We start from the raw sequence: 72,089 nt of genomic DNA on the forward strand, positions 1-72,089 counted from the left end.
ATTTGACTTACATACTTTTAATATAACTATGATAATACATATTCAAATCTTAATTGTAATAAAGAAGTTGTTCATCCATAAATTCTTATCCTTACATATTCAAATGTAGTTCGAAATTAAGGGGTATGTGTGTTAAAAATTACAGGATAGGGTTTGATATATTTATTTCAAATACTAGATTATAGTAATCAATATAATGTATTGACTTGCCTTCATGGTTATTTGATTAACTGTTGAGTGATTTGTGACACTATAAGTTATTATGTTTATTTTCCCATATATTCTTTTTTGGTGCATGTTGATGAGAAGAGCTTTATTTTATTCAATTTGGATAATTATTTTTGGGATCAATATATTTACAGGCAGAGCTAAGAAAATCTATTTGTCATGCAGTAATGACTGTCATTCATCCAAAGTGGAGGAAATTATTCATTTTCTCTCAACTTTTAATTATTTCACAAAAACATTTTTTTAATTATTATCTTTTTTTTAATGGGATGAGGTGGGGTGGGGTGGGGTGGGGTGGGGTGGGGTGGGGTGGGGGTCTTTTGAGTCTTTCTTGTTAATTTCTGACATCCACACTTCCGTACAGTCATTAAGTATATGTAGGTGAGAGTAAACTTTGGGTGCAAACTACCAACGTGCAAGAAATAGTACATCTGCATTATTATATCTTTTCACATTTAATATACAAACTAATTTTCATAATTACACAACAATTTATGCACAGGCTTTCTACATTGCATAAAAACCCTATTGTCTCCTTCATAAAAAAATATTTATATGTAAGTTTCTTCTCCAAACTAACAAATTTCTTAATGGAATATTATTTACTTAATTTAAGGTGTGTGACAGAGTAAACATGGTAATTATGACCAAATATAGTGCATATTAAATTTTAAATTCCAAACACGTGATTATTAAGTACTATAATTACTAAAAAAATAAATAAATACAATATACTAAAATAAGTTTCACGTTTAAAAATATATTCATAGCATAGATTTTCCAAATTTCATCCTCCAAATCTTGCCTAATTTAATGCCTATTCAAACTGTCAAAGGCACGGCTTCCATGACACTGCTCATGCCGTCAGATACCAGAATAACGTGGAAAGTGGCCTACCTATTAGTAGTTACATCTTCATAAATAATATTACATCACAGAAACATGTGACACATCCTCCGTAATCATAAAACCCTGTCCACTGAGACTATAAATACACGTCTGAACGATAGTACCACTGGTTGTCAAAATTATTTTAAAGGTAAAGAAAAGAATACATATCTTTACGAACGGTCCCATGGTTGTCAGTTGTCAGTCAGGAACCGATAAACCTGACAGTATTGACAAATAACCGATCATATTATTCTGAAATAAGTAAACTTTTACGACTGTCAACAGAGGTGACAACCAAGCGTGGTAGTTCACATGGTACCGTCTAAAGAGTTAGTTTTGGCGGCCGCGCATTTCGAAAGCAGCACTAGTTCACGCGGATAGGCATGTCACCGGAAATGCTGGCAACGGAAGTAGCGCTTCGCGAGACTTACGGGCCCTATTAGTTACCGATTATTGGGGTGAAATGGGTGACCCGGTAGACTAACGCTTAGTTACATAACCTGTATAGAAACAAACAACTGCATTTAAATTGAAAATGGGCTCCAGTGGACACGTGGACTTGCTTCATTTTTCATTACCGGTTTATGGTCTCTGATTTGGGGCTATATAGCCTACAGCGCCGTAAGGGCTTGGTGAAATGGAAAATCATGTGGGTCAGGGGCTGTGAGACAGACCAGTGAGGGGGCAGGGGGGCCAGTTGCCCCCCTGGATTTTTAAAAAAAATTTTTTTTTATAGAAAACCGTTTTATTTGAAACATGAAAATACAAGTGGTATTTGTACAAATATTTGCCTCCCCTTCCCACCTGTCCAAAAAAGTTAACTACGGCCTTGCAGACCATTGTCGAGGGTGCATCAACTCATTGCGGAGTTGCTTCCCTTACCGGGGCGAAACTGAACTCAACGGTAAAAGAAACTTTGCACCAGATTGAAGTGATTGTAATTAATAAACTAAAAATAACAAATGTTTCAGGTAAAGTATATTTAATAAGCAAACATATCCTATAGTATTGAAGAACTATTGTACAACAGACAAACAAAATCAGTGGGAGTTGAAAATTCAGTTGTCCAGATTTTCACTGCAATTCATTCTAACACGGGAAGTGGTCACAGAAACCAAATTTAGTCACTTTAATACCGAATGTGGCCACCCCGTGGGCGGAAAAACGTCAAACGTCTGATGAGGTCACGTGGCAAGCGGTTCTATTCATCTTGTAGAGCTTGCATCAACTCTTGTCTGTTGGCGGGAGGGTGAGGTCGGACTCTATAACTCGCCTGTCCAAGACGTCCCAGAGGTGTCCTATGGGTGATAAGGTAGGAGAACATGCCGGCCACGGCAAGACGTTGACGTTGTTGTTGGCAAGGAAGTCCACTACGATACGAGCTGTGAGGGGCCTGGCGTTGTCGTGTTGGTACAAAACACCTCGGGGTTGTTGCTGGAGGTAGGGCAGCACCACTGCACGGAGGATTCCATCTCTATAGCGTTGCGCGTTGAGGTTTCCATTTATGACGAGCGGCGTTGCCTGTCTCCACAAATTCCACCAAGTGCATGCTCGTCGCTATATAAGTGCAATAATCTGGGACGCGACGTTAAACCCAATTTCACCTCACCTCACCATCAACTCAAAACAAACAGAACATGCTGTCGTCCGTAAAGACCACCTGTTGCCATTCCCGACGCTGCCACCGTTGCACTGTATTAAACCATCGTATTCGTCTGTGTTGATGTTCAGCGAACGGTCGGTAGGCCCTGATACCTGCTGCCCAAGGTCTTCTGGTCTCTGTGTGTGCTCACCCGCCGACCCAAAAGCATTCACTGCTGATGACGTCACTGTGAGGAAGCGGTTGCGGAGGTGCAATGTTCGCAGATACCGGTCTTCCTGTGGCGTAGTGATCCGTGGTCTCCCTGTCCTCGGCCTGTCCGATGTCCTTCCAGTCTCTCTTAAACGCTGCAACAAGTTTCCAAGGCTTAACGTGAATAGCCAAAGGCTCTTGCAACGTGGGTGTGCGTGGCTCCCATCTGAACCATCCCAATTGCTCGCTCACGTTGGTCTGATGTTAGTCTTGGTATTTCAAATGTGTTTTTTTCATAATGTGGATGTTTGACATTGCTACTTTGTAATTGTTATACCCCTGCTGCACGTGCATTTCTACAAGCAATGACATCTCGTGATTTTACAGTTTTCGCTTTTTCTCAAAAACACGTGCGCATTGCAGGTATCCATTACAGGCACAACAACGATGCGTTTGGGCCATTTTTTAGCCTATTTGGGTTTGAACCAGTACAACTAATTTAAAATCACATTATTTTCAAATGTGCAAAGTTTCTTTTGCAGTTCAGTTTACCTTTGTAGCAGAAAAGCAATTGACTACACCGAAAAACACACAATTTTGATTACACACAAAAAAGCTCAATCTACCATCTATGCACTAAATTATTAATTGAAACTGTACACGGTCGAGCGCCTAGTTATTGTCTAACTTGAAAATCGGAATATTTACGCACTTTAGGATTTTAGTGGTAGATAATTTGTGACGAAAGCAAACCGCGCTCACACAATTAGTTTCATTATAATGATAGGCCGGGTCGCGTTAAAGTATGAAAAAAATAACCATCACATACTACGAATGAACATGTAAAACACATAAAAGTGATATTATAGATTCGTTTTTTTATGTTCAAATTTCATTTGTCATCATAGATGTTTCTTGAATAAAAGTCTAAAATATGTTGGTTGAACACGTATATATATATTACTAATAAAAAATATAATAAAATTACCAATATTTGTTGCAAATAAAATCTAACATTAACGGTCCCAAAGTGCAGGAAATAGTATTTAAGAGCATCTTATTTTTAAAACTTTCTGGGGGAGCATGCGCCCAATTAGCCATATTGCGCCCCTGTCTTAGGCGTGTGTTCAAATGACAATTATTTTGATCCTTAATTGGCTAATCAGCACCCTACCAGTAAGCGTTACTACCTTTGTACTTACACCTTTCACATTTACCTGACACGTCATGATAACTCACGAGCAAAAGAAAGTATGCATTTCGTTTTTTTCAGAATTTCTTTAATTATTGTGCTGTATGTAAATTTTGAACAGACATAAAAAAGATTTCTCGAAAAACACAACCAACGTGGTCTAGTTGTCGAGAGTCCGTGCATCTGAAAATAATTTTTCTTGATGGATTAAACTGTGAAAAAAAATGTGTGTGTTTACATGACAGCACGAGGTAGTTTATACAAGCCGAAACTCTCTGATATCGCAATTTGAAAAAGATAACTGAGACAATGCCATGATTGACAGCAGCAGTAATAGCCCAAGAGACGCTGTGCACAGGTATAGCAGTACAGTATAGCAGATATCTTGTGGCACAAGAGCACACTGCCAGAACCTTTAGGTGCACAGGGGTCGTCGCTAGACATGCAACACATCGACCAGACTGGCCAAACACCAGACTGACCAAGAAGCATCAGAACAGATAACTGCTGGGTTGTGTAGCGCAAGCGATACAACCCAGGGAAAATCTCGAAAGGATTGCTGTTTTCGCACTTGCGCGACAGGTTTCTGACAGTGATGTTATGACACTGCAAACTAGCCCCAAACAATAACATGTACACAATATTAACATCAGTGTTCAAATTGTTGACACTTTAGGCCTTGGGCCAAATTTACTACCCGGCTATCCGGTCCCTATTACCCGACTATCCGGCCCTTATTACCCGACTATCCGGCCCTTATTACCCGACCCTACCAGGGCACCAGCTGTAGGTCACAAGCGTTGGGTACAAAATGATTGGAAAGTGTGGAATTCAGAAGTTTGACTAACTGCTATCATCTCCATGTCCAAATATAAGTAGTACCAGCAAAGTTTTTATACTATGCAAATGTGGAAAGATCCTATATCCTTAGTTTATGAAGGAATCTGAAATACAATTATCAATATGTACTATATGTAATGTCTATATATGTTATTTTTTACATGTATGTAGTGCACACTCGTTTGTACTTTGCCAAGTGTATGTATACAGAGGCCTGCGGCCTACATGTACTGAAATAAAAAGATAATGATAATTGGGAATTGTGACAAGAACTATTTAGACACATGTATAAAATGATCTATCATGCATGCACTGAAGCATTATCTTTACTCAAAAATGTAAAGTCAGACGGAATGCGTGCATACTCAGACACAGACTATGTGGCGTTAGCAGCGACTGAAATGGAAAAGAGTGCTGATTTCCTTTGACAGCTGATTCAACTTGTTCCACAAAGGGCGACTGGGTAGCTTTGTGGTTAAGCTTTAGCTCATCACACCAAAAGACCGGGTTCGATTCCCACAAGAGTATAACGTGTCCAAAGTCCATTTCTTGTGTCCCCTGCTGTGTTTTTGATGGAATAATGCTAAGGACAACGTCAAACCGAACTCACTGACTGACTGTTTAATGGGAGAGTCCGGCCTAGCGCTGCAGAGGGGAAGGATTATCTTAGGAGGTTCAACCCTGTAGTGGTTTTAACATCATGGCGTGGGGAGATATTTCCAGACAAATCAAGACCGAGATGGTGATTTTCAAAGGGACTTTATAAGAGCACAAGGGTACAGGGCCCACTTGCACAAAGCGATCTTAGCGCTAAGACCGTCGTAAGCCTATGTTAAAGTATGGGAGTGACGGTCATCTTAGCGATAAGATCGCTTTGTGCAAGTGGGCCCTGGAATCAGGTTGTAAACCAGTCGTTCTTTATTGTTTGCAACAACAGACACAAATTATGTAATATTCTTATGTAAGCTAACCGGAATAGTTTGATTGAAACGATTTTTAAAAATGTTATACTTGTCTTTCATTTCAACTCTCTCTTCTATGAATGTTATATATATTCGTACCGATAATAATTTGCATAAGGATGCATCCGATTGTAAGTTTCTATTAAGAACAGGATTAACCAGAACAAACTTCATTATCAGTCTATCTTGATACGTTTATTAACCAAGCATACAGACAGACAGACAGACAAATTATTCGGTACTTCAGGCCACCGGCCCATTATACAATGGAAATATACTGTATATATATGTTTGCATACTGGGTAGATTTAATAATGATTTATCGTTCCACACTGTTTCCTTTCGATGTTCATGACCTGGGAGAGAAACTTACCTAAGCCTTTTATAATTTCTTCGTTTTCGGCTGACATAAGTCTTATAAAATTCTCAATAGAGGGAGGGGTAACGAGACGCTTGGGAAAAGAGTTTCTTCTTGCTCTAGAATATTGGTCACAAATCATAAGAACATGGAATTCGTCTTCTACAAGCATACATACTGTCTTATAAAGGCAAATAATACATATTAATATATTGTGCCATATGAGCCACATTGTGGAAACACGTGTCATTGTAATCACTTCACGTGTGCGTGAAGATCCGGGTAGAGAATAGGTCTTCAGCAAACCCATGTTTGCCATAAGAGTCGACTATCCTTGCCGTAAGAGGAGACTAACGGAATCGGGTGGTCAGGCTCGCTGACTTGGTTTATGCATGTCATCGTATCCTATAATTGCTTGGATCGATGTTCATGACTTCAACCACTGGATTGTCTGTACCGGACACGATTATTTACAGACCGCCGTCATATAGCTAGAATTTTGCTGAGTGCGGCGTTAAGCAACAAACAAACAAACAAAGGTACATTGCAAAGGAGCTAATTCATAACATTCAAAATCACATACTTCTAGGTTACGGAAACATGCGAGTGCTGACGAATGCATCCATATCTCCAGAAGACTTTGTTTCCCCCACTTCTAAACCTAAGCAGTAATTCATATATGACAAGTCCCAAATACTTTTCAGAAAACTATTGCATTGCTGCTGTGGAATGACACCATCAGAAGAAAGTATTCTACCAAACAGACCCTGTAATAAGTATACGAAACAACAAGTAAAAGCAAACACTGCTGACGCAGTAGACCGAGGTTGATGTAAAACCGCAATCATGGCCTCTTATATTAATATGGACAGCGGTATATGGTTCGTTTTGAAATAGTGACGGTCCGTGCCATAACATTATATCCTCTACACGATCCTCACTGTTTTCATACTGGTTGAGAATAACGAAATTGTCAAAGACATCGGAAATCAAGTTTGGTTGCAATGGTAAGAGGGCTACATTTCTGTTGCTGATATAACCGTCGTGGAATCTCTGTATGATAAGGCGTATTTCAAAATCATTCTGAAATCGGCTGTCAACATACTCTTGTGAGACAATGACGAGAAATTTCCAGCTCTCCTCAATCAGCCTTGAAACAGCCTCGGTAACAATGTCATGTCCGAGAACATCATTATCACGAAAACACACTCTCAAACCCCGCGAGGTGAGAGCTTGGGCGATTTCAGTCGCCATTGCCATCTGTTCATCTGCATACGAAATGTAGAGGTCGTATTTAACAACAGTGTTGTCTGCTGGCGCAAGTCCTGCTAGCGTACCTCTTCCTTGGATTGGTTGGATGTTGACTCGTCTCCTCCCAAGTATCATGTTGATGATTGGATTGGTCACCCATGTCAATATCGTTCTGGTCAAAATCCAAGCCAGTCCTATACAAAATGATAGTCCAAAGAGGAATATCTGCTTTTCTTTGTAAAAGAAGTGACTTGATAGATCCTCCAGCCACATTTCAAGAAACTCTTGTTTATCAACATCCTCCCAACAAGACGACTTTGGCAACGGAAGAAGTTTCTTTGAGCCTTTGTTATACAAGTCCAAGAGATGGGGCTTCTCGGGAACAAGTTCTACAGTGTCGGGATATTCCACATCAATAACTTGGTATGTTCCAAGGGTCGTATTGTAGAACTGGCGATAGAAGACGAATTTGTGGACTCCGTATGTGTTAGGACAAACACATTGCCAGCTTGTGCCGCCAACGCCCTCCACCATCCGAAGTTGTTGGTAGAAGGCAGGAATGTTTGAGTAATGGCCACCATCATGCCACAGGAACCAGTACAGGAACACAAATAAGGAGCATGACTGATCAAGGCCCTCGCATGTTTTAATGAAGGACCTTCCGTTGATTTCATGATCAAATTCAATGAGTCTGGGCGTGTCATCCAGATTCATATAAGACGCACTCGTAGAAACTATACCACCTATTGGAACAGACACCGTTCTTCTCGTAGGTTTGATCTTTGCTAAATTGAACTCTGCAGTCCACTCATACGGTAAAACACTGAAGTTCTTGTGAGCCCAATCCTGAGAAAGACAGGGACATCGGTTATGTCCCTCGCGTGTATTGGGACATTCTCTGACTTTATTTTTGACTTTTTCTTTTGTTGCCGTTCGGGTCTGTTTTGAGTCTTTTCCTGATTTACTGTCCTGCGATTTTATAGCAATAGCGTCTTTGGCAACATGACAGGAAAATTTTCCAAAATCATCGTTATTAATTAGAAAAATTTCGAGTTTTGATTCAACACGATATAAATGAAGGTCCATGTCAAGTCGACTCGACACTGTTCTGATAGTGTCATTTTCCGGTATTTCGTCAAACGACGTGGTGATGTGGTGTCGGGATGACGATTCAATTCTTTGTTTATTATGCTTCCAGATGACCTGTTTCTCGTGAAATGTTACTCTTCCATTGAAAATCAAGATGTCCTCACACACGAGTCTTACATCTTCACCCTCATACCTGGCTTGTCGCTCGAGTTTCATGGGTTCTAGGGTGCGGAGCTCACGAACAACAAAGTCAGGCCTAGTTTCGAATATACCCACGACGTTGCTCTCCAGTCTCTTGATGAAGTTGGATTCAAAAGTGTTCCACGTCTATACAGCTGATCTGTCCAAAACAACCGTAACAAAGATATAACTCGACACGACGATGAACATGCCACACAGGAACACCCTCCAACCGCCATATCTCAGCACAGACTTCCGGGCAGAACTTCTCAACAGAGCAACAATGGGGTTCAGGAAACAGTATCCAAAATACAGCAGCTTATACCAATTAATGAAACACAAGTCAGGGCTGTTTGGGTTGGTAAACAAGTCGATGATAGGACAAAGGTTCAGCGCTAAGCCAGCAGAAAGCACACATAAAAAGGCTGATGTTGAAATGGGTGGTTTCCTCATACCCCGAGAAGACAGCTGGCACCGTTCGTCCATGTTATACACACTGGCTGTTCAGCTGAGGATAGAATAATAAACACCTTATAATCACCACTATTCAAAGAGTAATTGCCCCCTTATCAAAACAAATCTAAAATGTATTCTACTATGACTTCGGTAAATACTCGTATTTGATTGGTCAATCAGAGGTATCAAATCACAATAACCCCCACACCCACCCCTGTTTGAAACAGCCGATTTGACGGCCGCATCAGCGTGGAAGCTAATATTTTTAGACTAGTACTTCTTTTACAGTCATTGTCGGTGGGCATTTTAAACAAATTATATGTACAATTATACGCTATAAAAATTGCAAAGTTTCGGTTACTATGATATTCAAAGGATGTGTGTCAATAATTGCATGCAGAAAACAGGATAGGAATCTGCGTCACAATGAGCGACATGACGCCATAATAGTGACGTGTGGTGTAGAACGAAATCTTTGCAGGTCGTGCTTGGTTTTCTTCAGGGGTGCCCACCTCATGTTAGCTTTCGATGTTGCCGTGCTACATGCTTTCACTGCCTGTCATAAGTTCGTGTGAAGTATTACGGTGTAAACAAACTGCTTGAGCATATAGAGCGCCAGCTATTGTTTAAAGGCTGTTGTCGGTGATGCCGTAAATTCTGATAGACAACCCACTTAAAACACCGAACTCAACCCATGCCGCTTCACTTATGTATGTTCTGACCCGTGAAGATTCCGGGGTAGAATAGGTCTTCAAAAACCCAAACTTGCCGTAAAAGGCGACTAACGGGATCGGGTGGTGCATGTCATCGATCCCAATTGCGTGGATCGATGCTCATGATATTAATCACTGGATTGTCTGGTCCAGACTCGATTATTTACAGACCGCCGTCATACAGCTGGAATATTGCTGAGTGCGGCGTTAAACAACAAACTAACCAATCAACCAATATAATTTTCTAACACCAAAGAGTTCGCCTTTTATTTAGTCATGGTAGAATGGAGATAAACATACTGTGTTTTCAATGTAGAGCCAGGTTACCTGCAGAATAAACCCCGCTAAATTTAACATTTTCGCGTTCCGTTCCAAATTCAGTTTAGCGAGGTTAATCTACAGATAGCCTAGCTCTTCATTGAAAACACATTATACTTATCTCCTTAATATACATGGCTCAATATGGTGTGAAAATGTTAACTTAAAGTTCAATTTTGAAGCCGTTAAGTGAAAATACATGTGTCTAAAAATACACTGCCTAAGGTAACCGATAAAGAGTCTTTGTCAAGCTGTGTTGAAAATGGGAGATATATTTCATTCCGAGTCTGCCGATTCTATATCACGGCTGTCAAAATAGACGCCGCCAGGAAACATTATTACTTGTACAAGCATACCTTATTCACTCGTATAGGAAAGCAGGATTCAGCAGTTTTTCAATATATATATACTCCGGGTACTTTGAAAGGCAACACGCATCTGGGCTGTTGTTGATAAACAACTTCGTATACGTAATGTATTCAGTGACAGTGGTTGTGCAATACCAGGTTGCGTTTTGGAGACGATATCAATACCTAGTTTTCCTTTGTTATGTATACTCGACAGAGAACGCTTAGTGCGATAACCATACATTGATTTTATATCTTTGTTGCCGTTATTGAGTTTGAAACAGCTTGCACTCAACAATATCCAGCTGAATGACGTAGTCTTGGAAATAATCGAGTCTGGACCAGCCATTCCAGCGACTGATATCTCGGTTCTGACGACCAGCACTGGGTAAGGCTGAAAAAAGTTGGAGAATGGCTGTGATGCATGTTGATCAATGCCGCGGAATATGTTTGTGAACACAAAGTTCCAGCACCCCTCTTCTGCAATTATCTTCTTTTCATGGGAATAGAAGAACTTCCGAGACTTCTCCTATTTATAAGCCCCAGGCCTAATTACGGAAAATAGCGCTTTCTCATTTAAAATATGTTATCCGGAATTAAGCCCAGGGCTCAATTTCGGAAGCTAACGCCCCCTTCACATACACGGATTTTTCTTACGAGTCCTTACGGATCGCACACATTCACGGATTCTTACGATTTGGCCACTTTTACGACCGATTTAAGAGTTGTTACGAGTTATTACGAGCTATTTACGGTTTATTACGGATTATTACGATGTATTTACGGCAAAATTATACGATTTGCTACGAGCAACTTACGGGCATTTTACGAGGTTGTTACGGATTGTTACGAGTATATTACGGATTGTTACTATTCATCGAAGCATATACGTGTTAGTTAGGACCTGTTTACGTGTTGTTACGAATAGTTACGAGTTAGTTACGAATATTTACAAGTCCTTACGATTTTTTGCCAAAAAATATATATATCCTGCAAATCTCAATGTATCATCATTCGACAAGTGACACCAAGAGAGACAACATGGCATATGAGAGAAACCGATTGCAGTTATATATTTCGAAGCGCAGGAGACTTCTTGTTGACTGCCTTCTTCTTTGGAGCCATGCTTGTAGATATTGTGGAGTAGATATGCAGAGATGTGACTTCTATGACTTCTGAATAACATCTGAAAATGAAGTGTTCGCTTTTGCAGCTTTTATACCTTCCCCCAAATCGTAAACATTACTTTAGAAGACGTAAAGTATACGTATCTATTCGTAAAGTACTCGTTACTGCACGGAAAGTGCTCGTAATAACTCGTAACAATCCGTAAAGCCATCGTAACACGACCCGAATGAAATCGTAAACAGCACGTAAGCACTCGTAATAAAACGTAAATTATCCGTAAACAAATCGTAAACTAACCGTAACAAATCGTAAAAACATTGTTACGATCCATTTACGGATTCTTGCGAGCAGTTTACGGATGGTTACGTGTTGTTGCGAGCGGTTTACGATACTTACAGATTGTTACGAGTTATTTACGAAAATATCAAGCCGTGGACAATCGTAAGATGACTTTTGACATGTAAAAAAAATTGCCTCTCCTTTTACGGATCCTTAAGAGTGTCTGCGAGATGTTGCGAGTTGTGACGAGTTATTTACCGATACCAGCGAGTTATTTACGGATGCTTGCGATTGACTACGAGTTGGCGATCCGTAAGGACTCGTAAGAAAAATCCGTGTATGTGAAGGGGACATAAATAGGGGGGAAACCCTTTGCTGAAAAGCAATTAGAAACTGTTAAGTTGTTTTTAACAGAGAAAGTATAACACGTGAATTTGAACTTTGAACCGGACTTACTGTTGAATGCACATAAGGATTTGCCTCGCGTGGTGCATCGCCACGTATTAACTTTCAAAAGGAGTAAGTTATAAATTTAAGGAAGATCACTCTAATATAAGTATCCGAATTAAGTCCATGGGCCTTTCTAAGTCCATGAGCGCAATTACGTAGTGTACGTGCATTCTGCAACACCGAACATATTACCTGTTAAACCCAACTCCGGTTGATGTAGCCAAAATACGTTACTGTACATAAACGAAGCCGGGTAAAGCCCAAGATGTATAAATAGATAGTTGCGTCAACCGAGAAAGCGAGGTCCTCAGGATCAGCGACGCCCCGAATCAATAGGCATCTGCACTCGTTTGTGCCTGTACGTTTGCGTGCCCAACACAAAATTTAAATATGCGTAGCTAGGTTTCGCAGGCCTGCAGGTAGAATTTGATGTGCGTGTTGCATGTTATAATGGCCTGTTGGAACCGACCATTGGCGAGCGACTTGCAATAAGTTATAGTTACAACACACCAAGACGAGTTGTTTGGGCAGTAAGAGCACGGTTTGGCTTGGCATTTGATTGACAGACAAAAGGACCGAGGAGCGGAGCCCCGAGGTGATTCTTTTGTCTGTCAATCAAATGCCAATCCAAACCGTTCTCTTACTGCCCAAACAACGAGTAGGTGGGGTGTTGTAAGTGACTTGTAGCACGGGTTGCGACGGTCATTCCATTTAACGTTTAACTTTTAATCTTATTGTTAAATCAAGTGTAAACTTTTGAATTTTCAAAGGCACATTAGAAATGTCAACTATTAATTTTCCGAATTTAGCAAAATGCGTTCTGTGTCCAGTTGTTTTTATGTTTGACAGTTACATTGTAATCTTTTAATTAAGTTATAAACATTTCTATTGTTTTTTGTTGTTTATTTACGTTATTACTCTTGAACACTGTGTACAACACTAAAGAAACATTGTAAGTTTGAAATTTCTCAAGCTAGTAGGCGGGGCTTGCTGATCTTGGCATCAGCCAAGTGTAATAATCTTTAACAAACCGTGCTCTTACTACCATGATACAGCACGGGTAAGATCAAAGGTACCGCTCGCAACCCGTGCTACAATGTATTTCACTGTGTACCACGGATACTTCCGAGGTACTAGTAGGTTTTCATTCTGTTAAAATGTATAAAAATGTGTTTATATGTTGCTAAGGAACAGGGGGCCTAGCCAATTAGCTTGAAGCAAATTATAAAGTCGACTACACCAATATCCTTTCCACTATGGGCCATCCTACTCACGGATATAGATGAAACTATGCCATAAACCGTGATATACCGTGGAACAAACATATGTCCTACTCTTATAAAGGATCGATTTAGCGACTAGGATCCTGAATACAATCGCTGGCCGCGCACCTTATCAGTGAAAGGAGTGTTAGGGGCATCGCTTGAGAAAGAGTTCCTGCTCTTTCGTGAGTGAGTATGGTTTTACGCCGCTTTTAGCAATATTCCAGCAACATCACGACCCGGGACACCAGAAATGGACTTCACACATTGTACCCATGTGGGGAATGGATCCCGGGTCTTCGGCGTGACAACTGCAAGAGGCACTTTCCTAGGGATGCATTATGACCCCTCGTGACTTTCATTGCTTTGCTGATATTGTAACGTCAGCAAACGTTTTGGGGACCAACCATTTGATATTAGGGGGTATGGGTTTTTATTGAGAAAAAACCCATTGTCCCCAAAAAGTCTTGAAAAACATAATTATGCTTCAGACTGCTTGACGTGCCTTCCATTACTTGTGTCAATATGGTGTTAGCAAAAGCGTCTATGCTTGTCTTAAGAGGCGACTAACGCGATCGGGTGGTCAAGGCTCGCCAACTTGGTTGATGCATGTCATCGTATCTCAATTGCTTTGAGTGATGCTCATGATGTCACTGGATCGTCTGGTCCAGACTCGATTATTTACAGACCGTCGTCATATAGCTGGAACACTGCTAAGTATGGCGTCAAACAAAATACCATGTGGTAGTGATAGGTATAAGTCTGGTTAGATGTTGACCCCTGAACGTGTCATTAACAGGTCATGTGACTTTTCTCAGCCAATCAGAACAGACTGGATGGCTTTCAAATCGCAAGCATTACATAGGTAATGGCATATCCAACACAAGTGATTACTAAATGTCTTTGTTTAGACCCAATACAAAGTGAAATATATCTTAAAACAATTTAGGGGAAGACCGTTTCCAAAACCATCTTGTGCATCAGGTCATTGTTTATCTGGATGAAATGCCCAGCTTACTTTCTATAAATATAAACTAGGTCATGTCTGACAAGTGCTTCTAGTGCGGACATGCAGTGAGTGATAAACATAGATATCAACAGTGAACATGACACCCCTAAAGTTCAATCGATAAAGTACAACACTAAGTGACTTTCTATGATACTGTAATCTTATTTACTTTACTGTCAAAATCATGGGGGGATATTTGCAGATAGATCGTGATATAAGGAAACTAGGTAACGCTTATGATTGACAAGGTTCGGATTACGCTTACTGCTTATAGAGCTTCAATAACAGTATTAACTAAAACACTATAGTATTGAAGCTCACGAGAACCCTTAAATGTGAGGATGGGGAAATACAAGAAACATTTTTTTAAATCTTTATTTTGCACAACACAAAGACCATGCATCATTATTTGTGATTGAGCCATTCATGACAAATGACCTGAATACTTAAGGCGTCTTTAACATGGCGAACCGGTCAAGCAATCAACATGAACATATAATAATAACAATGGCGTGTTGAGAATTTTGCTCAACCGTTCCACGGCCAACATCTACATACACACAGAGGATTTGCTGCAAAACCGAGTTTAGAATCAATATACCGTATAGACGTAATAAGCGCGTTGCTCTAAGAAGCGCCCACGGCGATATTTGCTCATTTTTTGGCTAGTGAACAATCTCAATTAGCACCCCTTCCAACTGTACACAAGACTTATTTATTCGTGTATAATACGCACTCGTATGTTATATACACCCTTAATTATGGGCAATTAAATCCTGGAAAAATATTTCTGTCGTATATAAACATTTCAGGTTGTCAGCATAAGCCACGAAATTTACGATCTTTCGACTCAAAATAATATTCTAATAAGAGCCCCCTATTTCTAATTTTGAGAGCGCCCTGGGCGCTTATTACGTCGAATACGGTAATTCTGTATACAGATGCCTTTCATTTTTTTAATGTGTCTTTTCACCCCCTCTCTACACACCGCCATGCTGAGCTACAAAATGGACACCATTAAACGTGTACAAATAACTCAGAAATACTGGTATTTCCTACTATTGTACTTATCTTTTACAACTAAATCATTCCTGGACGTTAAGCAAAATAATCTAGTCAATTACAACACATGGTGCGGGTGTGTGCACACACACCCTTTTATTATTTCGAAAAAAATCTTTATTTCTGTATAAATTACCACCAAGGACAATATATAGATCTTAATTGTGCACCCCCCTCCTTTTCAAAAAGCTGTATCCGCCCATGGTACCTATACTATTACATATATATTCTGAATGTATAAATCCAAGTCACTAGGACTGACCAACCGATCCTGTTTAAGTGGCCCTTTAGACATATTCCATCCCAGAATCCTCACAGGGTCCATACACAATGTAGAAGAAAATTATGGTCATCATAATAATTGCATCCCTCTTTTACCCAATGGGCTTTTGTTCAGAACATGCTCAGCCCATGCACATATCCTAACCTCATAATCCTAAACTAATTAGCATAAGGTGCACCTATTTCTTTAAATATTTCATTTTCATCAAAGGCTTGTTTCAAAGCTTGCCACACCAAGCCCACTTTCCTGTGCTAAAAATGATTGGACTATCGCACATATAGATAGTCCAATTAGAGAACGTTTCACAAAATCAACATCCACGACTGGTACACCTTCGTATGAAAGTGGTTTACCGCTGGGATATGTCTTTTTCATCTTCAATTGGATATCGCGTTTTCATTACAAGGGGCACAACTCGTAGTCTACGCGAGGTGGCGCCAGGGTTGAGCCAAGAAAAGTGGCCTTGTTGTGGCAAGGGTAGAAACTAGGCTTTGATATAGGCTAGTGGACACGCTTGCCTTGAGAAGATGTCCATACCACATCAATGGTCCATATATGCCTTCAATCAAACAAACCATTTTACAACTATAAAATATGAAATATAACTGCAATCAACACTATTGTATTAAAATATATCAAGAATATGATAAAGCCATCGAAGATCCCTTGGCAGTGGCGTAGTTCTGTAATTTGGGCCGAGGTGTATGATTCATTAGGAAATAAAGATTGTCTGTGCCATAACAGTATATCATCCAAAACATCAGAACTGTTTTCATAGTGGCTTAAAATAACGAAACCGCTGAAGACATCTGGAATCAAATCAGGATTGATGGCTAACATAGCAACATTTTTATTGTTAATATAACCATCACGCAGCCTCTGTATGATAAGGTGTATTTCAAAATTATTCTGAAGTCCACTGTCGACGTATTCTTGTGAGACAATGACGAGAAATTTCCAGCTCTCCCCAATCAGCCTTGAAACAGCCTGGTTAACAATTTCATTTCCGAGAACATCATTATCACGAAAACACACTCTCAAACCCCGCGAAGTGAGCGCTTGGGCGATTTCAGTCGCCATTGCCATCTGTTCATCTGCATACGAAATGTAGAGGTCGTATTTCACAACAGTGTTGTCTGCTGGCGCAAGTCCTGCTAGTGTACCTCTGCCTCGGATTGGCTGAATGTTGACTCGTCTCCTCCGAAGTATCATGTTGATGATTGGATTGGTCACCCTCGTCAAGAGCGTTTTACTTAAACAATAAGAAACAGCTACACACACAATTATTCCACCGTAGAAAATTTGTTTCTCTTTGAGGAAAAAGTCACAAGCCATCGACTGTAAAATGATTTCAAGATACTTGCAGACTGTTGTTTCTATTCCCCCCCAACAAGAGAGCTCTGGCAAAGGAAGAAGTTTCTTTGAGCCATTGTAATACAAATCCAAGACAAGGGGCTCCTGAGGAACAAGTTCTACAGTGTCGGGATATTCCACATCAATAATTTCGTGTGTTCCAAGGGCCGTATTGTAGAACTGGCGATAGAAGACGAATTTGTGGACTCCATATGTGTAAGGACAAACACATTGCCAGCTTGTGCCGCCAACGCCCTCCACCATCTGAAGTTGTTTATAGAAGGCAGGAATGTTTGAGTAATGGCCACCATCATGCCACAGGAACCAGTACAGGAACACAAATATGGAGCATGACTGATCAAGTCCCTCGCATGTCTTTAGGAAGGACCTTCCGTTTATTTCATGATCAAAATCAACTACACTTGGCACGTCATTCAAGTAACTATATGACGCGCTTGTTGACACTATACCACCAACTGGAACAGACACAATTCTTCTCGTTGGTTTGATCTTTTCTAAAATGAACTCTGCAGACCATGTGTATGGTAAGGGTTTGAAGTTCTTAGGAGGCAAATCCTCAACAGGAACTGGGCATCTGGTTTGTTCTTTGCGGACATTCGGGCATTCAGACGACTTTCTTCTTTCTGAATAATCTTCATTATTTTTACTTTTGGCGGAACCTTGTTTACCTGTGTGTGTTTCCCTCTTTTCGTGTCTCATAGGTGTGTTGTAATTTTTGGGGTTGCTCGCAAGTGACGCAATTATTGTGGCCATTTTTGCAACGTGACAGGAATATTTTCCAAAATCTTCAGCATTGATAAGATTAATTTCAAGGTTTGACTTTACACGATAAAAATAAGTATCAGTAATATTCAAAGGGACTTCTTCAAACACTGTTGTGATATGGTGCCAGGACGATGATTCAATTATCTGTCCATTATGCTTCCAGATCACCTGCTTCTTGTGAAATTTTACAATTCCCTGGTAAATCAGCACGTCTTCACAAACCATTCTTACATCTTCACCCTCGTATCGCATGAGTCTCTCAAGCTTCAGGGGTTCTGGACCGGGGATCTCACGGTCACGCACCATAAACTGGGATCTGGTTTCATCTATCATAACAATGCTATCCTCTAATCTATTGATGTAATTAGACTTAAATATTTCCCATGTCCAAAGAGCTGACCTGTCCAAAACTACGGCAACAAATAGGTAACTAGATAAGACAATGAACAAACCACAACAGAAAACTCTCCATACGCCATATCTCAACAGGGACGTTCGCACTCTGTTATTCAGAAGAGCGAAGGCGAGTTTCAGAAAGCATAGTCCAGTGTAGAACAAATTCTTCAAGTTTATTAAACACAAGTCCTGGCTATTTGGATCGGTAAAGAAAACTACCAGAGGAAACAGGTTCCAAAATAAGCCAATCAACAGCACATGCAGCAAGGCTGTTGTCGAAATGTTTGGTTTCTTCATGCCCCTTGAAGACAGCTTGCCTCGTCCCATTCTGCATCAGTGGGATATTAAAGGCTACTGCTGCTGAAACAAAATTGATGAGAGTATACAATTATGTGGATATTTCCTGAAACACTGGTACTTGAGATGAACAGAACCATTAAATGTAACATTTTAAGAACTATATTTGGAATACTATTCATACAATGCACCATTATTTGTGACAACGCGATTCATGCATTGATATTTAGTCACAATGTAACCATGGCATCATTGGTCCAATAATGCTTGAAGAAAATGATATTGCGCCAGACTGTTGAAAACATATACAATTGTCTGCAACTCATCTTGAAAAAATAATTGAACTGCTATATCACTGGCGTCAGTCGTGAGCTTAGGTGAAACGGTCAATAAATTCAATCTCCTGTTTTAACACAGATGTATTCTTTATTCATTCTTTCAGAACGTTTTATTCCCTGGTCCATAAAACAAGGGTCCCAGTGGATGCCTCTAGATTCTACCCTCAGTCACAGTAGCCAATGGTGAGCTTTTCCCCATTCTCTGTTTAATGTGGATGCTAAATGAATACTAGTCAGTGTATACAATACTTTTGAATTGTATATATATACGATCATTTTCAGTGTCATAGTATACTATAGCAGGAACATTAATACTGTGTATCAATACATCAAATATAGGTACAAGAATTAAAGTTCAAGGGTTGATTGATACGTTCTGAGCCTCACATCAAGGGAATTGTGTCACCATGAAGGCTTCTATTGTGGACTCAGAGCTCCAGATAAGCTTTTGGTGTTGTGGGTATTTTACCCATGCATTTTAAAATCATTGGGTATCAGTAATTCAATCTGCGTATTCAAATTTCTGTTACCCACTAGTTTTTACAGATGTGGGTATTTAAGTTAAATATTTAAAAACACTATTCATCTAGTCCCTGCAAACTGGTGTCGTGTGGGTTCGAGAGCTTTATAGGACTCAAAAATACCACGATACTTCCACAAGAAAGTGTGATGGCAAATGATCATGATGTAACTGTCATCATGGAGTTTGGCAAGGTTGACGGAATGCCCGTTTATAATTCAAAATAAGTTGCTGATTTGCTAATCGAATACGCAGGGTTACTTCACAATATTTTGATGATACGCACAAGTTTTATTGTTGTAGCGTATCTGTAATGTTCGTTGCGTATTTGATACGCTTGGATTATATTTTACTGCGTATTTCTGCATTTCTGATGCGTATTTCACGCAGATACGCAGCTTATCTGGAGCTCTGTGGACATCACATGATGTCACAGAGGTGTATCCACAAACACTTGAGTCAATGAAGTAAATTGTTTCTCGCGGCAAGTCAGTAAAAAGGTCTTAACACCAAAAGCCATCCGTGAAGATAGAAGTGCATAACGAGGAAAGGATGCCTTTCTATGCCACTGTAAAGAGGTTTGGCAGCAGACTTTAGCATGACAGAAAGAGCCGCCCTGGAAGTCCCAGGGCGTCAGCAGCACCAGAAATGATGCAGAGAATCTACCATATGGTGATCCTACTGAGCGTCATATCGCTAGTTCAGCAGTCATTTCCCAGGAGAGAGAACATTCCATCATCACAGAAACTTTGGCAATGAAAACAGTATCAGCTCGTGAGGTTCAAAAGCTTTTCACATCTGATAAAAAACTCACCGGGTATAAGAGGTCTGTTGATAATCTAGCTCTATTTGAAGCTGATCCAGAAGGGTTCTTGCAATGATTTGTGACTATGGGTGGAACCTGGGTTAACCACTTCGAGTAATGAAAGCATTTGACATCCCCACCACCAAAGAAGGCAAAGACTGTCCCATCAACTGGAAAGCTTATGACCTCTGTGCTCTGGAATGCCGAGGGATGGATGTCTATTGTCTTCCAAAAGGGCAGACAATAAACAGAGCATATTAAGCTACACTTCGGGGGCTATTCCGGGGTGCAATTGAGACGTGGGAGGCTGAGAAAAGGTGTGCTCTTTCATCAGGACAATGCACCAGTGCACAAATTAGTCATCACGCTACAGTCCACGAGTGTGGCTTTGGACTTTAGCTACAATCCACGAGTGTGGCTTTGAACTTTGGATTCCCTCCACGAGTGTGGCTTTCAACTTTAACTACAACCCACGAGTGTAGCTTTGAACTTTGGCTACAATCCACGAGTGTGGCTTTGAACTTTAACTACAACCCACGAGTGTGGCTTTGAACTTTGGCTACAATCCACGAGTGTGGCCTTTTACTTTAGCTACAATCCACGAGTGTGGCTTTGAACTTTGGCTACAGTCCAAGAGTGTGGCTTTGAACTCTTTCAGCACCCACTTCTCTCCTGGTCATGGTCCTTCATACTTCCATCTGTTCCCAAACATTAGATGACGTCATGGCAGCGGTGGCGAACAGCCAAGAATAGGACTTTTACGAAACTGGTATATAATCCCTCCAGCATCGTTGACAAAAGTGTATCATTGTGGAAGGGGATTATGTTGAAAAATAAATCATATTAATGAGTTTAGGTCAAGTCTTTCTGCGTGAATCTCAGTTAGTGAGTGAGTTTGGTTGAACACCGATATGAATAGTATTCCAGTTATATCACAGAGTGTCAGCCTAATGTGGGAGGAAAGTCTGAAGTGATGAAGGTCTCACACCTTTACAACTTTGGTGAAACCCACGAGCACGGGTATGGTGCTGACAAACCATGAAACATAATCAGGGAGAGCCGAGATTCGATAGGTTTCTGGCGTGCAAACATGGGACGCAACTCCTTCGACGACTGGACCACCCGTGGCCCCCGAGTGAGGCTCAGTACTTATCAATCAGCCCTCGTATATATTGTGACAGGGATATTAAGGAGAGGATCCTGAAGCGTAAAATATCATTGTCTTAGATTTTACAGTAGTGGCAACTTTCACACAAACTATAACATTTATAACACATCATGTTATTACCTTGTCAGCTACTGTCTCCTCGCAATTGTACATTAAACTACGCTTATAACGAACACTCTTAAAACGAACTTTTTGGGGGTTCCGGCCATTTGCTGTATATATGCTACATATGCTTATACCGAGCTACGGTTATAACGAACTAAAATTAGGGTCCCTTTGAGTTCGCTATAACGGTAGTTAACTGTATCTGGAAACAGTGGCCACTTCAACTCGAGTCTACTTATCTAAGGCAACTGGTAACCGCATGATGGACGTCGGGAATATCACAATCCCGGAATTGGACTCGAAAAAAAATGTGCCTCGTCCTATGCCATCATACAGACAATACAGTCGGTCCTTTACCCCTTACTCTGATACGATTCCTTCCTGGGTGACGCTCTGGGGGGACAGTAACCCCACAGCAGGTCGGGTCAGGGCAACCTTGGCGAGCCTAAATGAAGGACGCGTTGGTTCCTGTGCCAGTCAACTGTTAGCTTTTTAAAGGATTACAAACATACTCTGTATTGTACAACCTTTTGGATGTAGATGCCATGGCGCTCAGAAACGACTGTATGTATGAAATAGACACAGTATAGCGCGGCTATATACTTCACCTAACGAGGCGGCCTAAGGAGGTGTCCTAAGATCTTAAGCCAAAGTGATATCGGAGTAAACATCTGATCTGAATGAGATTGTGAAACAATGTGAATTTCTAAACCATACGTATTAGATATAGGTAAAGAGTACCAACACCTCTAAAGAAAAACCATTTTGTGTAAAGCAGTTGCTCGTGTTCAAATTTCAGCCGTTTTTGGTAAAAATACAACTTACATATACATTCAGTGTTGTTATAAGTCCCAAACATGCATGTGTTGAAATGAACACATCTAACAACTATAAAAGCAATTTCTAAACATTTTTCTTATTTCTGAATTATGCACATCTGGTGAGGCCAAAAGATACAGTGTCTGAACAAAGTCATGAAATATAAATGTTAAAACCATGTATTAGAACCAAAGAATATACACTTATACACATCATATAATTTGCACGCGTCGCACTCAATAGCGCCACAAACGTGCGTAGGGTGGCATTCCTGGTTTTGACTATTTCAATGAAGGTCGACTGATATCTGTGGACCTTTATTTCTGTCAATCCTATTATTTATGCTTATCATACAGCTGTGCTTTCTAGTGTCTAGTTCATGGCGTGCATGTAACAGGAAGAAGACAAACTTTCAGTGGCAAAGAAGTTCAATGTTTCACAGTCTGTAATTAGCAGACTATGGAACAGGTACCAACAAAGCCAAAATGTTGATGTGACGATCGACCCTGTTCATGGTGTCCCCAGTCAACGGCAATAGTACAGGGTCGAGTGGTCCCAAACCATGCAGGCTCTGCGAAATCGAGCTCAAATGGCAAATCAAATTGCCTTAAATGTCCTCAGGCTACTGGATTACGAGTTACTGTTCAGACGATTAGAAATCGTCTATATGCAGCACATCTCCACACTCAATGGCCACGTATTGGGCAAACAGTCAAACTGCCATTTTTCCATACATCAATGGCGTACACAACGTTGAAACTGGGGTAATCGTCGTGGGTCACGTGTCATGTTTTCGGATGAGTCCTGATTCACATTGCACTTTTTTATTAGGCGTGGTCGTGTCTTGCGTCGTCGAAATGAACGTCGCAGTGCACGAATAGTCAATTCTCACTTCCAGCAGCACAACATCCATAGAATGCCATTGACATCAACAAGCCAGACCTTTCCCCCCATGAACACGTCTGGGACATGAATCATGATAGGGAGACGTGTGAGTCAACGTCATAGGCGGCCGACCACGTATGCTAAACTTGGCAAGGCACCACGTATGCTAAACTTGGCAAGGCGCCCGCCAGTGGAGTGGGGGTAGGTGTCTACACCATACAACATACTATACATTGGATTATATATATATACATATATATTATATACTATACATCTACTAGATTTACAATAACGTACCTCAAGCTTTTCTTGACCATGTGAAGGCAGGATTCATATTAGAGAATTAGCTCATCGTGCAGGCCCACCAGATGTCAGCGTCAGTATAATCTTAATACAAAAACAAACTATATTTAGTGTAGGTTGTGCAATCCCGTTATCTGGACTCGAGCTACGACCCTTCTTTCACCTGTCAGAATGTACAACATTTTTCCACGAATCTACCCAGTTTACGGGTTTTCCCCAGAAGTATTTATAGATCTATTTTCCAGCAACGTGATTCAACGAGAAACTGCATATGAGGTCAAACATGTTAGGGACTAGTTGTTATTATTAACCTCATCATAAAACTATTTCATCCTGTAGTTTAATTGATTGGAAAGATATAAAGTCATATCTTTAAAAATTGTCAATGTTTGAGATCATTGGGCGCAAGAAAATAAAAAGAGTTATTGCCCTTTATGCTCGCTCTCTAATACCGATGGCGGACATATTCACACCTTCCGTTTCGTAGGGTAGGTAGTTTTCGCTCAAACTCTCTGGTGTGTTATGGCTTTTGAATGAGAATATTCAGTGAAACTCGGCTGTTGGTATTTGCCAACAGATAGTTTTATTGTTGACCTGTGCCACTGTCAAGGTCTTTCGCAATCTGTGAAATCATGTCTGTCGTGTTCTTTGCCATGGAATGTCAGTATTTTAGCCAAGTAAAAGTACTTCGCTTGCATGGATCAACATTCGACATATTTTATAAATATGGTGTACGTTTTAGCAGGGCAATTGACGATGACGAACAGTTGGTTGTGTTGAAACGCATGAATTATTGAATGAAAGTTAACAGTCCGTGAATAATGACAATCATTGATTGACATTTGATGCAGAACTTGACACGTCTAGTTTATGTTCATCTTCAGTGTAATATATGTAGGAAAAATACAAATATCTGCCTGTTCCAATCTATCACATCAAGTAAATATCTCCTTGTAAAAATGCTGAGAATCAGTCGCGACTGTAGATCAGGTATGTAAACAAACGCCCTGCATTAAATAATGTTAAATGCATTTATTGTATGATACATTATATTTCAGCCATAGAAATTTGCATTTCAGCTGATGTTAATTCTATGGGATAAAGGCTTTTTTAGGCTTCTTAGCGGGTGTCCTTATGTTATCACTATTTTGGGTAAGTAAATCTCTGCTGCATTTGGTATTGAGTGTTTAAGTTGGCAAAGTCGTCCAAGACACCAGAGTAACTGAAAAACTATTCAAAGCCTCATTAAACCCAACTTACAGAGTGTTTGTGTCATAAATTAGAGTCAAATGATGTTTGTGTTTTGTAATACTGAATATTTTATGTTTGATTGCAAATGAAGTACCTGTTTCAATATATAATACGGGTTTAACCAAAATCCCTCTTTCGTTTCAGGGGCCTGTGAGTTGAGGCCCTGTGGAGACTGATCTGTTTGTCACAAGAGGTGACTAAATGGATCGGATGGTCAAGCTTTGGTGAGTTGTTATATTGCATGTTCATACCAAGACATTATGGGACATTGATTTCAGTAGATTATTTATAAGCAGACACAATATAGCTTTCATACAGTTGACTGTGGTGTAAAACAACAAACACACAAAACAACACATGTTAGTCAAGGGTACCCACATGCCATAGATTTCAACCATTAACAGCTTTATTGAAAACCCTATTTAGTGTCATTACTGAACTATTTGACAACAATGCAGTTTACCTGACGCAGTTTATATAGCGCTAATTGGCTCAGCCAGGCCGCTGGCTGTGTCTCTCCATTCACAGATCTGGCAGGCTTCCTCGATCCTAAGGGTCGGTTGTGTTATGGTAGGTTACCCCTAACCTGATGAAAAGTCCTTTCATGATCCTTAGAGTTGGGCACCTGTTTACCATCCTTATGGTTAGTTGTGAGAAAGGGTATGGGAGTTTGCTATCTCTTTTAACAAATTATTCCCGTGTAATTTGAGGAAAATCAGGACATCTTTTACCAAATTTTGAGTTTTGTTGAGAAATGTCTACTGTGCATGTGTATGAAGGGAAACAATTGGGTGCTGATCACTCTGTAGACGAACACTAATTATTTGTGATAGCTCCCATGGTATGTTGGCTAATTACATTATCTTATTAATCAAGCTATACTTCAAGCTGGCAATGTGTGCTAGATCCTCCACTATTTGAAATATAAAAAAAGTGTGCACTGTAAAATGCACTACTCCCAACCATTTTATTTTTCAAATGTAATGAGTTTTGGTATTTAGTAATAGGACTCAACACGTGTTCATTTTTTGCAATATTTTAAATTTTGACATTTGTGTTTCTTCTATCATAATACATATTTTTCAGAAGATTAACTTACGTTATATTTTGTTGAAATCTTTAGGACTTTTAGAGTTTGGGTTGACTGACTTTAGGTAGATAAATTAAATATCAGTGCTGACAGTAACATTTCTTAAGTGGCTAAATTTGTTGACATTTCAAACTGTTGTCTACAAGTCCAGGAGACATGCAATAGGCTTTGAATTCTGATGATAACTTTGATGTTTTCTTCCAGAATGACTAACAGTCAGATACCACATGCATTTGCCTTTCTGCAGTATGGCAGCATCAGGCCTTGGGGAGGATGCCAGCGGAGACATGGAAAGTTCCAGTGCTTGTGTCAGTGACAAAATGACCAGTACCGAAGATTTACCTTGCAGTGATTCAGATGATTCTGAGGTTGATGGGAATGACAAGAGAAGTACAGATGACATATTCTTCGAAGGTTCAGACACTGAAGATGAAATTAATTCCGACATTGAAAATAGATGCAGGTCAAGGTCAAAAGCTCCAGACTTTGGGACAGTCTCAGGGAAACCGTTTGAATGTGGTGTCTGCTGCCAGGAATTTGATTGCAGATCAACGTTAACAAGACACATGAAGATCCACTACAGTCCGAGACCGTATCAGTGTGAAGTATGTTTCACAACATTCACAGACCTGTCTTTACTTCAGAAACACTATATCATTCATTCTAGATTGGACGCTTTGAAAAAGCCACCAGCTAACGGTCATGTGAGACCTGAAAATGGTGAAAAACCTTTTGTGTGTTTCGTGTGTGGGAAATGCTATTCTGGATCAAATTCTTTAAGTAAGCACATGAGGAAACACACTGAGATCAAATCGCACTCCTGCGATAAATGTGCCAAGACATTTCTGTTTAAAGGAGAATTAAATCGTCACCAGAAAACCCATTCTAACGATGCTCCTTATATGTGCAGCATCTGCTGTAAGTCGTTTAAATATTCATCGCATTTGAAGGAACATATCGGGACTCATAATGAAGACAGGCCATTTTCTTGTGACAGTTGTGGAAAGTCGTTTAAGTTGAAGTCCGGCTTGAAGGCTCACAAGAGAATGCATGATGGGACGTTTGCCTGTACAATCTGTGGAACATCGTACACTCAGAAACCCAGTTTGAGACATCACATGTGGAGGAAACATCACCTTAATGACATCTGACATCATCGGTGATGATATTTGTCATCATTCATTGTCACACGTGAAGATCCGGGTTAGAATAGGTCTTCAGCAAACCATGCTTGCTGTAAGAAGCAACTGTTCTTGTCGTAAGAAGCGACTAGTGGGATTGGGTAGTCAGACTCGCTGACTAGGTTGATGCATGTGTTCATATCCCAATTGCGAGGATCGATGCTCGTGCCATCAATCACTGGATTGTCTGGTGCAGACTTGATTGTTTGCAGACCGCCGTCATATTGCTGATTGTGGCGTTAAACAACAAACAAGCATTCATTGTCAAGTTCTGGATTTATTTATCAGATATGTTGCAAAGATATCAGTAATATGTTTGATACTTGTTAATTATTTGCTGTTTGAAAAAAAGTTGTTAGGTTTTGAAAATCTATTCAATTTTTGTTACAAAAAAATCATACATATATTTTAAAATGTGAAACAAATCTATAATCCCATTACTCCAATGACTTTCAGCTTGATTTACAGAGTTATGTCCCTTACCTCAATTAACCCTTACAACAATGTGTGAGTGAGTGAGTATGGTTTTAGCAATATTCCAGCAATATCACGGCAGGGGACACCACAAATGGGCTTCACACATTGTACCCATGTTACAACAATGATACAGAAATACTAAAAGTGGTGCTAAGCCCACAACCCTCGCTTGTCCTAAATGTTTGTTGTGAGATGCTGCTAGCACTCATCATTACAGGGTCAGGTAACGGCAGTCTGTGACTTTAGCCTCCAGTCTGAAGCCTGAGTCTCGTAAATGCTGATCGACCCAGTAAACTCACCTAGCTTTAGTCCACATTAAACTAAAATCTACTGAAAAAGATGCGAAGAGTCATGTACGTTCTTGTAGTGAGTGAGTGAGTGAGTATGGTTTTACCCAGCTTTTAGCAATATTCCAGCAATATCATGGCGGGGGGACACCAGAAATGGGCTTCACACATTGTACCCATGTCGGGACCTGTGTCTTCGGCGTGACAAGCGAACGCTTTAACCACTAGGCTACCTGACCACCCCTGTACCTCCTTGTAATGTGTAGCAGAGACTGTAGTAGGGTTCAAGAAAGCAAGCGTCAGGCTGTGTATGAAAATATTTGTATCTGTATCAGGTATCTGGATTGCAATATGTATTGCGATATACTGGGAGCTAAAGTGTTTGTCAGTGATTGACACTGATTGTACATGCTGATTCTATTTTCTGAATACTTAAGTAAATATTACGATGTCAGAATCAGCATGGTCAGTCGCTGCCATTTTGAGAGACGCTAGACTTTCAGTCAACAGCAAGCAATTGTATGGATGGCAACTTCTTTGTTTACACTGTTGTGATATCTCAGTACAGAAGCTAGAACCATGAGATGCTTGTTATTTCCTTACCCAAGTTCTATGTCAATCAAGAACTATCAGACCACACAATGCTGGATCCCTGGTTATCAGTCAAAACAATCAGTATCACGAGTTGTTCCGATTATCAATAGGAGAACGGACAAAGGTGATTAATTTTCAGTAATTCGTGCTGAGCATTATAACCATTGTTCGCATTGTTGCAATTATTTTAAAATGACATCATTGATTGTTCCTGATGTCATGGCAACGTGTGACAATGTTCCAACAACAGAGTGACTGAGTTGGTGTCTTCCTTTGTGATCAGGAAGCCAACACTGTTCTGCTGTTTCTTAGGAAAAACACTGTGGGTAATATCAAGAATATCCTCACAGAGTTACGGATTATGCCTCAGGTGAAATAATGTTGAAAGTCATTCACCGAGGCTTGAAACTTAAAACATTAATTCCCCCGGGACCGATAATCTGTAACTCCTTGTTCATAGGTTGATCTCTAAGTAATATGAATAGAGAACCACACCCGAGTGTCTTTTGATATCAAATATATCAACATGAGTTGATAAAAGTCGAGGCTTTATCATCCAACATCATTCTTCCAACTTTTTCAGTTTGTAGACAGTAATTAGCAGTGTCTTCAGTTTAAAAAGTACTGCTAACAGCTTCAGTAGCAGAGCCATTAGTGATGTCATTTGATTGTGACGTCATGGTAACCAATGACGTCACAATGGTCTGCAAAACATTGTGATGCAATTTCATTGCAGCGATATCTACAGTATAGATATTGCTTGATCTCACCCAACAATATCTCCTGTGGGAGCCAGTTTTGGATTATAAACATGCTATGTATGTTGCATTGGATATACCCCTAGTAATTAATTTTAAGAGTCCTTGCAGGCAATATGAGGGTCCTGTGAAGTATTGAAATGGTGTTGTGTACTGTACAGTGAGATACTTACTTAGAGCCTGGAATGAATCATGTGGACAGTGGTCATGATTGATGAGTGAAATAAGTTATTTCAAATAACTACTCTTGATGCTCTGTAAGTACAGGGAATGTTTCTGCGTCTGTTCTCTACATTTGTGCATCGCATATAACCCTATTATATGCTGTGAATATTTGTGCCTATAACTCCTGTTCAAGAGAGGGGGCACAGGTGACCCAGTCATCTAAGGCGCCGCAATTGGCTGTGCAGCGTTGCGTCCCTTGGGCATGCCAGAAACCTATGATTGTGGGTTTGAACCCTGGTTTGCCCAGTGATGTTTCTAGGTTTGTCAGCACCATACCCATGCTCGTGGGTTTCACCAAAGTGGTAAACGTCTGAGACCTGCATCACTTCGGACTTTCCTCCCACATTAAGCTGACACACTGTGCCATAACTGGAATAGTGTAAAAAGTGGCGTTAAACCCAACTCACTCACTCACTGTACAAGAGAAGATAATAATGTATTCCGTGTGAGAGGTTGACATTGGTTGTGATGAAGGACATTAAATGTTTGTGATTTGTTTTTGATAGTTTTGAGTTATTATTTCGTCAAAATGCTGGAGCCTAGTGGTATTTCTGGGGCAGAGTAGATGGTCACCAGTAGTCAAAGGTGTGGGTGGAGGTGGCTGACTGTTTGTACTAGTCTGGCCAGCTTTACTGTGCCAGCCCACTGAGATACCATGCCCCAGTTTAACATGGATATCCGACATAGACACAGTATACTGACCCCAAGCCGACAAGTCCGTGTGTCGTCCCCTTAACACTGAGTGCCAGACAGGGCACAAGAACAACTTCTTTGAGAGGCATTTAGAAGTTGGAGTACTAAGTAAGGATAAGATTTATGGATGAACAACTTCTTTATTACAATTAGCAGTGACGTTTCGGTGTAGGTTCTAAGACCATTATCAGGCAAGTGATGGCTGTCATCAAGACATGGATCATTGCACATGATGTCAACAGCTGGTTTGCCTTGCCTAAACTTGATTAATTACAGGCCACCAAGATGAAGCTGAAATGCTGATGACTGGCATAAAACAGCTTTTACTCACTCACTCCATCACTCTCACAACATGCCAGAATAAGGACTTAGTTTGAGAAAAAAAGTCAACTTTCTTCTGTTAGTGACTTTTTTCATGCTTGAGGTGATTGTGTATTACACAATATCGTTGTTGGGATTCGGGGTTAGAATTGGTTTCAAGCAACCTATGCTTGTCATAAGAAGCGACTTAATGGTTTTGTTTCAGACTCCACGATTCAGGTTGATTGTGTATCATCATACCCAATAGCATAGGACGTTGCTCATAACATCAATCACATAACATCATCATTTTTAGTCACTGAGTGTCACGTTGAAGAACAAATAAACAAAACACCAAATTTTAACCATTTTGAAGCATCACTTTTGTTGTATTCAACACAGACATCAACACAATGGACAATGGAAGAGCATGTATTATATTATTACAGTATTTTTGCATCATTACACAATAGTATTAGGTCTGGGGCATATGCTGGATCAGTGGTTATGGCCCAAGCAAACTGGTGGTCGATAGTGTGAGGAAAGCTGAACACTACCAATTCCAGGTGGTTGTCCACTTAATAGTTATTCAAGTTTGCCATTTTGACCACCAAATCCACAATATATACATGCCGGCATTGACAGATAAACACTATATTACCCGCATAAATACGGTTATGTTGACAATACCTTACTCACATTAAGGGAACCTGTCAAGATCCAGGTTAGAATAGTCCTCAGCAAACCATGCTTGTACTTAGAGGCAGTTAACCAATCCGGTGGTCAGGCTCCCGGACTTGGTTGATACATGTTATCGTATCTCAGTTGGGTAGAGTGATGTGCATTCAATCTCTGGATCATCTACATTATTTTCAGGCCGCCGTCATAAACTTGGAATATTGCCGAGAGCAGCGTTCAACAAACAACACATTGTGGGGACATAAGTGGTCCAGTCTTCTGAGGCGCCTTCGCTCTTGGGACCTCGTGAAGAACGTGTCTCCGGCACCTCATAGTCCTAATACGAAACAGGTGACTATTTTGGGAACCTGCGGTGATTCCGGGTTAGACGTAGTCCCAAACAACCTAAGCTTGTCGTAAAAGGTGAATGAGAGGATTAGGTAGTAAGGTTCGGTGACTTGGTTGACTGCGTGCGAACGTATCCCCACGGCGTGGATTGTTCTCTCTCTCTCTCTCTCTCTCTCTCTCTCTCTCACACACACACACACACACACCAAGCTGATATAACTGTACTTTTCAAGGCAGCGTCACACTAACTCACTCACAAAGTAGAGCTATCTGTTATTCTTGCTATATGAGCACACCTCAGAATAAGGCTATTTAGTACGTGATGAGACCGCCTCCGTGGTCTAGTGGTAGGGCGTCCGCCCGGAGTGCGGAATGGGGTTCGATCCCTGGTTGCGCCATGCCACGAGACGTTTTAAATGGTACTTGTGGTTACCCTGTCAGGCGCGCGGCATAACGAGGCTAAAACAAGGACTGCATGGTCAGCTCGGAGTCAGTATACTGTGTCTGAGTAGGGTATTCATGTACTTAAACTGCGGCATGGTATCTCAGTGAGCTAGTACTATAAACTCTAACCTATTATGTGATGAAATACCGTACTTATTTAAAAAAATATAATTGATAGCTCTCAAGTGAAATACGACGGTTATGCAGAACCTATTTTCGGTCTCCTTCAAAAACGATGACTGTTACAGTAACATGGTGAAGATCATTCAGGAAGAAAATACATAATATATAGATTGGTTGGTTGATGTGTTGTTTAACGTCGCGCTCAGTAATATTCCAGCTATATGATGGCGGTCATAATATATAGAACGTATGTGCTTTCTTTTGAAATAAACTGAACATGTAAACTTTTTCACGTCGTGGATGAGATACATACCGTATGTTGCTTGACAAGGAAAACCAAATATCCTCCTATTTATTCTTTAATATTCTGAGTAGAACGTGATATGACAGACAAATCAATTCCTTATCAATTCCGTTTCTAACCATACACGCCAGAACAGACATTGTTCATGACGTCATCATACAATGACGTCACAACATCCGGAATAACGATTGTATTGTTTTGCATAGTAACTTTACCACACATAATCATGGCCTCGTGCTCTAACATCGATCGAAGAGGGACAATGGCAGAAGCGTTTGTCTTGAGCTATTATCAGAACATCGCAGAGGAAGAGTTCGCTAAGGCTGAAAAATGTTTGGAAAAACTTGCCAAGATGAAGCAAGAGACTAATGATCTAATCCAGAGCTGTCAAGACCTCAACAAGGACTGTTCCCGGATGCAGGAGAGATGTACGAAGCTAAACCGTGGTAGCGTTGAACTTAAAAAGACAATTTCCAAACATAATGAACAGATAAAGGATATCATCTACCTGGACAAAGTTATCGATCACCTGAACGACGTCGCCAGCAAAATGAAGTTGGTTCCGCTTGTTGTTGATGCTGATTCGAAGGAGGTGTGAGTGAGGGGCCTCGTCGAGTCCCCGTGTCGGAACAAGTGGTTGAGGTGAAGCGAATGGTTTGCCAATTAGAGACTGAGACTGATATTAGTCAGTGAACATTGTGAAGCTTCAGATATTATGTGATAATTTAATGTTTGTACATGTGTACTGTAATGGTACATAATATCATGTTTCTATTTTTCCATGTGAAGTGAAATTCAGGATTGTGTCGTATGATTCGAATGAGTCACGAATAACATTTATCATGAGTCATAAGATCTACGTCTTTTTTGGACGACTTCAAAAGAAGAGGTGTCATGATACAATTTAAATATTCCGAATGGAGTTGCGGAAACACAAAGGGGGTTTACTCAAGAAATACTGTGTATTATGCATGGCATGTTGTTTCATGAACGTATTCTGATGATGGCAATATATTGGATTCTGTATAAATTTGTAAAGCGATCTTTTGTATTTACGATTGAAGGAAGAAGCAAACGGCGAAGGAGCAGGAACGTCTGGGTTCGAATCCCGGTTCAACCCGATTGTTTCTTGATTAGTCCGCACTATGTCCGTGCTCGTGGGTTTCACCAAAGATGTAAACGTCCCTTCAGACTTTCCTTCCACAGGGGCGGTCGGGTAGCCTAATGGATAAAGCGTTCGATCATCACGCCGAAGACCCGGGTCCGATTCCCGACATGGGTACAATGCGTGAAGCCCATTTTTGGTGTTCCCCGCCGTGCTATTGCTTGAATATTGCTAAAAGCGGCGTAAAACCATACTCACTCACTGACTTTCCTTCCACATTAGCTGATACGTCGTGACCTACAGTTCAAAGCAGCGTTATACCCTACTCGCTCACTCACACCAGATTATCAAAAGGTCAACCCCTTGTACATTAAAGCTTAAGACATCAATGCCACATTGCCAGTCAACTTGTTGATCGGAGGTGCCATTCCAAGAGAACAATGTGCGTGCACCTGCAATATGTACCGTCAAGTACTGGGAGTTAAGTCTTGAATTGAGGCATTTCTCGGAAGTTGATGGTTGGTTGGTTGGTTGTTTGTTGTTTAACGCCGCACTCAGCAATATTCCAGCTATATGACGCCGGTCTGAAAATAATCGAGTCTGAACCAGACATTCCAGTGACTGATATCATGAGCATCGATCCACGCAAATGGGATCGATGACATGCATCAACCAAGTCAGCTAGCCTGACCACTCGATCCCGTTAGTCGCCTTTTACGACAAGCATCTAGTCGCCTTTTACGGCAAGAATGGATTGCTGAAGACTTATTCTACCCCGCATCTTCATGGGAACGGAAGTTGATGGATGACAAAGTAGACACAATTTAAGGATAACAACTACTTTACTTTACTGTAATGGCGACGTTTCGGTATAGATCCTGGTTCATGTTGAACAATATACCTAGGACAAGGATTGTATTTCCTTATTTTCTATATACGTCTTTGCCAGATAGGAATAGGATGGACGGGCGTGCAAAATAAATTTCCCGTGAGAACGACCCCGCAGCGGTTTCGGGAGAGGGCTTCGATACTTATGAGATTACCCACAGTTCTTAGCGAGTGGTCATATTGGTAGGCAGTCTTCGTATCGCACACGAAACGTCCGGAACGAAGCGATGCCGACCACCTGCATTGTTGTGAATTGTCAAAGCAGATCGGGTAGAGATAAAAAGATCTTCTACAGACTACCCCGGCTTATCAAACATCAAGGCAAAGTGACAGAAACGAAGAGCAACAAACGAAGAAGACTTTGGTTGGCAGCCATTAACCGGTCCGATTTGACGCAGAAAACTTTGGACCAGATTCGAGTTTGTTCGGATCATTTTCTTTGTGGTATGTAGACATGGTAAATGCGGCTGTGTGGTCGAGCATATTCTTGTTGATTTCGTTATAGACATGTGTAGCTGTACTTTAAACGCTTTATTATACACAGGAACCATGAAGAACAGGTCCTGTGCCATGAAGGTAGACCTTATATATAGGGCTAACATTTTTTGTACTTACCAATAGGAGTTTCCGTTTTATGTGGTCGACGGTCGGGTTAGATCTACAACAACGGAAGGACTTCCACAAGTATCCTCTCAAAAAGGGGCGGTAGGGTAGCCCAGTGGTTAAAGCGTTCGCTCATCACGCCGAAGACCCGGGTTTGATTCCGACACGGGTACAATGTGTGAAACCCATTTCTGGTGTCCCCCGCCGTGATATTGCTGGAATATTCCTAAAGGCTGCGTAAAACCATACTCACACCCACTCACTCCTTGCAAAAGTCATGTTTTAGCTGTTTATTTTCTATCATACTTGAACTGATTGATTTTATTAAAATTAATTGTGTTTATAAATTGATTTGATTTTAAAACGTGCTTTTAAAGTTGAGAAACTTATATCTCATGATCCTCTGTAGCCTATATGTTTTGAGGGTTTTTTTACATTTAAGGAAAACCGGCTAAACTGTATGATGAAACCAATCCAGACTGGGTACCAAGCAAGAACTTGGGGAATGGTGTTGCTAAATCTCCATCTAAAAGTGCAGTGAGATCTGACCGTCTGCAGAAGAGGAATAAATTCAAAACAGTTACTGAAGCTGCCTTGAGTCTTTTGGAGCTGAGTGCTTCATTTGCTACGGATGCAGGTGTGACAGATGCTGACCCAGAGCGTGACGTTGCTGAAGACAGGGAGGAAGCGTCAGACTCTGAGGAGATGAAATTAGCCAAAATCGAAATTTCTGAGTTAAAGGATGAAAACCGAAAACTTCAGGAGCAGAATGAATACTTGAGATATATCATACATGAGAAGAAAGCCAGTATATATGTAAAGTGAGAGCCAGTTTGCCAGAAGATTTTGAACATGATGATGATAAATTATGCCAGGAAGACAAAAGTAGAAAACAAATTAAAAATGATTGTCCTTTGGCCTTTTTGACCTGTGTATTGAGTTCTGAACTTGTGGGCATAGGCCTAATGCATGTTATGGGCGAATGTACTGAAGAACATAAAGAAAGCTGAGTTTGTTGGAAGATGCATTCAGTCTTCTGGTACATTAACATGGCCACACAATTATATGACTCTGATTATCTCAGACCAATTATTCTCATGAGTTGTTTTCAGAACCAAATGGGTAAATAGGGAGGATTTGAATAACTTAAAGAATTTACGATGGTATTGTGCTAATAGCCAAGAAAAAAACCTGTGAAGATCCGGGTTTTAATTTTTCTCCAGCTTGTTTGTTGTAAGGCTATTATTGACATCAGGTGGTCAGACTTGTTGATTTGGTTGATGCATGTCATCATGTCCCAGTTAACTGTTGTGTAAATTGTTGCTCATGATGTCAATCACTGTATTGTCTGGCCCAGACTCGATTATTTCCAGATTGCCTTCATGTTGCAGGAACATTGCTGAGTGTAGCTTTGAACAACAAACCAAGAATCATAATGTGGCAGAATCTTGGAATTAAGTCCATTGTCAGTGGATCTCTACACACAAGCGCCTTCTGTCTTGATAACGGTGTAAGAATCTGCATCAAAACGTCACACAATGAAACAAACCAGAAGTTGTTATCCATAAAGTAGTTTTCTTACAGTCGAAGTTAGACCCGTGAAGATCTGGGGTAGAATATGTCTTCAGCAACCCATGCTTGTCGTAAGAGGCAACTAAAGGGATCATGTGGTCAGACTCGCTGACTTGGTTGATGCATGGCATTTTGTCCTAATTGCGTGGATGGATGCTTAATTTGCTTATGATATCAATCACTGGATTGTCTGGTCCAGACTTGATTATTTACAGAGACCTCCGTCATATAGCTGTGATATTGCTGAGTGCGGCGTTAAACAACAAACAATTAAAACGTCAAATTTGACAGTGTGAAACAGGTCCAGGTCAGAGAGCAAGACAAGATTTATTTGTTGTTTAACGCCGCACTCATCAATATTCCAGCTATATGACGGAGGTCTCTGTAAATAATTGAGTCTGGACCAGACAACCCAGTGATTGACATCATGAGCATCGATCCACCCAATTGGTATCAATGACATGCATCAACCAAGTTAGCGAGCCTGACCAACCGATCCCATTAGTCGCCTTGTACGACAAGCATAGTCGCCTTTTACAGCAAGCATGGGTTGCTGCATCTTCCCAAGGCAAGGGAGTTAACTGACTATAAAAGTTCAGTTTCCACACTTGCCGAACTAGGCTGGTATTATGGAGTTACATTTTGGCTAAAATAACAAGTCTACGCATAGTCCAATCAAAATCGCGCACCGAAATCAAAATCCGGTTCGTAAAGTGTCATGCAGATTTCGGTCGACTGCAGGATTTGCAAAACGTGCACCGCTAACTCGTTGTCAACAGATATTTTCTAAATCTTTTCATGCTTTTAATCAAGGTGCTCAGGTGATTTGATGCATTTCGCGATGTAAGACTCGTTTTATCGCAATATAGATCTTGATTATCAATCAGATTGTCTTGACTGGGCGCCACCATTTTGTTTGAAGCAAATGCAAGTGTAACGAGAGGTTGAATCTGATTGGTCAATATGAGAGGCATAGAAAGGACATAACTCGTAATAGCCACTGGTGGCGCTACGATCGAACCCAGGAATTCCTACCTAGTTCGGCAAGGGTGGAAACTGGACTATTAAAGTCAGTTAACTCTCTTGCCTCGGGAAGATGGGGTTGCTGAAGACCTACCCCGGATCTTCACGGGTCTAAGCAAGACAAGAAGATACATGGGTCCTAGAAATATCTTTATTTGCATTCTCACTTGCACTTTGTCAAGGCATGGTACAATACAATGTATTCAATTACTATGATTCATATAAAGGGGGAGTTATCTTTACTGTGCCATACATCAGGGTAATAATCTGACAATAAGATAATGATCAGCATCAGAATTTACACGAATGTGAGAGTAATAAGCAAAACATCCAGTAAAAGAATATCACAGTTTTATTGCAGATTTTATCCATGCATTCTGTCGGATGTGTTATCAGGCATATGGGTATTACAAATGACCTAAATCCAAAAGAAAATATTAGTTTAAATATATTAAGTTAATACATATTAATATTATTATTGCTCTACTTGCATGTATGTACATACACCATCTCTTACAGTAAAAATATCTTTTGCAGCTTCTCAATCTTTAAGGGATGACAAGTGTTCAACTGAGACCATTGAAGAATTAAACTTTGTTAGTCTGGTTCAGAAACATCGCTTTCCAGACATTACTGCCAGGAACAGCTTCATCAATAGAAGCAACACAACATTGTTGCAATCATTCCTTAATCAAGATGATTTCAGTTGCACTGTCATCATCCTGATGAGGCCAGACTTCTTTTTGTTTAACTTGGTTTATGAATCAGCCATTTGTTTGTTTTTTTAATTTGCTGACCAGAATTAAGTAATCTGTAAAAAGACCACTTACTGTCGCTATCAGTTCTAATACATTATTCAAAATACTGTAATTAAAAACTGTTGAAATTTATCTTTAAAAATATATTTTGAGGAAATTAGTTATTAATTATTATTTTTAAAAACTTTTGGGACCCAAAATCTGTATAAAAAAAAACACCCAAAAAGTCTGGCATTGAGTTTTTGAAAACTAGGAGCAAATTGTTTTCATCTTGTTTATGAAAGGTAGGTACACCTGATCACCTGCTGATAGTTACATTTCCATTTTTTCTTCGAAATTTTACCATTTGAGTTTGAAAACAGGAAAATTTAATGACTTTTCTTAAGTTTAAAATATGTGCAGCATACAACATACAAACAATAAACTAAATTGTTCAAACAGAACAACTTATTTTGACAGGGTTGACAATGACATACTTAGTGAGTGAGTGAGTTGGGGTTAACCCCCAAAGGGATCCATGTCTTGGACATTTACCCCTTTGGCGCAACAACAAGCATAGGTATGGTGCTGACAAATCTGAAAACACAAACTGGATGAACCGGGATTCGAACCCATGATCACAAGTTTCTGGCATGTGCAAGGGATGTAACTCTGCACCACAAATTTGGACGACTGGGCCCTCCATGCCTCCCCCCACCAAACACATACTTATGGATTTCACCTTCTTTATTTTCACATTCCGAACAGGTGCTGGTACCTGCAACAACTATGAGTGCACAGATGCTAGTACCTTTGTCTTGTGACTTGCCTGAACACCACATTGAAAAAGGGGAGGCAAAATTTGGGTTTAACATTGTGTCCAAGATTATTGCACTTACGTAGTGACCTGCATGCACATGTGTGTGTCTCCTTTCTTAATCCAGACTAATGCCAGCTTAATAGTGCTTGCCCACTGAGATACCAAGCCGCTGAGTAACATGAATACCCCACTCAGTATTCTGGGTCAGTACTTGTTTTCTTTTTTCAGCCCCTTAATGCCGAGCGTCAGGCAGGGTAACAACAAGCACCATCTCTTAACATCTTTGGGTTTGAGGTAGCTGGGGATCGAACCCAGGACCTTTTGCTTTCTGGACGGACGCTCTACCACTAGACCACATAGGCAGTTCTCACAACCACAGAGGCGGTCCTCATATTTAAAGAATAAAAAAAAAGAAGGTGAAATCCATGTCAACCCTGATTTCACTAGCTGATACTCCACTGGTGTCAGGGGCAAGGGTGGCCCAGTCGTCTAAGTCTAAGGCGCCAGGAATGTTCGCCGTGCAGAGTTGCGTCCCTTGATTGTGGGTTCGAATCCCGGTTCATCCTGATTATGTTTCTAGGTTTGTCAGCACCATACCTGTGCTCGTGGGTTTCACCGAAGTGGTAAACGTCTGAGACCTGCAACACTTCGAGCATTCCTCCCTCATTAAGCTGACACACCGTGATATAACTGGAATAGTGTTAAAAGCGGCGTTAAACCCAATTCACTCACACTCCACTGGTGTCATTTAAAGAAACTAATTTGGTGCCCCTGATATCATGAATACAGGGTTTTACGCAACACAGAAATATGCATTCAGAACACACTAATGTATAGAATGGACAGAAAAAAGGATATTGAGTCCCATGTGACACACAACATTATTCAGTGTACCAAATTGTTTACAAGAAATATGAGTGAGTGAGTTGGGTTTTACGCCGCTTTTAACAGTATTCCAGTCATATCACGACATGTCAGCTTAATGTGGGAGGAAAGCCCGAAATGATGCAGGTCTCAGACGTTTACCACTTTGGTGAAACCCACGAGCAAGGGTATGGTGCTGACAAACCTAGAAACATAATCGGGGCGAACCGGGATTCGAACCCACGATCATAGGTTTCTGGCGTGCCCAAGGGACGCAACTCTGCACAGCGAATCGCAGCGCCTTAGACGACTGGGCCACCCGTGCCCCCACAAGAAATATGAAGGTCCTGGATTAAAAGTAATAAACAAATCTTACACCACAGTACACTACACCATTTCCTTACTTTACAAGACCCTCGTATTTCCTGTATGTACACTTAAAATTAGTTATTGGGCTCTCCTGCACCCCTAGTTTTCTAGGCCTGTGAATATGTACAGTCCCAGGCCAAAACAAAATGAAGGCAACATATTGATACTCGTTGACAAATATTGATCAAGGCAGAGAAAATATACAGTCACTGCTCTCTACACTCTGCAGCAGCAGCACCAAGATCACAGCCTGAGAATGAATCCCTGATAAATCAAGGCCGCACACACCGGTATGACATGAGAATAAGGCCGACAGTGAGCCGAGTTGGTAATAAGCAGTTCTGAACACTACTTCAGTTTTATCAAGGCGTGTTAATAGCGTCATCAATATGTGGGTTTCGTGCTGACAAACTAAGAACCATGAATCATCAAATTCAGACATGAAAGAATGCAAGTCTGTACAGCATAAGGCCAGGTGAGAGAATATTCAATCTTCTACCGAGTGAAGCTTCTTTTGAGAAGAAAATCGACTATTGATGATGGCATATTAAATATCGGTGAATGTAAGTTTTGTTGGGTTTTACGTGAGGTTTTACCCTTTTGAGCAGTATTTCAGTCATGTGACGGCATGTCCGTCTTAAGTGAGAGGAAAGCTGAAAGGGATGCAGATGTAAGATGTTTACCCCCTAGGTGAAACACAAGAGCACGGGTACCGTGCTGACCCATTAAACATTATCACTGTACATCAGTTGGGTTTATTATTATCGACGATCAGATCAATCGTCATAGGATCCTGGCACACCCAAGGGCTACAACTCTGCACAGCTACCTGTTGCACCTGATGCCCCTTCCCACATATTCCATGATGATATTCCAGTTATGAGTGAAGTGAAGTTAATTCTACATGAGACCTGTGAACAAAGCTAGGCAAAGGGAACTGCAGTCGGACAAATGGGTCACATCGGCCCTGTGCGTTAGAATTTCTTTCACTCATGAGCGTAATTTGATCAAGCAGCTATTTTCAGCATCATATCATTTTAATCACTGTTAATACAACTTCATACAAAACTATGGCAGCTGAACTAAGGGTTCAGGGTATACATCATAATAGAATGGAGATATATAATTCGCTGGATAAGCAAAAACATATTTTGGTTTTGTCCTATAAAAATCCAGTTCTAAGGCTTAAAAAGTAAAAGAATTGGTTCTCAGGCAATGACTTTTTTTGGTTTGTTCAGACTAGTATGTAACCAAATAAACAGTTGTGTACCATCAACCTGGAAAAGGGCCTCCCTACAAAAACAAGCATACAAACTCCTATTGTTGCCATGACCATAACAAGATGAGCAGTAAAACAGTGTGCATGTAAAGGGAAGTAACTGTGTGCTATATCACTGTATATTGGATCACATTTTTTTTCAGATTTAAAAAATAATAATTTAAAATGGAAATAAAAAGAAAATGTGCAGCAGACTTTATGATGCGGGTGGTGCCAGAGAACGAAGACTATTTTTTTTTTAGCCACAAATGACAAGATTATCTTTCCATGCCAAAGGCAAGCAGCTATGGTTAGTAACCTATTTGAATGAGTTAAAGGTAAACTGACAAATAAAAACACAAAGCTCTTTAGCTCACATGACTCATCATAATATTATGACACTTGAACCTTATTTTGGTACAACAGTCTAAACTAAGTTGAAGAAAAATTGGGGCAAAAGATTCTAGGAAACAAAATAAATATATTTGTATTGATGACGGCGTGATGCCTTGAACAAACTTTGATCTAATAGTTCATTCAAAGTGCCCTGTGGTTCTTAAGCATAAGAATCCTAAACATTTTGAAAGTTTTCAATTTTTAATATTTCTAAAACGGAAAATTACAATAAAATCACATTGATTTGATTAAAAGATGTTATACCCGTGAAGATCCGGGTATCAAAACGTCACTCAATGTAACAAACCAGAAGTTGTTATCCATAAAGTACTTTTGTTACAATGTCGAAGTTGGACCCATGAAGATCCGGGGTAGAATAGGTCTTCAGCAACCCATACTTGTCGTATTAAGAGGCGACTAACGGGATCAGGTGGTCAAGCTAGCTGACTTGGTTGATGCATGTCATCATATCCCAATTATGTGGATCAATGTTCATGATGTCAATCACTGGTACACAGTCGATTATTTCCAGACTGCTGTCATATAGCTGGAATATTACTGAGTATGGGGTTAAACAACAAGACGTCTTCATTACAAGGAACCTGCATGCCAAATTTCAGCTTCATAAGTCAAGGAGTATCAGAGAAGATATTTCAGAACATGCTATAAACGTGAAGGTTTTTCAGCTGAAAAGGCTGGGGTCAAAGAGTCATGTACCTTTTAATCGGTCCATCACAAATAGAAACCTCACTTTGCAGTGCTGTAGCCTGAAGCAATGGCTGTTTCGCCAACTGTGTTAAGATTGGGCCCACGCAGACTTGTTTTGCTATTTTTCTGCTACATGAGGTGAGGTGAAATGGGGTTTAATGTCGCGTCCAAGATTATTGCACTTATATAGTGATGTGCATGTACGTGTGTGTGTTTGTGTGGCTGCTTGTACTAGTCCGGACTGATGCCAATTTATAGTGCTAGCTCACCGAGATACCATGCCGCAGTTTAACATGAATATCCCACTCAGACACAGTATACTGACTCCGAGCTGACCATTCATTGTTTTAGCCCATTAATGTCAAGCGCCAGACAGGGTAACAACAAGTACCATCTTTTAACGTCTTTTGGTATGACTCGGCGGGGGATCAAACCCCGGACCTTCCGCTCTCCAGGCGGACGCTCTACCACTAGACCACGGAGGCGGTTTCTCCTACACGAAAAGATGCAGGATGGTGATACTTTGCCTGGACCATCCTACTGACAGCTTCTGCTTATATTGCTCGAACCATTTCTTTCCAAAATCAAGTTTGGTTTGCATGGCAACCATATACAAAAAGCTACTCTTTGTGGTTGATGTTTAATGTATCAACATCATTTGATGAAATAGGACAGGCTTGTGTGTGGTTGTGTCAAAACTAGGGCTTTCCAATTTTACACCTACTTTGAAACAACTATTATGCTGTAATGGTTAAATCAAGGTAAAAAATCATAATATTGCAAAAGAATTTGGGCCGATCATTAGCCATTAAACATATTAAAGGGTTCCTAAAATAGTGCGAGATGACGTAATGCAGTAACACTAAAAACACCATGGGTATGTGAAAGTTAATGGTCACAACTTGATCAAAAATCAAATTGTGCAAAAGACGTCTAAAAGATACAGAAAATGCAGAAGTTAACTTTGGATAGACACCGGACGGATGATGGACAGCACACCATGACATTATCCAACTTGACTTTCAGTCAAGTGAGCTAAAAATGGTAAAAGAGGCCTGGTGACATTGTCATTTTGAAAATATATTTCTAGGGCAATCGCATTAAAATCATATCTCTGTTCTTCATGTTCTTGCTACCGCCAAACAAAGATCTGAGGACATCCAATTACAGGTAACATCACAACGACCTTTCACCAACCAATGAAATGACTAACAAGAATTCAACACTAGCCAATCAGAAAGCAGCGTTTTTTTGCTTCAGGCACTTGTTCCAAACACGCCACTTCCATTCCAGACTCAGTTTGAAAAATATTGATTCAAAATATGAAAACTGAACAAAACAAAATTCTGGAATGTCAAACAGATGAATGATATTGTATGGCAGTACTTCCCACGGGCTATTGAAAGATTCTTCTGTTTCTAATGTTTATCCCATTGAAGCGAGAGATAGATAATGATTTTGACAGAACCAGTCATGCAGCCCATAAATGTTGTTTGGAATATCCTGGTAAACCTTTTCAAGGTTGCATGTTTAGAAAAAACCCATCCTACTGTCACTTTCCTATCTAGTAAGCGACGCTCTGATTAGTCAAATGAAAGGTCGTTCTGACGTGACCCGTAATTGGAATATGATGCCTTCAGATCCCCATTTGGCTGTAGCGAGAACTAAGATCTGATTTTAATGAGGAAGAACCTTGTTTGCGATGGCCTAATCACAATGGAATAATTGCACATACCGTGTCTGACGTAATAAGCGCCCAGGGCGCTCTCAAAATTAGAAATAGGGGGCTGTTATTACAAAATTATTTTGGTGAAAAAAAAAAGAGTTAAAGGATAAATTTTGATGGTTTATGCTGACAGCATGAAATGTTTATATACGACAGATATATTTTTCCAGAATTTAATTACCGATAATTAAGGGTGCATATATCACACGAGTGCATATTATACGCGAATCAATAAGTCTTGTGTACATTGATCAATCTGAAGGGGTGCTAATTGGGATTCTACCATGAATTTGGAATTTACTCGATTCTGATTGGTCAATCAGAGGCTATTAAATCACAATAAACCCCCTCTGACTGAAACAGCTGGTTTGACGGCCGCATCACCTCGGAAGCTAATATTCATAGAATAGTACTATTTTCAGTCATTGTCGGTAGGCATATTTGAATAACTATATCTACAATTACCGGTTACAAAATGCACAGATGCGGTTACTACAATATTCAAAGGATGTGTGACAATACATTTCGTGCAGAAAAACACGACAGAAATCAACAAAGGGAATGTATTTACGTTTTGGAGACAACAGAGAGCTTGAAATTTTGGCGCTTTTCTATATACGACTGTGACTTCATATCTTTAGCGTCACAATGAGCGATATGACGTCATAATGTTGACGTGCGATGTAGAGCGAAAGCCTTGCAAAGCTTGCTTTGTTTTCTTTAGGGATGCCCACCTCATGTTAGCTTACCAAGTTGCCGTGCTTATATGCTTTCAATGCCTGTCATATGTTCGAGTGAAGTATTACGGTGTAAACAAACTGCTTGAGTATATACAACACCATATTTTGTTCGGTGATTCTGTAATGCAGATCGATAACCCACTCAAAACAAAGAACTCAACCCTTGCCGCTTCACTCAGTATATTTGCTAACACCAAAGAGTTCGCATTTCTTTTAGTCATGGTAGAATGGAGATAAACATACTGTGTTTTCAATGTAGAGCTAGGTTACCTGTAGATTTAACCCCGCTAAATTTAACATTTGAAACCTCACGCTGCGCGTTCGGTTCCAAATTCAATTTAGCGGGGTTAAATCTACAGGTAACCTAGCTCTACATTGAAAACACAGTATGTTTATCTCCTAATTGTTCACTAACCAATATATTAGCAAATATCGCCTAGGGCGCTTATTAGAGCGGGGCGCTTATTACGTCGAATACGGTAAGTCAATAAGCAGGTCAGCATGATCAGTCAGCACCTTCTGTGGCATCAACATGATCCTTATCAAAATGTTCCAGTTCCATGTGCTGAGTCAGCACTTCACAACAAGGAAAATGTCCTCCACACACGCCACATGTATAGGAAAAGTCCACTTTATGTTTTGATGCGTGTTTGGTCAAAGATGCCTTGCTGCCACACAACTTTTCACAGACGTCACACTGAAATCGTCTCCCTTTCAGCCTTTCACTCACTCGTCCGATTTCATGAATCTTGTCCATATGATAGCTGAAGGTCTTGTTGGTTTGGAATGTCCTCTGGCACAGCATACAAGTGAAAGAGGAATCATCACAATTAAATTTCACTTCTGGATGCAAATTTCTCATATGGAAATTGAGACGGTCCAAGTTGAGAAATGTTTTCTCACACATTTGACACTGGGCGGAACATGGAGAATGTCTCTGTTTGTTTCTGGTCTTTCTCTCACTGATTTGAATTTTTTTCAAAGTAAATTTCAAACTTTTGGAATAAAGGCTTGTTTTGTGTTGCATTTGCCACCATGAACCCTGAGTCAATGTTGGGTCAGAACTTGTCTTTTTGACATGCATTGTTGACATATGTTTTGTTAGATGCCTCATATGGATAAACCTTTTCTCGCATATTGCACATGAATGCGGCCTCTCTCCGACGTGAGCTTGCATGTGGTAGAACAAGGTGCTGGAAAATCGGAATCTTTCCCCGCAAACTTTGCATTCATGAGGCCTCTCTCCAGTATGGATTCGCACATGACAAATAAAAATTGGCAATTTTGTCATCGTACGTCCACAAATCTTACAACTAAACATCTTCTCCTTCATATGAGTCAGTGTATGCTTTCGAAGTGCTGCCGCCCTCTTAAACCCTTCACCACACACATGACACTTCTTCTGTCGATACTCTGTGTGAATCTTCATGTGGACTTCCAGTTTTGCACACTGGTTGAATTTCATCCCACAGACTCCACAAATGAATGTCTCCTCGCTCTTTGGGTGCATAAGATGCATGTGGTTTTTCATGTTAGTCGTGTACTTTCCGCAGAGGTCACACTTTGGCGGTGGACTGACCACCACAACAGGGTGTGACTTCATGTGGGTCAACAGCTCATCCGCTTTGGTGAAAGTTCTGTCACAGGCCTTGCAAACAAACAAATTGGCAGTTTTGTGGATTTCCATGTGAGACCTTAGAATATGAGGCTGAGTGAAAATGATCCCACACACAGTGCATTTGAAGAATCTTTTCTCCAGCACGTGTATACGCTTGTGTGCCTCCAGCTGCTTCAGCAAGGAAAACCCCTTGAAACATATTGAACATTGAAAAGTCTTCTCGCTTATTTGCGAACGTGTCTTGGACTTCAATTGATTTTCTAAGAAATGTATTCTCTGATGAACTTCAAAGTGTTTGTATTGAGAGAAGGTTTTCTTGCATTCAACACACTGCAGACTGTTAGTTACAGTGTGTGTTTTCAGATGGTATTTAAATGCTTCGGTTGAGTAAAATTTCTTCTTGCACACTGAACACTTCTCCATATTGAGTCCAGCCTCACTGATGCTGTAAACACTGCTCCTGAGGCAGATCTGGAATCAGCAAACATTAACTGAGAAACCTGAACTGAATAAACTTCCTATACAAGTCAAAATTACCATGATTAGATTATTATGATTCTGAAGGATACAATTAACTTAAATAATCTAGTATCCCTAGTGGTAGCAGGGATGATATCAGGGCAGAAAAGGGAAGAAATAGATGGGCTATGAATGTAGCATAAGAACATCAGTGATGGAGAGGGAGTTCGATTTTCAACAGTGCCATGAGGTACATCTAAGATCTCAATTTGTGCCAGTTGCAGTTTCAGTGTGCCAACAAGAATACCTTGGATCCATCTTTGATTGAGTGAATGTCATTTCATCATGAGCTTGATAATATGTGTCATAATATTGATAATTTGCTACTTTTCATTTCATTAATATTAAAAATACTCTTTTCAACAAAAAAACAAAAAAACCTGATCGGACATGAGAGGCTTGGGGGCGTCAGTTGAAGTTTATATGTTGATTTGGGGAAATGAGGTTAGACTATTCATCACACTGTGCACTGAGTTTGTTCCTATGGTAACCATTTTCAATATGTATGCCCAGTCAAGGCAAGTTGTTCAAAAGTACTGTTGGTGTTACTCTTTCGGTTGTCCTATATCAGTGTTGATGAGAAGCCCCACTGACAGTTTGTCGACAGCGCAATGAATATTGTGAAAACGTAAAACAAGAATGGGAAGTGTCGTTGTATCTTGTAAAGACTCGCAAACTCAGCTGTGAATACTGAAGACACATTTACAAGTTTTTTTTCACTGACTGAACTTTGGAATAATGGAGTGGGCTTTTTCATTTAATTGTCCTCTTACTTAGAAACTGTTCCAGGTAGGATGTGTGATCTTCAGCGACGTGCCAATCGCGCTATCTATGACACATAATATGAACAGCTTACAATACCTTACAAAACTTGAAACAGGTTAACCAGATTCATCTTCTTTCACGGAAAATAAACCGGAAGTGAAAATAATTCCGAGAGTTATCCGCCCCTGAATCATATACTCATTGAAATAAGAAGCGTTTCGAGAAATTCATGAACAAAGTTACAATCATGCGATAAACATAGGTTGGCAGAGAATAATTAGACTATTTAGAATGCAATAATTCTGTCATAGATATTTCTTTTCAAAATACATATTTATTCTGTCTTCAAACTCAATACTTTGTCAGGGAGCATCCATTTCATTTCTTGACCCGTGAAGATTTCGGGGTAGAATAGGTCTTCAGCAACCCATACTTGCCGTAAGGCGACTATGTTTGTCGTAAAAGGCGACTATACTTGTCGTAAAGGCGACTAACGGGATCGGTTGGTCGATCTCGTTGACTTGGTTGATGCACGGGCATCAATCCCAGTTGCGTGGGTTGATGCTCATGATATCAATCAAGGTATTGTCTGGTCCAGACTCGATTATTTACAGACCGACGTCATATAGCTGGCATATTGCTGAGTGCGGCGTTAAACAACAAACCAACCAACCAACCAACCATTTCATTTCTGGGGGCACGGGTGGCCCAGTCGTCTAAGGCGCAGCCATTCAAGAATATCCTAATTGCATCACAGAGTTACGGATTATGTCTTAGGTGAAATAATGCTGAAAGTCATTCACCGAGGCTTGGAACTTAATTCCCTCGGGACCGACAATCTGTAATTGCTTGTTAATAGCTTAATCTCTAAGTAATATAAAATGTGCTATGTATGTTGCATTGGCTATATCAGGGTTTAACCTTGACTGACAAAAGTTGGGGTCAGAGGACCCCTAGTAATTAATTTTAAGGGTCCTTGCAGGCAATATGAGGGTCCTGTAAAGTAATGTCATGGTGTAGTGTACTGTACGTTTAGATAATTACTTTAGAGCCTGGAAAGAATCACTGATCATGTTGACAGTGGTCAGGATTGAAGAATGAAAAAACACATACCCATCACTGGTCTTGATGCGCGGTAAGTACGGTGAATGTTATTGTGTGTCCCTTGAGATGCAGTGTAATTTGTTTCTGCGGCTGTTCTCTACATTTGTGCGTCGAGTTAAACCCTGTTATATGCTGTGAATATTTGTGCCTATCACTCCTGTTCAAGAGAGGGGGCACGGGTGGTAATGAACAGTTTGTTAGAAATTTTCAATTCTAGTTTTTAATAACTCGATTTTCTTGAAATCAGATTGTTAAGAAAATAATGGGAAAATTTTGTGTTCAAATGTTTAATGTGGCTGCAATGGCGAAATTCCGTTATCACATTTCAGTTACAGTGAGTGAGTGAGTGAGTGAGTGCTCAGACACAAATGGCATATGGACACTTTCCTGATTTTATCACATTTATATGATGGTACAATCTTCAACTGTATTTAACCGGATATCGGCCGAGTCTTTATTGTCAAAATTTGAAAAAGATATCATTTGGACATTTTCGATCTGAAACCCTGAAAACCTTTGTTCTGTGAGGACATGTTTGAGATTTTATTCACATTAGGTGAAAAGGACGGGGTAAAAGTGATAACCACTTAAAGTACCCGACCCTAAACATATTTACAACAACGTTTTCACAAGAAAAGATGGACCGGAGGCTTACAAAATAACACGATCAAAGGCGATATTTTCATTAAAACAAACTTTCACTTACACTGAGTTATAAGTTTTGGACAGAGAGAAATTAATGAATGGATGTCTGTTGTCCTTATTTATTGACCGTTTTTTATGTTCTGGTGGCGAAAATTCCTTCTCAACAACACAAACTGCACATGAACCTGGTCAGTATTTGGATATGACGTTTATGAGAATGGTTACTCTGCTTAATGATCTCACTTTCAAACCAAGGTCTTCTTATTCAAAACTGTTATTCGTTAATATGAAAAAAGACATCAAAACCACCTATGGGATAATTTGTTAGCAAGGCACTGCTAAATGAAGAAAGTTTACACACGCGCAGTCAATGTTACTAGCTTCGACGTCTCATAACATACACGTGTAAAGAGTACACAAGTATAATTTGCAAGATTTGTACAGAGATTCAAAAGTTTCAAAAGTGCGAGTAAAAGAGGTGGGAAAAATAAAGCAAGATGTATATGTAATTTGTGCTGTTGTCTCTGATAGTCATGCATGTAACCAATTACGCTTTACAATGTCAACGCTACCGTCGCAAGTCTGTTACTCAACATCACACTAAATTTTCGCACAATATTCTCAAAACTGTCTGAATACATGTAAGCCCCGCAAAGCAAAGCTATTGGACCCCAAAGCAAAACCAAAGTCATAGTTTCCCACCACGCAGAAACAAGGCAAACTACAGTCTGAGAGCAAGCCTTTGTTTTTACCCCGGCCTGTGAGAGACAACTATATATAAGCAGATCTCTGGGAAATCGTATAACTAAGTCTCCACGCACCCTTGGGCTGAACAGTTGTGGCCTTCTGACTACTAACGCCCTAAAGCCCCTGTGATACACTACCTCATTCTGCCTTTCTCCACTTCTCTGACCTAGTCCTCTTTATCCAGCTCCTTCTGTTACACTACCTCATTCTTCTTTTCTCCACTTCTCTGACCTAGTCCTCTGTATCCAGCCCTTTCTGTGATACACTACCTCATTCTGCCTTTCTCCACTTCTCTGACCTAGTCCTCTGTATCCAGCTCCTTCTGTTACACTACCTCATTCTGCTTTCATCCACTTCTCTGACCTAGTCCTCTGTATCCAGCTCTTTCTGTTACACTACCTCATTCTTCTTTCATCCACTTCTCTGACCTAGTCCTCTATATCCAGCTCCTTCTGTTACACTACATCATTCTGCTTTTCTCCACTTCAAATACTGAAGGACAAATACTGTTCGAAAACACATGTGATCGATGTCTGTTTTCAGTTTTGTGCTCCCATCTCCTACCTGCCTCCTAACACCATGTGACCACCAAGTGGACAGTGTGTCTGGCCGAAGAGCTTGATACCAGTAGACGTTAAAAGAATATACTTGTTAATGCCGAGTCAGGCGCTCGGCATTATGGAGATGAAACAAGTATACTGTGTCTGAGTTTGGCATCCATGTTAAACTGCAGGGGACACAATAGGCACGTGCCTACACTTACATTTTCTTAACAAAATATATAATATCTTTATATTTTTTTAAATATGTTTTTTTTTGTGGTTGGACATCAGCGTACTAGTGAGACCGATCGCCCCTATGTGTGCACAGAGAAACTGATTTGGGCAATGAGAGAGTCATGGCAGAGTTTGCTGGTTTAAAAATAAGACTTAATGTGAGATAAAGAAAGACAATGATTTTCATGTCATGAAATGATCTTGATCTGGGTCTCGACTGAAGACACGAGGTGACTTTCCCAAGCAGGAAACTCTTCTATGATTCTCCCCCATCCTATCTTCCATCTTGTCAAATAATAAGGCACCAAACTTACCCGGAAGTTATTCCAAATTTTAGAATTTCTGTTGATGAAGATTTGAAGTATCACGAATGAGACGGATGCAGAAAACAGCTATTATGCTGATGCAGTGATTGAACATTATTAACTGACATGTAAACCAACTGCTTACTACAATAAATATACAGGAAACTACGTTTATAACGAACATGCTTATAACGAACTGATCGATATAACGAACTTATTTTTTAGTCCGGACCATTTGTTGTATATATGCTGTATGCATGTTAATAACGAACTACGGTTATTACAAACTACAATTAGTGGTCCCCTCGCATTCGTTATAAGCGTAGTTTTCTGTACAATGAATGATGAATTCTGCAGCCTGTTTGTTTGGCTTTATTTGTTACAAGGATCATATTCGGTCTGAATGTGGAAATCAAACGAACAATCAGCTGATTTGGGCGGCCACGCGTCCGTCTCCGTGGTCTAGTGGTAGAGCGTCCGCCCGGAGAGCGGAAGGTCAGGGGTTCGATCCCCGGCCGCCTCATACCAAAAGACGTTAAAAGATGGTACTTGTTGTTACCCTGTCTGGCGCTCCGCATTAAGGGGCTAAAACAAGGAGTAGTCGGCTCGGAGTCGGTATACTGTGACTGAGTGGTGTATTCATGCTAAACTGTAGCATGGTATCTCAGTGTGCTAGCACTATAAATCGGCATCAGTCCGGACAAGTACAAGCAGCCACACACACACGCGTGCATGTACGTCGCTATATAAGTGCAATAATCTTGGACGCGACGTTAAACCCCATTTCACCTCACCTCACCTTGGGCCACGCGTTCCGCCTCGCAACACGGGATGTCTCAATGACGAAACGCGTTAATAGTAATAGATTCTATGAGTTCTGCGTAGAGTTAATCCATGTTGATTTTAAAGTGAGTGGGTTGGTTTTTAACGCCAGCATTTCAGAAATACAAACAAACTAATATTTGATCCTTGGTATGATTATATGAATTCATATTGTTTCGACAGACATATGATTCAAAGATAAGGTGAAGCGTACTGTGGTTTAAAGGCGGGTCGGTACACCCAAAATGGGAGTTCCACCAACTGTATATCATTGGTCAAAATCTTGAGGAAACTAGGGTTGTTCATGTCATAATATGAGAGAAAAAGAGCCACCTCAACTTACCTCAATACGTTATGATTTTACGGAATATTTAAAACGCAAAAGGCCCTGAGATGACAATTAAAAATGAATTGAAACGATGCAGTATGTATTGTCAAGATATACTGAGTCAAATTAAAAACTTCACATTTTTAAAAGTAATCCCATATATGAAATACAACGGACAAATGTATCAGATAAGGTAAATTTTAATCATTAATGTACAAAGAAGGATTTTAATAACCGTGGTAACCATTATTTGTTCCAAGCTCCTACGGTATTCGGTAATAACATCAACAGTTTAAATCATAGGTCCCAAGCACGAGATTCTGATGGCAATAAAGTTCAGTAGCGTATATGGCCACCATGTGCGTTGAAAACTGCCACAAACGCCTCCGCATGGACCTTGTGATGCTTGTGAACACAAGATTGGGAAGACGACGCCATTGTTGCTGCAAAATGGTGCCAAGATCTTGCAAATTCTGTGGTTGGTTCTGGAGAGTGCGCAGACTTCTGCCAAGAGCATCCCAGACGTGTTCGATGGGATTGAGGTCGGGAGTCCTTGACGGCCAGTCCATGACGTTGACTCCCGCATTCTGAAGGAAATTCCTTGTCAAAATTGCTGTGTGGGGTCTGGCATTGTCGTGTTGGAATATCAAACCGGGTCCACGTGCTGCCATAAAAGGCAGAAGTTCTGGTGCCAGTACCTGGTCGCGGTAAGCAGCAGCGTTGAGGTTGCCACGGATGACAAGAAGCCTTGAACGTGCATTGCCACAGAAAGCACCCCACACCATGACACTTCCGCCTCGAAATCTGTCAACTTCCTGTACACAACACTGGGCGTAACGTTCATGGCGGCGCCTCCTCACCCTTGCCCTACCATCAGCAAATCGAAGATTAAATCGGGATTCATCACTGAACACGACTTGATTCCAATTCCTCTGAGTCCATCGTAAGTTTCGCTGTGCCCACAATTGACGTTGACGTCTGCGTAATTGAATCAGAATCGGCCCGCAGTATGGCCGTCGTGTTTGAAGGTGAGCAGTTCTCAGACGGTTTCGAACGGTTTGCGCACTCAGTCTACCCCTAAACAGTTCATTTCTGGTTGATGTAGCCGTCAAAAATCGGTTACGGAGGTGACGTAAGACAATCTGACGATCCTCTGCATGTGACGTCACACGTGGTCGATCTGGCCGAGGGCGATCAGCGGTGGTACCCGTTTGCTGTAGACGCGTCTGTAAATCATTAACAGTCCGTCGACTACAACCCATCGTCCTTGCGACATCAGCTACGGACGTTCCCGTCTGCAACATGCCGATGGCTCGTTCACGTTGCACATTTGAAAGGCGTGGCATGACAAATGGCCGGAAAGACTTTTGTTTTCTTGTGTTTTTCTTTTTTTGTTAATGACTGCTAACAAGTATGGCTGAAAACACGTGCGGTATTATGGCCACGTGACCAGCTGCACGTGAAAAACCACTTTTGCCACTATAGTGCTGTGCACATGATTTTGATAGATTCACCTGCACAAAAACGGGTGTTATCTGAAGACAATACGTGGCCATTACTGTTTAAATACACAATAAGGGCCCACAATGATAACTGGTCAAAATGTTAAAATTTAGGATTGTGAAGTTTTTAATTTGGTTCAGTAATATTTTATTCTCCCAGAAGGAAACAGTTGAAACCTTTACGAAAGCTCTGGACATATGAAGACATTCAACTCTGGGACAATGCAGTTTTGAAATGAATTTACGTTTAGATCAATAGAACATAATTTCTTCCGAAACACATAACACACTGAAGGACTATTTTTGCAATCTGTTCCAGAAATACAGAACTCCAAACAAAACACCAGCCGCGCCAAGCACAAACATCATCTGCTTGCTGCTGTCGCTCAAGTAATCCTGTAACGCTACCTGAAAATATAAGAATGCAATAAATGATTATGAATGAAATTATGCATCCCCCTTCTTGTAATGTGCGATGTGTTTTATTTGGTTTTTATTTGGCACGGGTGGCCCAGTCGTCTAAGGCGCCGCGATTCGCTGTTCAGAGTTGCACGCCAGAAACCTATGATTTGATTATGGGTTCGAATTCCATTTTTCCCCGATTATGTTTCTACTTTTATCAGCACCATACCTGTGCTCGTAGGTTTCACCGAAGTGGTAAACGCTTAAGACCTGCATCACTTCAGGCTTTCCTCCCACATTAAGCTGACACGCCGTGATATAACTTGGATACTGTTAAAAGCGGCGATTAACACAACTCACTCACTCCAACAGGATGCCGATGATCGCAAGGAGTCAATCAGCGTAACCTCAAGGTTATCGAATTAACATAGCTACCGGAATATTGCTTGACATGAAGGGAAAGTTGACTCTTGTCAAAAGGTCTCCAAGAGAGAATTTTGTCACTCTGAATCTTTATGCACAGGTCTAAGTTATGAACCAGATGAGGCGGTCTCACTGGGGTCCTAAATTTCTAGCTCAAGTGGGTAAATGAGTTAAAGGGAATTGACTAATTTTGATGGTTATTAAACTATATCAGATCATCGATATATCTTGAAGCTTATGAGGGGCGCGGGTGACCCAGTCGTCTAAGGCTCCACGGTTTCGCTGTGCAGAGTTGCGTCCCTTTGGCACGCCAGAAACCTATGATTGTTGGTTCGAATCCCGGTTCGCCCTGATTATGTTTCTAGGTTTGTCACCACCCGTGCTCGTCGGTTTCGCCGAAGTGGTAAACGTCTGAGACCTGCATCACTTCGGGCTTTTCTCCCATATTAAGCTGAAACGCCGCAATATAACTGGAATACTGTTAAAAGCGGCGTTAAACCCAACTCATTCACTCACTCACTGAAGCTTATGTTAAACTTCTTAACCAAATTACCTTGTTTTGACATTGTCAATCTGAGCAGAAATTCCGATTCATATGCATTAGGAAACAGATCAGCAAGAAGGGGAGCACATGGTGCCCAGGGAGATGCCTATACTTCTTGTGGAAATGTCCTATCCCCAAATTTTACATAGAATCTGATGTCATCAATGAGGAAGTCCAACCAGTCCAAAGCATGCCCAGACGATTTCAGTCAGTTTATTTTTCATAACTATATTTGTTTAGGAAGTTCTGATATTCTGGTACCTACATGAAGCTTAGTTGAGGTGAGCATCGCTGCAGCTGAATCCCAGCCTCCGTTGTCAATAATCCATTGTGTGACATCATCCTTCATGGAGTCCATCACAGCATCCATGATGTCACGGATTTTAGCTTTGTTATACTGGGCCTGAATGAAACCAAGGCCGTCAGCCATGCCAACACAAGGCACACGTGTAAAGTCCACGCAGCAACGCTAGTTAAAGGTTAACGTCAATATTGGACCCAGTTCCAGAAAGCGATCTTTTCACTGAGATGATCATACTCCCATACCTTAACATAGGCTTACGATCGTCGTAGCGCTAAGGTTGCTTTGTGGAGCGGGGCTCTGGATATAAACTCATTGGTTAATGAAAGGGAGTTTTTACCCATTTACCCCCGTGACAGATCAGATAAGATTTACATTCATACCCTGCATGGAAATGCCGAACTCCTTATCAATCGTAATACAATTTATTACAATATTATCTCGAAACTGAAACATATCAAATGCAGTTCAGCGAACTCAACCGAGCATATCTGATGGTAATGCAAGGGGGATAACTTTGTATGTGTCATCCGTCAAGATGGCTGCGAAACGTTTGACGAGGTCATTGTGCAGGTCAAGGTCAATCAGACTCAGATTGCTATTTCAGAAATTGATGGCGCGCTTGCGAAGTATTTGACGGAGATAATTCAATGTCAGTGAGAATAAAATTGATAATCGATGACAGCTTATTTGCCACCCACGCCACAGACTGATAGAGAATCATCACTGGCTTGTCTGGTCCAGGACGCCGTTATATATGCTGGAGTGTGGCGTTAAACAACAATCAGACATGTTGATGGCACAGGCAGTGCAATCAAGGTGATAGTGATGTTGGTTGACCTACCCTGGCTGACATCGTGTAGGCAAAACAGAAGATGACCGTCACTCGGCCCCTGTTGATCTTATCATCGCTGAACACCGATCGCAATAAACTGCAAATTACACCCCTTTCTGCGCCATGGGGAAGTCCTTCTAGGAGCCTGGAAGAAAATCAGAAGACATAATGAATATCTGAATTAGTTTTTTAGGAAATAATCATGAACTTTGCCATCAGGTTCTCGAACCTAAATGGATTAACGCCGCTGTACTCGAACCTTAAAGTAAGTGAGTGACTTGGATTTAACGCCGCTGTACTCCAACCTTAAAGTAAGTGAGTGACTTGGATTTAACACCGCTGTCCTTCAACCTTAAAGTAAGTGAGTGACTTGGATTTAACGCCGCTGTACTCGAACCTTAAAGTAAGTGAATGACTTGGATTTAACGCCGCTGTACTCCAACCTTAAAGTAAGTGAGTGACTTGGATTTAACGCCTCTGTACTCGAACCCTGAAGTAAGTGAGTGACTTGGATTTAACGCCGCTGTTCTCCAACCTTAAAGTAAGTGAGTGACTTGGATTTAACGCCACTGTACTCCAACCTTAAAGTAATTGACTTGGATTTAACGCCTCTGTACTCGAACCTTAAAGTAAGTGAATGACTTGGATTTAACGCCGCTGTACTCCAACCTTAAAGTAAGTGAGTGACTTGGATTTAACGCCACTGTACTCGAACCCTGAAGTAAGTGAGTGACTTGGATTTAACGCCGCTGTTTTCCAACCTTAAAGTAAGTGAGTGACTTGGATTTAACGCCGCTGTACTCCAACCTTAAAGTAAGTGAATGACTTGGATTTAACGCCGCTGTTTTCCAACCTTAAAGTAAGTGAGTGACTTGGATTTTACGCCGCTGTTCTCCAACCTTAAAGTAAGTGACTTGGATTTAATGCCGCTGTACTATAATCCTAAAGTAAGTGACTTGGATTTAACGCCGCTGTACTCCAACCTTAAAGTAAGTGAGTGACTTGGATTTAACGCCACTGTTTTCCAACCTCAAAGTAAGTGAGTGACTTGGATTTAACGCCGCTGTACTCGAACCTTAAAGTAAGTGAGTGACTTGGATTTAACGCCGCTGTACTCCAACCTTAAAGTAAGTGAGTGACTTGGATTTAACGCCGCTGTACTCGAACCTTAAAGTAAGTGAATGACATGGATTTAACGCCGCTCTTCTCCAACCTTAAAGTAAGTGAGTGACTTGGATTTAACGCCGCTGTTCTCCAACCTTAAAGTAAGTGAGTGACTTGGATTTAACGCCGCTGTACTCGAACCTTAAAGTAAGTGAGTGACTTGGATTTAACGCCGCTGTTCTCCAACCTTAAAGTAAGTGAGTGACTTGGATTTAACGCCGCTGTTTTCCAACCTTAAAGTAAGTGAGTGACTTGGATTTAACGCCACTGTTTTCCAACCTTAAAGTAAGTGAGTGACTTGGATTTAACGCCACTGTTTTCCAACCTTAAAGTAAATGAGTGACTTGGATTTAACGCCACTGTTTTCCAACCTCAAAGTAAGTGAGTGACTTGGATTTAACGCCGCTGTACTCCAACCTTAAAGTAAGTGAGTGACTTGGATTTAACGCCGCTGTTTTCCAACCTTAAAGTAAGTGAGTGATTTGGATTTAACGCCTATGTACTCGAACCTTAAAGTAAGTGAGTGACTTGGATTTAACGCCGCTGTACTCCAACCTTAAAGTAAGTGAGTGACTTGGATTTAACGCCGCTGTTTTCCAACCTTAAAGTAAGTGAGTGACTTGGATTTAACGCCTATGTACTCGAACCTTAAAGTAAGTTAGTGACTTGGATTTAACGCCGCTGTACTCCAACCTTAAAGTAAGTGAGTGACTTGGATTTAACGCCGCTGTTTTCCAACCTTAAAGTAAGTGAGTGACTTGGATTTAACGCCGCTGTTTTCCAACCTTAAAGTAAGTGAGTGACTTGGATTTAACGCCGCTGTTTTCCAACCTTAAAGTAAGTGAGTGACTTGGATTTAACGCCGCTGTTTTCCAACCTTAAAGTAAGTGAATGACTTGGATTTAACGCCGCTGTACTCGAACCTTAAAGTAAGTGAGTGACTTGGATTTTACGCCGCTGTTCTCCAACCTTAAAGTAAGTGACTTGGATCTAATGCCGCTGTACTATAATCCTAAAGTAAGTGACTTGGATTTAACGCCGCTGTTCTCCAACCTTAAAGTAAGTGAGTGACTTGGATTTAACGCCGCTGTTTTCCAACCTTCAAGTAAGTGACTTGGATTTAATGCCGCTGTACTATAATCCTAAAGTAAGTGACTTGGATTTAACGCCGCTGTTCTCCAACCTTAAAGTAAGTGAGTGACTTGGATTTAACGCCGCTGTTCTCCAACCTTAAAGTAAGTGAGTGACTTGGATTTAACGCCGCTGTACTCGAACCTTAAAGTAAGTGAGTGACTTGGATTTAACGCCGCTGTACTCGTACCTTAAAGTAAGTGAGTGACTTGGATTTAACGCCGCTGTACTCCAACCTTAAAGTAAGTGAGTGACTTGGATTTAACGCCGCTGTTTTCCAACCTTAAAGTAAGTGAGTGACTTGGATTTAACGCCGCTGTACTCCAACCTTAAAGTAAGTGAGTGACTTGGATTTAACGCCGCTGTACTCCAACCTTAAAGTAAGTGAGTGACTTGGATTTAACGCCACTGTTTTCCAACCTTAAAGTAAGTGAGTGATTTGGATTTAACGCCTATGTACTCGAACCTTAAAGTAAGTGAGTGACTTGGATTTAACGCCACTGTTTTCCAACCTTAAAGTAAGTGAGTGACTTGGATTTAACGCCGCTGTTTTCCAACCTTAAAGTAAGTGAGTGACTTGGATTTAACGCCGCTGTACTCCAACCTTAAAGTAAGTGAGTGACTTGGATTTAACGCCGCTGTTTTCCAACCTTAAAGTAAGTGAGTGACTTGGATTTAACGCCTATGTACTCGAACCTTAAAGTAAGTGAGTGACTTGGATTTAACGCCGCTGTACTCGAACCTTAAAGTAAGTGAGTGACTTTGATTTAACGCCACTGTTTTCCAACCTTAAAGTAAGTGAGTGATTTGGATTTAACGCCTATGTACTCGAACCTTAAAGTAAGTGAGTGACTTGGATTTAACGCCGCTGTACTCCAACCTTAAAGTAAGTGAGTGACTTGGATTTAACGCCGCTGTTTTCCAACCTTAAAGTAAGTGAGTGACTTGGATTTAACGCCGCTGTACTCCAACCTTAAAGTAAGTGAGTGACTTGGATTTAACGCCACTGTTTTCCAACCTTAAAGTAAGTGAGTGACTTGGATTTAACGCCTATGTACTCGAACCTTAAAGTAAGTGAGTGACTTGGATTTAACGCCGCTGTACTCGAACCTTAAAGTAAGTGAGTGACTTGGATTTAACGCCGCTGTTTTCCAACCTTAAAGTAAGTGAGTGACTTGGATTTAACGCCTATGTACTCGAACCTTAAAGTAAGTGAGTGACTTGGATTTAACGCCGCTGTACTCGAACCTTAAAGTAAGTGAGTGACTTGGATTTAACGCCACTGTTTTCCAACCTTAAAGTAAGTGAGTGACTTGGATTTAACGCCTATGTACTCGAACCTTAAAGTAAGTGAGTGACTTGGATTTAACGTCACTGTTTTCCAACCTTAAAGTAAGTGAGTGACTTGGATTTAACACCGCTGTACTCGAACCTTAAAGGAGGTGAGTGACTTGGATTTAACGCCTATGTACTCGAACCTTAAAGTAAGTGAGTGACTTGGATTTAACGCCGCTGTACTCCAACCTTAAAGGAGGTGAGTGACTTGGATTTAACGCCGCTGTTCTCCAACCTTAAAGTAAGTGAGTGACTTGGATTTAACGCCTATGTACTCGAACCTTAAAGTAAGTGAGTGACTTGGATTTAACGCCGCTGTTTTCCAACCTTAAAGTAAGTGAGTGACTTGGATTTAACGCCGCTGTTTTCCAACCTTAAAGTAAGTGAGTGACTTGGATTTAGCGCCGCTGTTTTCCAACCTTAAAGTAAGTGAGTGACTTGGATTTAACGCCGCTGTTTTCCAACCTTAAAGTAAGTGAGTGACTTGGATTTAACGCCGCTGTACTCGAACCTTAAAGTAAGTGAATGACTTGGATTTAACGCCGCTGTTTTCCAACCTTAAAGTAAGTGAGTGACTTGGATTTAACGCCGCTGTTCTCCAACCTTAAAGTAAGTGACTTGGATTTAATGCCGCTGTACTATAATCCTAAAGTAAGTGACTTGGATTTAACGCCGCTGTTCTCCAACCTTAAAGTAAGTGAGTGACTTGGATTTAACGCCGCTGTTTTCCAACCTTAAAGTAAGCGAGTGACTTGGATATAACGCCGCTGTTCTCTAACCTTAAAGTAAGTAAGTGACTTGGATTTAACGCCGCTGTTTTCCAACCTTAAAGTAAGTGAGTGACTTGGATTTAACGCCGCTGTACTCCAACCTTAAAGTAAGTGAGTGACTTGGATTTAACGCCGCTGTACTCGAACCTTAAAGTAAGTGAGTGACTTGGATTTAACGCCGCTGTACTCGTACCTTAAAGTAAGTGAGTGACTTGGATTTAACGCCGCTGTACTCCAACCTTAAAGTAAGTGAGTGACTTGGATTTAACGCCGCTGTTTTCCAACCTTAAAGTAAGTGAGTGACTTGGATTTAACGCCGCTGTACTCCAACCTTAAAGTAAGTGAGTGACTTGGATTTAACGCCGCTGTACTCCAACCTTAAAGTAAGTGAGTGACTTGGATTTAACGCCACTGTTTTCCAACCTTAAAGTAAGTGAGTGATTTGGATTTAACGCCTATGTACTCGAACCTTAAAGTAAGTGAGTGACTTGGATTTAACGCCACTGTTTTCCAACCTTAAAGTAAGTGAGTGACTTGGATTTAACGCCGCTGTTTTCCAACCTTAAAGTAAGTGAGTGACTTGGATTTAACGCCGCTGTACTCCAACCTTAAAGTAAGTGAGTGACTTGGATTTAACGCCGCTGTTTTCCAACCTTAAAGTAAGTGAGTGACTTGGATTTAACGCCTATGTACTCGAACCTTAAAGTAAGTGAGTGACTTGGATTTAACGCCGCTGTACTCGAACCTTAAAGTAAGTGAGTGACTTGGATTTAACGCCACTGTTTTCCAACCTTAAAGTAAGTGAGTGATTTGGATTTAACGCCTATGTACTCGAACCTTAAAGTAAGTGAGTGACTTGGATTTAACGCCGCTGTTTTCCAACCTTAAAGTAAGTGAGTGACTTGGATTTAACGCCGCTGTTTTCCAACCTTAAAGTAAGTGAGTGACTTGGATTTAACGCCGCTGTACTCCAACCTTAAAGTAAGTGAGTGACTTGGATTTAACGCCGCTGTTTTCCAACCTTAAAGTAAGTGAGTGACTTGGATTTAACGCCTATGTACTCGAACCTTAAAGTAAGTGAGTGACTTGGATTTAACGCCGCTGTACTCGAACCTTAAAGTAAGTGAGTGACTTGGATTTAACGCCACTGTTTTCCAACCTTAAAGTAAGTGAGTGACTTGGATTTAACGCCTATGTACTCGAACCTTAAAGTAAGTGAGTGACTTGGATTTAACGTCACTGTTTTCCAACCTTAAAGTAAGTGAGTGACTTGGATTTAACACCGCTGTACTCGAACCTTAAAGGAGGTGAGTGACTTGGATTTAACGCCTATGTACTCGAACCTTAAAGTAAGTGAGTGACTTGGATTTAACGCCACTGTTTTCCAACCTTAAAGTAAGTGAGTGACTTGGATTTAACGCCTATGTACTCGAACCTTAAAGTAAGTGAGTGACTTGGATTTAACGTCACTGTTTTCCAACCTTAAAGTAAGTGAGTGACTTGGATTTAACACCGCTGTACTCGAACCTTAAAGGAGGTGAGTGACTTGGATTTAACGCCTATGTACTCGAACCTTAAAGTAAGTGAGTGACTTGGATTTAACGCCGCTGTACTCCAACCTTAAAGGAGGTGAGTGACTTGGATTTAACGCCGCTGTTCTCCAACCTTAAAGTAAGTGAGTGACTTGGATTTAACGCCTATGTACTCGAACCTTAAAGTAAGTGAGTGACTTGGATTTAACGCCGCTGTTTTCCAACCTTAAAGTAAGTGAGTGACTTGGATTTAACGCCGCTGTTTTCCAACCTTAAAGTAAGTGAGTGACTTGGATTTAGCGCCGCTGTTTTCCAACCTTAAAGTAAGTGAGTGACTTGGATTTAACGCCGCTGTTTTCCAACCTTAAAGTAAGTGAGTGACTTGGATTTAACGCCGCTGTACTCGAACCTTAAAGTAAGTGAATGACTTGGATTTAACGCCGCTGTTCTCCAACCTTAAAGTAAGTGAGTGACTTGGATTTAACGCCGCTGTTTTCCAACCTTAAAGTAAGTGAGTGATTTGGATTTAACGCCTATGTACTCGAACCTTAAAGTAAGTGAGTGACTTGGATTTAACGCCGCTGTACTCCAACCTTAAAGTAAGTGAGTGACTTGGATTTAACGCCGCTGTTTTCCAACCTTAAAGTAAGTGAGTGACTTGGATTTAACGCCGCTGTTCTCCAACCTTAAAGTAAGTGACTTGGATTTAATGCCGCTGTACTATAATCCTAAAGTAAGTGACTTGGATTTAACGCCGCTGTTCTCCAACCTTAAAGTAAGTGAGTGACTTGGATTTAACGCCGCTGTTTTCCAACCTTAAAGTAAGCGAGTGACTTGGATATAACGCCGCTGTTCTCTAACCTTAAAGTAAGTAAGTGACTTGGATTTAACGCCGCTGTTTTCCAACCTTAAAGTAAGTGAGTGACTTGGATTTAACGCCGCTGTACTCCAACCTTAAAGTAAGTGAATGACTTGGATTTAACGCCGCTGTTCTCCAACCTTAAAGTAAGTGAGTGACTTGGATTTAACGCCGCTGTTCTCCAACCTTAAAGTAAGTGACTTGGATTTAATGCCGCTGTACTATAATCCTAAAGTAAGTGACTTGGATTTAACGCCGCTGTTCTCCAACCTTAAAGTAAGTGAGTGACTTGGATTTAACGCCGCTGTTTTCCAACCTTAAAGTAAGTGAGTGACTTGGATTTGACGCCGCTGTTTTCCAACCTTAAAGTAAGTGAGTGACTTGGATTTAACGCCTATGTACTCGAACCTTAAAGTAAGTGAGTGACTTGGATTTAACGCCGCTGTACTCCAACCTTAAAGGAGGTGAGTGACTTGGATTTAACGCCGCTGTTCTCCAACCTTAAAGTAAGTGAGTGACTTGGATTTAACGCCGCTGTTTTCCAACCTTAAAGTAAGTGAGTGACTTGGATTTAACGCCGCTGTTTTCCAACCTTAAAGTAAGTGAGTGACTTGGATTTAACGCCGCTGTACTCGAAGCTTAAAGTAAGTGAATGACTTGGATTTAACGCCGCTGTACTCGAACCTTAAAGTAAGTGAGTGACTTGGATTTTACGCCGCTGTTCTCCAACCTTAAAGTAAGTGACTTGGATTTAACGCCGCTGTACTATAATCCTAAAGTAAGTGACTTGGATTTAACGCCGCTGTTCTCCAACCTTAAAGTAAGTGAGTGACTTGGATTTAACGCCGCTGTTTTCCAACCTTAAAGTAAGTGAGTGACTTGGATTTAACGCCGCTGTTTTCCAACCTTAAAGTAAGTGAGTGACTTGGATTTAACGCCGCTGTTTTCCAACCTTAAAGTAAGCGAGTGACTTGGATTTAACGCCGCTGTTTTCCAACCTTAAAGTAAGTGATATAGTTGGATTCTTGATGTTTGCGGTGTTCAACAACAAACAAACGTCCACACTATTAAGTGAGTGTTGTTTTACGCCGCTTCTTGCAACATTCCAGCAATATAACGGCGGGTTACAACGGAAATGTACACATGTGGGGAAATCGAACCCAGAACTTAGGCGTGACGAGCGAACGTTTTAACCACTAGGCTACCCCACCGTCCCACGTCCACGGTAAGCTGTGGCGGTATATAAGACTACTGGGCCGCAATGTGGGGTTATAATATATACTCCTCAAAATCAGTATCCAGTTTTGCTGGACAAAACATCACCATAAAAGCTGCTAATCTGCCGGACAAAAGAAAGTATACACTTGAAAACTGGGTTTGACCAAAAAAGGGCGAGCGTTATTAAAACGTCACTCGGCTGAAAACAATAGGCAACATCGCTATGACAAGGGTATAAAATACATCACCGTCGAATGCCAATGGGTGTATACTTTCTTTGCCGGGCAGTTTATATCGATACAATTATTGTGAAACCTTACGTTTGAATATGTCGGTCTTCATCCAGTCCGGCCTGTACCACTTTAGCTCCCTCCACAAACGGATGCACGACACGGTAACCTGGGAAGACTAAACACATCAATATATCATTCCCCCTATATAGGAGTCCTGATTCCCCAGTAAACTTTGCCGGTCGTAATGGCCCTGTCACACAACGTATAGCAGTAACGTATGGCGACGTATGAGAATTTTTTGCCAAAACGCCGGCAACGCCGAAACACGCTATGGATAAGTTAGGTGTAAGTTGTATACGTTAAAAGCACGCTGGTATACGTTGTGGTACGCCGAGTCTTAAACACATTTTTGTGTATGCACAACATTTTCGGCGTATGGGAACGTATGAATTATACGTTAGGCATACGTTAGAGGTACGCTCTACATACGTTTACATACGCCATATATACGTTACCTATACGCTAATATAAAACTGTACATCTAACGTATTGATAACGTATGCGTAACCTACTTCTAACGTATGTCCAAAGTATATGAGATATTCGACGAATGTCTGACGACAATACAACTTATTAAACGTGTTTCTAACGTTTATCTAGCGTATTAGTATCGCAGTACCAGCGTTTTGTGGGTGTCTGTATATATTTGGGATTCCGGGTTAGAATAGGTCTTCAGCAACCCATGCTTGCCGTTAAAGGTGACTCTGCTTGTCGTAAAAGGCGACTTACGGGATCGGGTGGTCAGGCTCGCTGACTTGGTTGATGCATGTCATCGATCCAAATTGCGTGGATGGATGCTCATGATATCAATCACTGGATTGTCTGGTCCAGACTCGATTATTTACAGACCGCCGTCATATAGCTGGATTATTGCTGAGTGCGGCGTTAAACAACAAACCAACCAACCAAATATATTTGGTCCCGGTCAGTACCGCCTCATCACTTCTGATGGAGACATCATAGAAGATGGAGTGAAGGATCCCGAGAGGCTGCACCAAGCAGAAATAGCCATTCTCCAACATCAGCATGACGTCCTCCAACTGACGCTTTATCCGATCTTGCTCGGCCCCTGGCATGTTTCTTCTTGGGAGACATGATGTTGACAGGGCGAAGACTACTGCTTGAATGAAGTAGTATTATGAATGGGTGATTTTCGATGAGAGCTCCACGTTTGACAGCGTACTAACTGTACTAACTCTAAAACGATGAAGTGTGACAGGGCCATAAGAAAATGGATCGGATAGTCAGTCTCGGTGACCTGGTTGGTTACTATTTCTTAAAATTGAACTTCATTTAATACAATATGTATTATAAGTCTTAGCATGATCAAGAGGGATATATAGGGTTTTATGCATAAAAACCCATGTACCCCGAGTGATCCTGCTACAACGAATTTACCTCACCGACATGTTTCAATTTGACATTGTAAAAGAATTTTTAAAAAATCAAAATTGATAGAAAACAGCTGTTCAATTGAGCTGGTCAGCTTGCGCTATGTAACGTGACTCGCAAAAAGCGTGCGACCTTTTGCTTTGAAGCGGCTTGTAAGGGATTTATTCTGGCTCTCAGAAATCCACGTACATCCTGTCTTGTTCGTGGCGGGGTATAAGAGATGAAATCCCCTCCAAGGTGGGATACACAGTATTTTATCAAGATCACGTGGACCAATAAGAATCATGGATGTATGATAAAGCTTTTAATTCCTTCAAGGGAGAGTTAAGACGGAGTTCTACATCACATTAAATACCTTACATGCGTTCAAGTGTGCACAATTACTTAAAGATTTGTATCAAGCAACAATTATATTGTATAGTTCTGTTAATAATACATTCTATTGGTGACAGTTTTAGCAAATCACATCCTTGTAATAAATAGTAAAACTGCTAATGTTTACCACATGGATACTGGGAATCCAGCAAATCATCCACGCTCGGAGGGTTAGGAATCCCATCTTCTACCATACGACCATGGAGGTAATAAGCCAATAGGTATCGACTCTGGTTGATGACGTCTTTTCGATTGAGGGGGACCATTTTACAGGATGCTTCAAGGAAATGTATAAAATTGTAAAACATACATGTGTGTACTGGAGTCTAGTTGTTGAGTGAGTGAGTTGTGTTTAACGCCGCTTTGAACAGTATCAAGTGCTATTAATGGAAATGGAAAGGTTTTGGTCGCTTTGGGTTTTTTTCGGGTTCGTAACAGCAAGTCCGCGGAAAACATTCATGTCGCGATCGTCAATTGGATGATCTCAAACGGTGACTCGTCAAACTGCTCTATGCGCAAAACATAACCGCTAGCCAAAAAAGTGGTCTGAATTATTTGAATGGATCAGGCAAGTGCTATCAATTAAATCCGTTTCAGTTTTCCGTATGTGGTGTAAAGAGTGCGTCACGTGATGCGCATGAACTCATATTCGTAAACTAGTGCAAATGTGGAATAAACAAGCATTGTGTTTGAAAATCAAATGCACTTCCTCTTTTGGTTTCATCATTATGATTTTCCATTGCCAGCGTTTTGCCGCACGTTTCTGGGTTTTTTTAAAGATAAAAGGATCAGTAAAAGGTTTCCGTATCACGTGTTTCATGACATTGTGAATAAGCGAGGAACGTTTTAAAAACTAGGCTACCACATAAAACCCGTGAAACCTTTCGTGAATCACAAATTCGGAATTAAATAAGGACAAAATATATAGATACACTCGCAATTTCCAATAACTGCTTATCACAGATTTAAGTTGTACTAGAGACCCAATATAAGTGATACACAGCCTCCCTGATTTTACCTTGGCTAACTTTGAAGGGAGTAAGTAGGCTAACAACTTCGCTACGCTCATAATACTATGTAGTCCATATAGTATTTCACGTAAGAGCCTCTTTTCGTGGCAAATAGAGATATGTATTTGAGCCAATCTCATTAATAACATCCACGTTTAGTAACACCCTACCCCTACCCCCACCCCCACCCACTCACCCACCCACTCACCCACCCACTCACCCACACCAACGCACGCACACACATGCACGCACCCACTCACACGCACGCACGCACACACGAACAGGTACACACGCACGCACACACACGCAAGCACACCTAAGGCAAAAAATAAAGATGTGTATAAAGTCAATCCCATCAATAACAACATCAACGTTTAGTAGCATCAACCTTCCCCTCGTCGCCGCACGCACACACGCGCACATGGACGCACGCGCAGACGCGCAAACGGTTACAGGCCGGCAAAGCCACATTTCGAAAATAGATAGCCCAAATTGATGTGGCTCTCGCGGCAATGGTTATGGTTGCGTGATTGTATAATGTGGCTCTCGCGGCTATGCTGTCAAAACATGCTTTGTGATTCTAACAGGTTACCGTATATAACAAAACAAGTCTTGTTTTCTCATTTTCTATTCAACAAGGATAACATATTCATCAAAACTTTACATTGATGAATATGAATAGCATATGAATATCATAATGCAGATGAAGGAGGTCGCCCACGTGGTCAGCAAATTCCATCTCACTCAGGTGTGGGTTCAGGAGCTGGATCTTGAGGGACGCAATACGTGCATCGATTGCCTTGTACTTCTTTCTTCGTGAAGGTTCTGATCACTGGTGTGAGAGTCTCAGGACTGCAACCTCTTTGAGTGACTGCTCTCGCTGAAATAGCTTCACTGCCTCGTAGATGTTCGGGTGGCACTTCTTGGCAAGTTTCTTTATCTTGTTGTGCAACCCTTCCAGGTGATTGTTGGTACGGTGGCCTTGGTTTTCGAAATGGTTCCAAATCTCTGGCATGAAGGCCCCTCCTTGAACCCAACAGGTTGTCACGTAGTCCATGAAGGCAGTCACTTTAGGGCCAGCAGGAGAGTCAACAATGGCATCAAGCCACACATCATCCACTTTGTCACGAGGTACTAGAGGGAGGGCAGCAACTCTTGTCACCAGCTTCTTCACCTCCTCATCTTCCTTATAGTCCAACACCAGACCTTCTTTCTGCACCCTCCTCCAGATACATTGGGTGAAGTGAAAGAAACACCCTCTAACTAATGTCCCAGGAAATACCTCAGTCACGGCATTGTGGGCTGCACGTTCAAAGTCCAACTGAATTGTAAGTGGGGCAAACTCTAGACCTCCTCTACTAGCAAAATCGCATAGGTACTGAAACATGTTGACATAACTTTTGTTCGATTGGACAACAAACAGTAAACTAATGGAAACATATGGCCAAACACCTCAGCATGTAAACAATAAATCTGATCAAACGACTTGGGACAGGCATAAAATGTACCATCACAAAATACAATGTCTGCAGTACACAAATGTTCAATGTTCTTGTCTGTAGTGAAGATGATGATGTCACTAACAATGTGGCTGGAACTGGTCGCCTCCCTCAGTCTGGGAGTACCGCGCTTAGTGATTTAAATGTGGGACACTCATATAAAGGTATCGGTAATCGGATTAATTAATTACCCGCTAGAATAGGCGAAATGCACTCAGCTGAAAATGTGGCTTTACCGTCAATAGCCATTTCTGAAATGTGGCTCTCCCGGCTAGACACCAACCTTCCCCTCGTCGCCGCACGCACACACGCGCACATGGACGCACGCGCAGACGCGCAAACACACATGAGGTATAACAAAAATAACATACACGCTCCACTGGATATTCCCTATAAAGAGTCTTCTGAGATCTGTACAGCGAGACACGTGCGATATTTGAACACCTGTACCCTATGAAGTATGTTTAATCAGAAACATGCACGCGTATGTATGATGTAGGCAGTCAACAGTCACAAGACGGGGCAAATGCCCCCTGTAATACACTACCGACAAACTAACTGCACAAATTGTTTCGGGCTCTCGGAATGAAGTTATATACTTACATAGGTGTTCTGCAACCAAATGATACGTGATGTTTCAGAAAGTGTCGACGAGGACACAAAATCAGTTTGTTAATCGTACGAAAGTGAAAGTCCCGATTTATCCTGTATTTTTTGTCCCAGTGACGTCATTTATTATTCTGGGAAATCCCTAAATTGAATCAAGTTTTGCTATTCTTTATTAAATGGCATATAAGTTTTAAAGATAAACAATTAAACAGCTATTGAAGATAAATGTTGACTATATGATTAATGATGTAGCATCGTGTTATAGTTATGTACAATTGATCAATGGAGGAGAGCATCGTAAAGCTGTTGTTTCTGCATAGATAGATATAGCTCGTAGTGAAGACTATATATAGAATTCGAAAGGATAATGCCGAAGGAAAACAAAAATGTGATAAAATAATATGCGTAAATAACCAGCAATGATCGCAATCTTGCGGGGCGGTGGGGTAGCCTAGTGGTTAAAGCGTTCGCTCGTCACGCCGAAGACGCGGGTCCGTTACCCGACATGGGTACAATGTGTGAAGCCCATTTCTGTTGTCCCCCGCCGTGATATTGCTGGGATATTGCTAAAAGCGGCGTAAAACTATATTCACTCACTCACTCGCAATCTTGCGACGCGTGGCAACGCCGATTTTACTTTCTGGGAGCGTTGCATAAGCCACGTCGCAGTTGCGGTACGTCGCAAATATTTCGCATTGTTGCGATATTTACGGGGACGCATTTTACAACGTTCTCTCCATCCGGTTTAAAACACAGCTGTAACCAACATTGTCAACAAATCTAAGACCATAGACGTTCACTGCTTAACCTTAGAAACACGAATGTTCAACTCAGACAACAGATAGTCTAAATGCTACACAGGGAAATGATTCAACTAATATTGTTCACAATATTGCAGATAGATAGCTATGATTTGTTTGTTTGTTTGTTTGTTGTTTAACGCCGCACTCAGCAATATTTCAGCTATATGACGGCGGTCTGTAAATAATCGAGTCTGGACCAGACAATCCAGTGATTGACAACATGAGCATCGATCCACGCAATTGGGATCTGTGACATGCATCAACCAAGTCAGCGAGCCTGGCAAAGATAGCTATGATGTCCGGGGCTAATGAACAATCACAATGACAAGTAAAAGCCTTTGGACACTTTCCAGATGATTAAAGATTCGTGTCGATACTGATTTTATTTAACATAGAATAAGGTTATTTGTGCACGTCTGAAAAAAAAAGTTCGCAAGTTGAAAATGACTTCACCTATTTCATCCTTAAACTCACACACACACACACACACAAATAAATACAGAACATCCTGTATGCACGATTTTCTTGTGATATCCTTTAAGTGTTTGAATGGCATTCTAGAAGTTGGCAAAATAATATTGTCCTGTGTATCTACAAGAACTTGCCTTGTGTATCTGTAGGATCTTGTCCAGTCTATCTGCAGGAACTTGCCCTGTGTATCTGCAGGAACTTGACCTATATATCTGCAAAAACTTGTCCTGTGTATTTGCAGGAACTTGACCTATATATCTGCAGAAACTTGTCCTGTGTATCTGCAGGAACTTGGCCTATATATCTGCAGAAACTTGTCCATATATCTGCAGGAACTTGTCCTGTGTATCTGCAGGAACTTGCCCTGTATATCTGCAGGAACTTGACCTGTATATCTGCAGGAACCTGACCTGGTTATGTGCAGGAACTTGTCCTGTGTATCTGCAGGAACTTGACCTGTATATCTGCAGAAACTTGCCCTGTATATCTGCAGGAACTTGTCCTGTATATCTGCAGGAACTTGTCCTGTGTATCTGCAGGAACTTGACCTATATATCTGCAGGAA

General features: G+C 40.9%; 6 protein-coding genes across 9 annotated transcripts; 2 read left to right on the forward strand and 4 right to left on the reverse strand.

Moving 5' to 3' along the window:
* Positions 1 to 6,897: 6,897 nt before the first annotated feature.
* On the reverse strand, positions 6,898 to 10,717 carry LOC139461813 (uncharacterized). Its single transcript, XM_071243288.1, has 2 exons — positions 10,627 to 10,717; positions 6,898 to 9,291 (listed from the first exon to the last, which is right to left on the reverse strand). The coding sequence occupies exon 2, from the start codon at positions 8,817 to 8,819 to the stop codon at positions 7,017 to 7,019; it is 1,803 nt and encodes a 600-aa protein (XP_071099389.1). The 5' UTR covers positions 8,820 to 9,291; positions 10,627 to 10,717; the 3' UTR covers positions 6,898 to 7,016.
* A 5,198-nt stretch (positions 10,718 to 15,915) lies between these two features.
* On the reverse strand, positions 15,916 to 23,943 carry LOC139461814 (uncharacterized). Of its 2 annotated transcripts, none has more exons than XM_071243289.1 (2): positions 23,860 to 23,943; positions 15,916 to 18,982 (listed from the first exon to the last, which is right to left on the reverse strand). In XM_071243289.1, exon 2 carries the CDS (start codon positions 18,950 to 18,952, stop codon positions 16,676 to 16,678), a length of 2,277 nt encoding a protein of 758 aa, XP_071099390.1. In that variant the 5' UTR covers positions 18,953 to 18,982; positions 23,860 to 23,943; the 3' UTR covers positions 15,916 to 16,675. The 2 variants fall into 2 exon arrangements, with proteins under 2 accessions (XP_071099390.1, XP_071099392.1); XM_071243291.1 differs by having other exon boundaries at positions 15,916 to 18,985; positions 23,860 to 23,877.
* Positions 23,944 to 24,316: 373 nt separating this feature from the next.
* LOC139461815 (zinc finger protein 559-like) lies at positions 24,317 to 30,213 on the forward strand. Of its 2 annotated transcripts, XM_071243292.1 has the most exons (4): positions 24,324 to 24,353; positions 24,945 to 25,017; positions 25,261 to 25,340; positions 26,411 to 30,213. In XM_071243292.1, exon 4 carries the CDS (start codon positions 26,434 to 26,436, stop codon positions 27,355 to 27,357), a length of 924 nt encoding a protein of 307 aa, XP_071099393.1. In that variant the 5' UTR covers positions 24,324 to 24,353; positions 24,945 to 25,017; positions 25,261 to 25,340; positions 26,411 to 26,433; the 3' UTR covers positions 27,358 to 30,213. The 2 variants fall into 2 exon arrangements, with proteins under 2 accessions (XP_071099394.1, XP_071099393.1); XM_071243293.1 differs by lacking the exon at positions 24,945 to 25,017 and having other exon boundaries at positions 24,317 to 24,353.
* A 4,625-nt stretch (positions 30,214 to 34,838) lies between these two features.
* Positions 34,839 to 36,039, forward strand: LOC139462147 (uncharacterized). Its single transcript, XM_071243650.1, has 2 exons — positions 34,839 to 35,055; positions 35,657 to 36,039. The coding sequence occupies exons 1-2, from the start codon at positions 34,839 to 34,841 to the stop codon at positions 36,037 to 36,039; spliced, it is 600 nt and encodes a 199-aa protein (XP_071099751.1).
* Positions 36,040 to 45,866: 9,827 nt separating this feature from the next.
* On the reverse strand, positions 45,867 to 48,473 carry LOC139461816 (zinc finger protein 226-like). 2 transcript variants are annotated; one of them, XM_071243294.1, is made up of 2 exons: positions 48,426 to 48,473; positions 45,867 to 47,516 (listed from the first exon to the last, which is right to left on the reverse strand). In XM_071243294.1, exon 2 carries the CDS (start codon positions 47,466 to 47,468, stop codon positions 45,933 to 45,935), a length of 1,536 nt encoding a protein of 511 aa, XP_071099395.1. In that variant the 5' UTR covers positions 47,469 to 47,516; positions 48,426 to 48,473; the 3' UTR covers positions 45,867 to 45,932. The 2 variants fall into 2 exon arrangements, with proteins under 2 accessions (XP_071099395.1, XP_071099397.1); XM_071243296.1 differs by having other exon boundaries at positions 48,338 to 48,450.
* A 5,930-nt stretch (positions 48,474 to 54,403) lies between these two features.
* LOC139461817 (apoptosis regulator BAX-like) lies at positions 54,404 to 70,249 on the reverse strand. The gene is made up of 6 exons (XM_071243297.1): positions 70,245 to 70,249; positions 67,260 to 67,409; positions 65,393 to 65,480; positions 57,073 to 57,208; positions 56,193 to 56,330; positions 54,404 to 54,966 (listed from the first exon to the last, which is right to left on the reverse strand). Exons 2-6 carry the CDS (start codon positions 67,396 to 67,398, stop codon positions 54,856 to 54,858), a joined length of 612 nt encoding a protein of 203 aa, XP_071099398.1. The 5' UTR covers positions 67,399 to 67,409; positions 70,245 to 70,249; the 3' UTR covers positions 54,404 to 54,855.
* Between the last annotated feature and the right edge of the window lie 1,840 nt (positions 70,250 to 72,089).

The sequence above is a fragment of the Haliotis cracherodii genome, unplaced genomic scaffold (assembly GCF_022045235.1).
Source record: "Haliotis cracherodii isolate W230 unplaced genomic scaffold, xgHalCrac1.p SCAF_15, whole genome shotgun sequence".
NCBI classification, from domain to species: Eukaryota; Metazoa; Mollusca; class Gastropoda; order Lepetellida; family Haliotidae; genus Haliotis; species Haliotis cracherodii.

Coding starts and splice junctions, on each gene's coding strand:
- LOC139461813 (XM_071243288.1), bottom strand. CDS start 8,819: ATGAAACTCGAGCGACAAGCCAGGTATGAGGGTGAAGATGTAAGACTC.
- LOC139461814 (XM_071243289.1), bottom strand. CDS start 18,952: ATGGGACGAGGCAAGCTGTCTTCAAGGGGCATGAAGAAACCAAACATT.
- LOC139461815 (XM_071243293.1), top strand. CDS start 26,434: ATGCATTTGCCTTTCTGCAGTATGGCAGCATCAGGCCTTGGGGAGGAT.
- LOC139462147 (XM_071243650.1), top strand. CDS start 34,839: ATGCCGACCACCTGCATTGTTGTGAATTGTCAAAGCAGATCGGGTAGA. Junction 35,056..35,656: donor TTCGGATCATTTTCTTTGTG/GTATGTAGACAT, acceptor TTTACATTTAAG/GAAAACCGGCTAAACTGTAT.
- LOC139461816 (XM_071243294.1), bottom strand. CDS start 47,468: ATGGAGAAGTGTTCAGTGTGCAAGAAGAAATTTTACTCAACCGAAGCA.
- LOC139461817 (XM_071243297.1), bottom strand. CDS start 67,398: ATGGTCCCCCTCAATCGAAAAGACGTCATCAACCAGAGTCGATACCTA. Junction 65,481..67,259: donor GGATTCCCAGTATCCATGTG/GTAAACATTAGC, acceptor TGATGTGTTTAG/TCTTCCCAGGTTACCGTGTC. Junction 57,209..65,392: donor GAAGACCGACATATTCAAAC/GTAAGGTTTCAC, acceptor ATTTTCTTCCAG/GCTCCTAGAAGGACTTCCCC.